The sequence below is a fragment of the Nicotiana attenuata genome, chromosome 2, assembly GCF_001879085.1.
Source record: "Nicotiana attenuata strain UT chromosome 2, NIATTr2, whole genome shotgun sequence".
Classification (NCBI taxonomy): Eukaryota; Viridiplantae; Streptophyta; class Magnoliopsida; order Solanales; family Solanaceae; genus Nicotiana; species Nicotiana attenuata.
The window spans coordinates 43,903,081-43,975,169 of NC_031990.1; the positions used below are offsets into that span (position 1 = coordinate 43,903,081).

Sequence of the window (72,089 nt, forward strand, 5' to 3'; positions counted from 1 at the left end):
CGCTCAGCGGAGCTCAACGGGTAAATACTGCTGCAAGAATGCCTCAGAAAATTCCCTCCATCCTAATTCTGGGGCAAGAGTTCCCCTAGACTGTTCCCACGTCTCATAATAAATCACGGATATATCCCTCAATCTGTAAGAGGAAAGTTCCACGAACTTAGTGTTAGTGGCATGCATAACTCGTAATTCCGCTGCATTTGATCTAGAATATTCTGGGGATCTTCGTTTGGATCTATTCCTGTGAATACCAGGGGATCTTAATTTATTAAATCTCGAACTTTCGTATTGACTTCTCCATCCAAGGTGGCAGGGGCCTAACTTTGGGCGTGAGAGGCCACTAATCGAGTCAACAACAGTATCACACTTCTTATATCTAAATCTTGGTCATAAGCAATCGGGAGGGGGGGGGGGGGACAAGAAGTACACTAGTTTCTCTTTGCTGTTCCGGGGTAGTGGTGCTGTCCCCGAACCTGAGTACCGGCCTCATTAGGAGTTTCATGTTGATTCGTAGGGGCATGTGGCACCAACTGGTACCTTCCCCTGCTTCTTCATTCAATCCCTGAACAATTGCCTGATGTCTCTTGGTAGGCATCACTATAAATACAAACAAGATGGGGATTTGAAGTGAGTAGTTATGACTAAGCTCTATCGCACGATCTAGATCATAAAGAAAGGCATCCTCCCTAAATATCCAGTAGCCTCCCATTTATAAGTATGGTGCACGACATAACCATAAACAAGACTCTATTAGATACAACTTGCAGACTTCCAAGGACACGACCTGCTCTGATACCAAGTTTGTCACACCCCAACATCGGGAGGTGCGACCGGCACACGATGCCCAAAGGCCAGTGCGAACCAACGTCCTTGCTTACACCTATTTAACCATAAGATCTGGGCTACCGAGGTCTCCAAGTAACAATATCGAAAATTTTAAAATGTGCACAACTGACTGAGAAAGAACATTAACATTTATACAACTTCATAACTATTACCAACATGGTCATAACCAACCGTTACATACAACCAAACATTAGTCTGCAAGCCTCTAAGAGTGCTAAAACATAGTATATGACTTGGTCGGGACAAGGCCCCACCGTACCCAAAATAACTTAAACATGAACTTCGGTACCTATTGACTTCTGAACTGCTACTCTGAAGAAGTGAAGTGCAATGACCAACAGCAGGAACAAACACCCTATTGGGAGGGACGTCACCGGTTCTACCTGCACCTGTGGCTATGAACATAGCGCCCAAAAGAAAGGGGCGGCAATACGAAAAATGTATTGAGTATGTAAGACTCAAAAGATATATAAATCCAAGACATAACATAAGAGATATGGATAAATAATTTCGACCTGGATGCCGAAGACAAGCCACCAGGGGTGCAAACTGTGGAAACCATAAAACTTAAAGTATGCCATTCATATCGTACCCGCTCTCAAGGGGCTTGGTAAAGTTATTTCCTCCCCCACATCGTACCCAGCCTCAGGTGGCCTCGGTTGTACCTGGCCTTTAGAGATCTCGGTTGTACCCAGCCACTCAAGGGCTCGATAGTGTTTCATAGAACATCATTCCATACCTGACCTCATAGAGAGCTCGGTTGTACCCAGCCACACAAGGGCTCGGTAATATTTCATATTGCATGCTCATTTTTAATAAACACTAAGGTTTCACTCAAACGTGTCAGAATCATACTTTACTACTTCAAGACACTATCTGGGAACATCTCAGACTTTAAAAGAAAGCTACCGGTAAGAATGTATAAGAACAGGAACCAAGTTATTGAGAAGGTCTTAGAGCAAACCAATCTTCAACACGGAATCCTTTAATAAGGGGGGGGAGTGAGTGAGTGAGTGAGAGAGAGAGAGAGAGAGAGAGAGAGAGAGAGAGAGAGAGAGAGTTATCTGTTATCAAAATTCTAACCAATGTATTTATTGGAATAAATGCAAAAAGAAATAATATTACAACTCATTTAGGAAACATCGTCTTCTACTAATTCATCCTTATTGCTATAAATTTGCATCTTTGTTGCTACAAGTTGCATATAGAATACATTTATCTTCTATTAATTCATCCTTATTGCTATAAGTTTTGCATATTTACCAATTTAACTCTTATTACCCTCCCCCCCCCCAAAAAAAATATATCATGAATTCTTATAGAGTTTAAATGAACAAATATTTAATAACCCAAACTTTAGTTAATTTTAAAATTTTAAACATTAGGGAAATAACTAAATAAAAATTATGTCTAATGTGAAACCAATTTTTTTACCCTTCGAAAATATATTCTTATTGGTTAAAACTATAACTACATTTAATTATTTATATTTTGGAGTACCTAATATTAAGAATTTAAATTAACAAAAAATATAACTCTTAGAAAAATATATATTTAATTTAATTCTTAAAACAACTAATTATGTTTTTCAATAGGTGCTGCTCTAGCTGGAGCAACTGGTGGCTCCACAGGTGCTGCTCTAACTGCATTACGAGCTGCACCTCGGCCTCTACTACAGCTCCAGCTCTCGCGGCCCTAGCTGGTGGTACTGGTGGCCGTCCGCCTGATTCAATTGCACGTGTCATCACCATTTGTAAGAGAATAGAATAATAGAAGTTTAGTTTCTGAAATCAACAAATCCGCACAACAAGAATACAAGAAAGTGAAGTTTCCTAATGGTTTGGTAGCCTCTCGAAGATAAGTACAGACGTCTCCATACCTATCTGCAAGACTCTACTAAACCTGCTCTTGACTCGTGAGACCTAAGTAACCTAGTGCTCTGATACCAACTTTTCACGACCCAAAATCCCAACCTGTCGTGATGGCGCCTAACATATTACTAGGCAAGCTGACAATCACACAAAAACTACGCATTTGAATTAAAAACATGATTTACTAAGTGCAAAAGTGGAAAATCTCATAAATAACCGATAAAAACAACTGCAGCTCAACATAGTCTAAAACTCTAGTACAATTGTCTAAGAAAATAGAATAGTACTGAATAAAAAATGAAAGGAAGGAGAGTTAAGGCTTGTGCGCGTCATAACATCTAGCTCGAAGTCTCTGAACAGGTACTAGCACCACTCTAGCAATCACCACGTCCAGATGTACCTGGATCTGCACACAAAGTGCAGAGTATAGTATGAGTACAACCGACCCAATGTACTCAATAAGTAACAGGACTAACCTTGGGCTTTCTGAAAGCAGTGATAAGCTTAGAAAGATACAGTCTGAATCAAAATAATGACAACACGGATATAATAGGATAATGACAGTAATAACTTAGAGAAACTTCCATATTCGACTCGTTCACAGTACAAAAATTTAGGCATGCTCTCAAGTTTAACAATTTAAGTCCAACACAAACAATATAAGCCAAGTTCAGCTAGCATAAAGAATGTTACAACTCTATGCCTACATGTCAAATATGCATGTCAAATGTAATATATCACGATGATAATCCCAAGTACTCACACTCTTAGAGTACTCAATCTGTCTATCTCAAACTCTCACTCATCACACACAATCACTCAGCACTGTACGGGTGCCTGACATCTATGTCCCTCACCAAAGTACGTGTATATGAATCACTGTGCCTACGTTTGCTGTTGGTATATCAGACTCCGGAGGGGTGGATCCTGCCCAAGCGCTAATATAAAGCCTATGAGTCCTATTGCAGCATGCAACCCAATCCACAATAATAAATAAGCCAATAAGGCCTACAGCGGCGCACAACCCAAGCCACAATAACGCTCACAATCCGGCTCTCATGCCCAACTCAGTCATCAATCTCTCCAGTCTCACGGGCTCACAAGTCTCATACTACTCAGCCCAAACAATGATAACATGATATAACAGTAAATGATAACAGAGACGGAGATATGATATGCATATGAATAAACATGAGTGAGTACATGATTGCAGTTTAAGAAAATAACTCAACAGTAGAAATAACCTCAGTGGGTCTCAACAAAATAAGCACATAGCCTAAACATGATCTCTAACATGAATCACAGCTCAATTACTCTAACACGTAGGAATTACATGGATAAAACATGGCTAGATATCTACACGGTACCACATAATCAACCGAGTCATAATTACCACAGTGCACGCCAACACGTCCGTCACCTCGCATGTGCGTTGACCCAACACCAACCATATAACACCTATTTCAGGGATTCATTCCCTCCGTACCAAGTTTAGAAGTATTACTTACCTCAAAGTGCGCAATTCAATGCTCCAACAAACCCTTGCCTTACGATCGACCTTCGAACAACTCGAACCTAGTCACAAATAACTTAATATAATCAATACAAACTATAGGAATTGATCACATATGATAAAGCTAAGTTCTTTAACCAAATTCAAAAAGTCAACCCCGGGTTCATGGAATGAAGATTTAAGAACTTATGAAAAGTTCTATTCAGTTTGATCCTCGATTCTTTGTTGTGATGTTCCCGTGGGTGTTTTTGAGCTATTCAACAAGTCCATATAGGATATTTGAACTTGTAAATGTGATTAGATGGAGTCCCGAGGGGCTCGGGTGAGTTTCGGTGCGTTTGGGGCATGTTTTGGAAGAATTGAGTCGCTAAAACATGGCTTTTCCCAAAATTGAGTCGCAAAACCCCCAAATTTTCCCTTCAAAATTCCTTTATTAAAGTGTGTAAAGTAATGGGGAAAAAAGGATATATGATCAAATTCAAGTGGAAATTACTCATCCACAAAGTAGTAGTGAAAATATCCTCCAAAATCACCTCTTACCGGCTCCAAAACTCAAAATAATGAAATATGAGTAAACCCTCGAAATGTAATAAGCTGTTGGGGAATTCTACTTTAGTGTACACAATGTCGCATCTACGACGTCGCACCTATGATAAAGAGATATAAATTTGCAATCTCCACTAAGACAATCCCTATCTCATAAGCAGAGCACGTGCTGCATCAGCAGCTCCGCATGTGCGACCAAATCATGCGCATCTGTGCTACTACCTGAGCTAGCCACACCTCGCATCCGCGATCAGTCCAAAGCGAATGGCGTCTCGCAGGTACGATCCACCCTTTGCTTCTACATCCATTCTATCCTAAGCAAACAAGTGCTTCTGCACTCAGCGCCTCGCAGGTGTAATGTCGCACCTGCACGCCTTCATTTGCAAGTGCGATACACTAGAACCAAAACTACCAAGAGCCACCAAAAGCTCCGAAATCACTTTGAAACACACCCGAGCCCCTCGGGACTTCGTCTAATCATACCAACAAGTTCAAATACCTTATCTGAACTTATCCAAAGACACGAAACACCACATATAACATTGAAACCAATAATCGAAGATCAAAATCTCTCTCTCTTAACTTCAAACCTTCAAACATTTGTCGAACACGTCTGAGTCACCCTTAAACATTCCGAATCATAACCAAAATTTGCACACAAGTTCGAATCAACTAAATGAACCTATAGAAGGTCTCAAAACTATAATAAGAGTCTGATAACACCGAAGTCAACTCCTGGTCAAACCTATGAACTCTCCAATTCCTCAAATTGCCAATTTTCAAAAAATAGAGCTAAAACCTCCTAGGAACATCCAAATTCAAATCCAAAAATATGCCTAAATCCAAAATCACAATACGAACCTATTGGAATCATCATAACACCAATCCGAGATCATTTACTCAAAGGTCAAACCTTGGTCAATTCTTTCAATTTAAAGCTTCCAAATCGAGAATCACTCTATCAAATCCATCCTGAACCACTTGAAAAATCAAAACCAACCATGCACGCAAGTCGTACTACACCATATGAAGCCACTCGAAGTCTCAAATCACAGAACGGAATGCTAGAACTCAGAACGACCAGTCGGGTCATTACATTTTCCCCCGCATAAACATACATTCGTCCTCGAACGTGCCAAGAGCTACTCCAAAGTCATCCAATCATTGTATAATGCATCAGACACATGCCCATGGGTGATCCCATGTCACCACAATCTATATAATTCCATTAGCACCATCCCGGCAAGAATTGTTAAGCTGATTAATGATATTATTCCTCCAAACATACCTTATCCACATTATCTCAATGTAGTCCTTGATCACATAATACTCATCACATGTCTTTCTAGCCACTCACTGATCCATCAATCCTGCTACTAGGGACACCATCGGACGTAAGAGTCCAAAGTCACATACTTATACAATTGAATCCGTCGAGCCCAAGTTACAGTCTAAACCTGGCCTCAAGTCCTCTAGACTGGCCTACCCTCAAATCATAAAAACATATGTCGTGCCATTCCCACGACATTAACCGACACCGAGTGCTCAACATTGTATATGAGTTAATGGATGGAAATCGAAGATATAAGCTTCAAGCTGAATCAATGTCGTATGATAAGAAAAGAAGGAAGGTGAAGTTCCCTAGATGCCTAGTAGCCTCTCGAAGATAAGTATGGACATTATCATATCGATCCGCATGACTCTACTAGATAGCTGCTCATGGCTCGTAGAACCTATAAACCTATAGCTCCGATACCAACTTGTCACCGCCCAAAATCTCACCTAGTCGTGATAACACCTATTCCAAAAATGCTAGGTGCGCCAAACAACGAATAATTCAACTCCAATGAAAGATCATCAATAACAATGAATAAAATAGTTAAATTCAATACAACATCCCAAGGATTGATAGTACAAGTCTTGAGCCACTCAAATTTTTTTGAATTACAAACTGGTATGGAAAATAAATACAACATCTATTTGGAATATACATGAATAAAAGTAGTAATCCTAAACTACCAAGAACAAGTGGTAGCTTATATCCGGAACGCATGTACATCTTCAATGCTAGCCTCTGCCATCCATAGTGTAAGATCCTGTAAAAGTTTGCCAAAGAATTAAGGATTTTCTAGTGCCGAGGACAATCTAACATGTTAGAAAGGTGGTGGGAAATGCTCGCAGGCACAGACTTATGGACTGTGCAATGCGTCGTAAAGTGGAAAGAAATATTGGCATGAGAGGATGACTCCACGGTCAGTTATATGAACCGTGAACAGGTTCCGCTGTCCGCAGAATCATCAAAGATTAGGGTAGAACCAAACTAAAGGGTTATTCACGTTGGGTTATGTGGACCACATATCCATCACGGAATCGGTTGGGCCATCTAGGGAAAATTTTGAAGGATATTTCACGGTCCATTATGCAGACCGCAAAACCATTGTGTGGATCATAGATTCGTCCCAGACCTGTCCTGTTCCGACTCAAATCTGGAGGACTATTTTGCGGTCCATTTCGTGGATCGCAGAGGCATTTTGCAGTCCATTCGATCACAGACCCGACTCGAAGGAGAATTTTTGGAAAGTTGTACCCGACTCTATTTTTTAATAAAAGGCCTAAGGGGTAATTTAAAAGGGCAAAATCTAATATTTTAAGAGAGAGGAACACTCTAGAGAGAGAGAGAGTGGAGAGAGAAAAGCTCCAAGCTTTGTAACTCTTTAATTTCTTGCCCATTTCTTGAAGATTTAAGGGAAGAACTCACAAGGCGTTAAATTAACATGGTAATATTTCGTCCCTAAGCTCCCATGAAAAGTTTAATAATGAGTTTATAAGTAGGAGCTTTTTATGTTGGTGCTTATAAAATGGTGATTAAGAGCATAAGCCTTCAATCTTGAAATTGGATGGTTGTGAAAAATAGTAAATGTGGTTCTTGGATTGGGAATGAATGGTTGGGCACGCATGTGCCAATGGAGATTTTTGGTTACCTAAGGATGATGGTGGATGGATTGTTGATATGGAAGTTGGTTGTAGTGAAGAGATCCCATTATAGGAAGTTGTAGACAAGGGGGCACATTAAGTATTTGACAAAATGCCTAAAAGACCTAAATATGAGAATTATACCAAATAATGGTTCAATTGAACTATGTTGATGCCGATTGAGGTTGCTAAGAGTAGTGGAACACCGTAGGGATCCTAAGAAAATCTCGATTAAGATATGTTGGCTAAACTCCTTGCGTAGAAATGGATTACATGAACTCCGTATGAATTCCAAGTATGGTTAGTTCAAATTCCTATTCCAGTTGTTTTAAATTGCCTCTAGTGTATGATTTATCAAATCCTAAGTACTCACGTCTTATTTCAAATTACCATAATTATGCTCTCGTTTGAAGAATATTCCAAATATGTTCGATTTATCAAATGTTTATGAATTCAATTCATGTTTCAATTGAAATTTCCATGCTCTCCTTTTGAAAATATTTTTAGTATTTTTAGCTCTTATGTACTCATGTATTTGTACCTATAATTCGGCAATATTTTAAATACCTTTGATGTCTTATGATAAGCCATGGTAAGAGAATGAAAATAAAATGTGGCCATTTTGCCAAATAAAAATGATGATGTATGACCCAAGGGCAGTGAAAAGAAAAGGTTATTTGAATTGCTTTTAATGATATATTTTTGGGAGTATTGTTATATAACCGAGAAGGTGTGGGTTGAAAGGTGTATACCCGAAATTACACGTGCTGGAGTAAGAACTGATTGAGACAAGTCCCTTTCGCACCACGATGAGATTATGCCCCAATATTGAGATGATGTATTGTATTGCTAGCATAGACACGTCGATCCATACGACATCGTGGTGAGACATCTTAGCCGATCGGGCCGAGATCGGACGTCATGCGTGCACATGGTATATATATATATATATATATATAATGCTAGTAACTAATGATCTCCAAGCCAAAGTTACTAATGCTTATTTGAGGATTTTACTTATGATACACTTTCTTCTCATGTTTTAAATTGGCACTTTAAATACTGTTAGTTTTCTCACTACCTTCATGTTTCTCTCTTCATATATTGGCATTTTATTCCATGTGAGGGTGCATAGATTTACATACTAGTACTATTCCATATGTACTAACGTCCTTTTTGTTAGGGACGGTGCTTCTTTAATGAATGTAGTGATACCTCAGTAGGTGGCACAAGTTCTTGATAGGTGTGTACCCTCTAATTAACTGATTCGATGAGCCCTACTCTACACTTGTCACTATCACTTCCGTATTCTCTCATGTTAGTCTACTGGCTCTATAGACACATGGGTCATGTATGTATGGAGGGAACTATGAATGTTGTTTTGTCAATTGCTTCCACTTATAAGCTATGGACATGTATTATTTTGCTATCTACCAACAAAACTCTTTAATTAATGAAAATTTGTGTTGTACATTTCTATCTCCTCAGTTGACTATCTCATGTTATTCTATCTTAAATCATTCAAGGGTAAGAGTAGAGAGTAGACACCAAGTAGGCTTGCTTGACTGGGTTATCCCGTTTAAGCGCCAGTCCTGCTCCCCTAGGTTGGGACGTGACAAGCTTGGTATCAGAGCCTAAAGTTTTAAAATGTCCTAGGATGTCTCGGAGCCGTGTCTAGTTGAGTCCTTCTTATTAGTGTGAAGTCGACCATATCTATAATTAGTATGTTCACATTTAGGAATGACTCCTTTCTTTGATACTCTAGATCGTGCGATAGCTTGATTTTAAGACTGTCCTTTTAACTCGTGCGTTATTCTGATTTTCACTACACGACGCCTAGAAAGAAGGCGAAGGGTAGCAAAAGGGCAAATGACACCCCAAGAGTGGCAGTTAATACGGTGCCTGATGTTACGGGTGAGCACCCAAGGGGTGAAGGCACTTCCCCAACTACATCACCTCCTACTTCTAGCACTCCTGATTTTGACCGATAATGTACAGATGTCTCCCCCAACCGATACTCTAGCTCCACCCCCAACTTCATCCTCTAGTCCTAGTTCTTCTAATGGAGACCTTCGGGGAGCCATCCAATTGTTGACCTAGATAGTGGCTTCCCAAGATCAGAGATTGAATGCTATATCTACTTCATCCAATCACTAGGGGGATTCAGTTAGTTCGAGCGAGAACGGGTTTCTCCAGTTGGATCCTCCGGTATTCATAAGTACAAAGCCTAAGGAGTACTCGCATGCGTTTATTGATGAGATGCACGAGACCCTTCGTGTGATGCATGTCACTGAGATAGAAGCATTCGAATTGGCCTGTTATCGACTGATGGAAGTGGCATATACTTAGTATGAGTTGTGGGAAGAGTCCCTCAAGGAAGGTGATCCTCCGACAGAGTGGAATGGGTTTGCTAATGCCTTTATTGATCATTTCTTGCCTGCTGAGACTAGGGCAACCCGATCCGACGAGTTCGAGAATCTGAAGCAAGGAAATAAGATTGTATGGGATTAACACCTAAAGTTTATGAATCTTTCAAGGTATGCCCTCTACATGTTGCCCACTATAGAGACTAGGGTGCACCATTTTGTGCAAGGCTGCTACCGCCACCTTGAATTCTGATATGAATTATGGGAAGATGGTGGTGTATCCTTAAGCCACAGAGACTTGAACGTGGAAAATCAGGATAGAGCGAGACAACAACAGAAGGCCCGGTCAGCGGGTAATTTTAGTACCTCATATAGTGGTGGTGGTGGTGGTGGAAGGCAATGTTCAAGAAAGTGTCATACGGATCGTCATAGTCAATTGCTCAGTCTTCAGCTAATGCACCGCCATTAGGTCCTAGTCAGCAGTAATGGGGCCATGTCAGGCCAAACCAGGGGGTAGCAGGGGACCTTATCAGTAGTTTTAGTCAGGTAGAAGCTTCCAGATGCAACAGAGGCCCTAATGTTAGTGGACCACACAATAATAGCATTTGTAGTTCCTCACTTTCTAGGAGTATCACTTGCATCCAAATCTTGGTGTCGCGCCCCCTTTTTCTCGCGAAATCGGGCTTCGACATTTTGGGACAACTCCTTTCCTTTTGGGGTTGGGTAATGGATTTGAAGAGTCGCCACCTAACGGATTAAGGTGCGCTAGGGCACCTAGAGCAGTTAACTCATATAACCAGTTTACATCACCAGAAATCGGGTAAGGGCTCGAAATTACCTTGAGGGGAAGGTGTTAGGCACCCCTCGAGGTCCACAACGGTGGGTCCCGGCCGAACTTAAATTAAGCGAATAGTCTTATGAAAAAAAAAATTTTAGACAAATAGACATTACTTTAAAACAGGAATTAAAGGGGTCCTAGGTTTTTTAGCCTATAGGATCATCTCCATGCAATACTTGGTAACTTTCCCCAAGTGGGGGTGCTACACATAGCATTAGCGCACGGGTCATCATTTCCTTTACTACCCAATTACTATCTTTCAGTTGTTACCTAAGCATTCTAGTAGCTTCTAATGCGCACCTTATGCGTGCACTACCCGTCCCTTACCTATGGTCCCGGAGGTATTTAGGACCTCTACTTAGGGTGGTTCTAGACCGACCTATATTGCTTAAACATGAGAAAAGCTAGGCGACAAACAAAATTCAGATAGGATTTCATGTAAAGAACAAATAGGGGCTCACATTGACCTCCACAAGTAGACAACAAATGCACGCAATTCAATCAGCAAATTTCATTAATTAGGAATCCTATAGGCAGGATATTTAGATGAGCAGAAACAGAACACAGAATAGCAGTTTACTAAGGCGGGCATCTGGACCTATCAGTTTCGCCTACTGATTTTATTAAGCCTTAAACCTGGGCATCTTCATGCAGTAAATGTCAGCGTTTTAAACCCCAGAATCATTAACACCCTACAAATTTGCCTAAGTGATTAGCAAAATCCTATAGGCATGGTATCTACAATCGTAAACCTATAGCATGGTTTCTAAGCAAATCATTGATTTTAACTCGTAAGGCAGGTTTTAACTCTTTAGATCCTAGAGGCATGCTTTCTAATTGCTGTATAGATTTAAACTCCTATAGGCAGAATCTCTAAATGTTGACTTGATTTGAATTTCTATTAGCAGAATTCCTAAGTTTACAAACTGATTTCACCCTATAGGCATGATATCTATTAGATTAAATCCTATAGACATGATTTCTAGGTTTGAAACTGATTCCTTTATTTCCTATAGGCATGGTATCTAACTGATTTTTAGTTCCTATAGGCATGATATCTATTAATCGCATATGGGCAGAATTCTTTAAGCACATTGTCAGGAAAATTATTATTCAAACAGATAGGATCTTATAGACATGGTTACTAATGCATGTAAAAATGTACATGGATCCTATGGACAAGATTTCTAATGCAAAAAAGTCTATGAACAAGATTTTTAGCATGCGAGTGAAGTACAGAACAAAGCAACTAGAAAGTCCTATAGACATGATCTCTAAACAAGTTGTAACACTCACATAATCACCAATAAACCTATAGGCAGGAATTCTACTCGAGTTTCAAGCAAAGATATAGGAAAACCCCCAGCTTTTACTAACAAACCCCAGATCTGTTTATCACAGAAATTATTACAGCCCAGAATGAATAAACTATATAACAGTATCTATTACACTATAGGGAGCCTTGGCAGGCCCAATATAAACCTGAGAGCCAGGCCTTCAACACAACGGCCTTGAAACAGTAGCAGGGATCCACAACACCTTAAGCCAGGCTTCCAGTGTGTCAAAGTTCCCAAAGAGCCTCAAGGACCCCGGGCAATGCTCACACTGAATCCACACATTCAACACAGAATTCATAAGAGGTTGGAAAACCAGCTCTAATGTGTCAGAGTTCAAAGGAGTCTCAGGGACCCTAGGTAATGCTCACACTGGAGGTGGTAGGAACCTAGATAGCTAAGAGTAGAAGTTTGAAAAAAGTATATATAAGAGGTAGGGGACAGTTTTAGAAAACAATTTGATTTTTTAGGAACAAACAGGTTCAAAGTACAAGACTACAAACAGAACAGAGTCCATATTTAGCAGATTGGTATTAGTTCAGACATGGATGATATACTAGTAATTAAAGCAATCACAACAAGAGCAGAGATACTTGAATTACATACAGAACTGACCAAACATATTGGCAATACCTAAACCTGTTCTGAATAGGGAGCATACAACTGAATCCATCAAGGTTTCACATTACTAAAGATTACTTAGTTTATTAATTATCACTAGGTGGGACCATGTAGGTATGTATTAAACAGAAACATGCTAAAGTTTGAAATAACTGACCAAACAAACACATAGCACAGGGTAGCAGGAACTAAAGCATACTAGTATAGAAAGAAGTAAACAGAAATCATGGGCCAGACATGCTAAGGTAAACTAACCACACAAGCACATAGAACAGAGTAGGTTAACTGGAATTAAGGCATACCAGTTAGAAAGAAAGCAAACAGGAAACATATGGCAAACAGAAGCATATCGAGGTTTGAAGTAAACTAGTCATATAATCACTTGGAACACAACAAGATAACAAGAGCTAAGGCATAACATTTGAGAAAGAGATGGTCAGGAATCATATATCAAACAGAAGCATGTTGAGGTCACTGACTACATAAACATATAGAATAGAACAAGATAACAGGAATTAAGGCATATCAGTTAGGGAGAAAGTAAACAGGAAGGTGAAGGCAATTGGAATCCAAGAGTCTAGCCTTGGCTTTCATCCGGCTAGACAATGCAGCAAATCAGAGTGATAGAAAGAACTCAAGTTATGTGAGTGTAAGTGTGTAAGTGTAGGTTTGTAGGTGTGAGCTTGTGTGTCTCAGCGTGTGTTCAAAAATCAAAACAATGAAGGGTTTTTATAGCATATAGTAGAGTAAAACCAAACAAGGTAGGGGAATCAATGGCACACAAATAAGGTATGAAAAATCAATTAGCAATTAGTTAAGGTCGGCATAGATCAATTAACAGGCATAAAATCAAGCTAGCATCAGTTAATGGAGTCAATCAGTAGTCAAATAAGGTAAGGAATAATTCCAGAATCAATTAGAAGCCGACTTTAATAACAAGAACATAAACTCAGGCCAGTAAGGTTAAGTCAAAGGGAAGTAGCATAAATTATCAATCAGACAATGGTCCAAATAAGGTAAGAACAGGTAAATCAAACAAAATAAGAAAGTATTAGTATCGTACAGGAAAGGAAAGATTAAAATCTCAGTAAAGGGTTTCAATACCTTATTTTTGGGTAAACCGTAAAGTCAGCAGAGAAATAAGGACGAAATAATCACACACTGTGCATAATGAACATAGACAAGAGATTTATTCGAAAAGCACAAAGAATCGAACTAGAGAAGATTTGAAACCCTAATTTCAAAATGAGTAAATCAATTAAAAAAATAACTATAGGAATAACATAGATATGCACAGATACACGAAAACTTTAAAGAGAAAATACTCCAAATTAAGGAACCCTAACAGATCTGAAAAGATCCGGGGGCCCTAATTTTAGGGTAAGTAAAATTAAGCGGAAAACCCTTTTAACGTAATCATGAAAAGATTCACAGGTAGTCATGCAGAAACATAGATATGTTTTTTAACGGAAAATAAGTACTGAATCTCATCAGATTTCAAAGGATCTAAACCCTAGCTTTAGGGTAAAACAAAAGAATAAGCAAAATCTCAAAAGTTCAAACCATTAGGAGACGGAGAAAGAACATAGATGGAAAGAGATAAAGATTCGAACCAAATTCGATTCAAAACAGAAGAGATCCACTTGCCATGTTAGGTAAGTGATTATGTAATACCATAATCGGTTAGCCAGTAGAGAAAGGGAGCCGGATAAGGTAAGAAATCACCAGATGATTCCATATCTGGTTGGAATCGAAGGGGATTTGGTAGGGATGTGGGGTGACGACGCTTAGGGTTTGAGAGTGAAAGAAGAGGAGATTGAGAGAATTCAAGGGCGGCATCTGGTGAGAAGTGATTAGGGTTTAGACGGGTTAGGCTAATTAAAAGGGCTGGGGCGGTGTGGACCGTTGATCTCAGATCAACGGTCTTGATTTAAGGGGTTTCCGAGTCAGGTAGTTAATTGGGTAAGGGTAATGGGGTTAGGTTATTGGGCTGAGGGTAATGGATAGAGTATTGGGCTGGCTAGTATTGGGCTAGGTCCGAAATTAGTTAATTAAAAAGGGGCTAAATTTTAAATACCCAATTAATTTGATAAAATAATTTATAAAAATAGCTAATAAATGATAAAAAATGATATTTATGCATGAAAATGACTTAAAATAATTACTTAGTATTATAAAAATACAAAAGTTCATTTTCCGGGTGAATAATGCAATTATGCATTTAGGGGCTATTATTGCAAAGTTATTGCAATTATAGCCTAAGGATATAAATATATTTATGCATAAAATGACCAAAGCTTAGTATAAATATAAGTGATAAAAATCAAGTAATAAATCATATTTGTGATGCGATTAGTAATTATTTAGATAATAAAATATTGAAATAAATTAATTAAAATCCTTTTAAAATCATATTTGTGATGCGATTAGTAATTATTTAGATAATAAAATGTTGAAATAAATTAATTAAAATCCTTTTAAAATTACAGAAAATTATGGAAAAATACTGGTGGATGCTCATGCACTATTCTATAAACATATCATTAACAATTTCATTTTCATTTTCATTAGCAACTTCATTCGCAATATTAAAGGTATTAGAAGTTTTATACATCATTGCCAAACATCAATATTTCAATTTTTAAATCCCCATGCCCGACACTACCCACAACCTATCTACGGAGCCTCTAAATACAATTGAAGAATAATATGGAAATGCCGGCAATAAGGCTCCGGCTATACCTTACACAAATACCAATATAAACTCCGGAGGAAAGGCGGCATGAGCCACGTAGGTCCCCGAGAGGAAAGGGGCTCACCAATACAGCTGATGGAAAGTGGAGGAGGTGCTACTGTCGGTGGACTGGAGTACCTGCTATAGAACCACCTACAATCATAACACGAATGTAGCGCCCCCGGCAAAAGGGACGTCAGTACATTTGAATTGTACTGGTATGTATAAACAAACTTCACCCCAAGTAAAATCAAATAACACACACAAGTAACAGACATCAATAGAATCAACGATCAAATGCACGTGAAAGAAACAATCAAAGCCAAACAAGTTTTACAATCTCTNGTTTTGCCTGGGTTTTGTGTTTGAAATTGTTGAGTTAGAAGTCTACTGCCTTTGCTCGTATTCCTGTTTTTTTCTGAATTTGCTGGGTTTGCTGCTGCAAGTCGAACCAGTTGCTGTGTTGCTGCCTAGCTGACCTTCACTTCTTCTCATTTTTCATTTTAACTTCCAGGTATTCCTCCGGTCTCATGTGATCTGCGAAGAGTCAATGTATGACTAAATTGGAAGATAAATGATGAAATGCTGCTTGATTTACCCTCTGAAGTTCTCTTGTTCTATTTTAGTTTAGCTGCATAGTATAGTTGTGTTTATGTGAACAATACAATGATTTGTAAATAACTGGAGTGGTAGACCCTTCTTAGAACTATACGAATGACTTGCTAATGATATCAGTTTAGCCTAGATAATGTTAGCCTTGAATATCATGTTAGTCAGCACTTAAGCTTAGAATACGTTATTGGTTAGAAATTGAATCCGGAAATAGCATGAATATGTCTATTGATGCAGAATCGGTATCTCCTGTATTTTAGAATAGCTGGTTGTTTTAATTTGTTCACCATGTGCTTGTTGAAAAAGTGAGACTCAAAATTAGTTCATTTACAATTCAAAACAGTAGTATATTTCAGATCTATATTGTGTTACATGTAGTTTGAAAGTTCATGAGTTAATAGCTTAGAAATGAATATGTAAAAGTTGAGAATTTCAGTAGTTACTTCCGGCTTCCCAGTCCAGGACTAAGTTTGTGTTAAGGTGCATTAATCTGGAATTAAAAGGCTGTTAAAATTCCAAATGAGTATGTTAGATCATCAATATACAAACGAGTTGAATGTGTGTGTGAGATTCGGATTTAAGGTCGGCATGCCTTGATTTGAATAAATTTGAAGTCGTTCATCTGTTCCCAATTTGTTAAGTCCCGGTTGTGATTTCAAATTAGTATTCTGAGAACCAAATACGATCTGTACTGGATCTAGGCACATTCATGAGCCAAAACATGATAGCCTTTTGTTTAAATAGGATTTGGGCTTAAAAGTTGTTTGTACAAGGCCCAATATGAGGCAGCTTCTCATGGAGCTGACTGTGTCTTCCTTCTTCCTGGGCTAATTTTGAAGCCCAAAAACGCTAAAGGCTTGAATTCATATTAAGGTTATGGGATCAACTTTGTAACATAGGTTTTGGGCCTTCCAGGTTAAGTAGCACATTTGAATTAAGAGGCTTTCCTCCTGTTTAAGTGTGGACTTGAAATTGAGTCCCAAATTCCTTGAAGGTTTTGAATAATAGCAATTAATAATGCTAATTAATTAGGGCCCCTTTTAGAGACAATGCTCAATAGAAAATCATAGTTCCCTTAGGTTGGCCTTAAAATAAAACTGAGGTGCGCCACGCCAAACAAAATTCATAAACTGAGTGACCCCTTTTAATTACTTCATTAAAATATTTAGAAATCGGGACGTGCCATTTAGCGAATTTTCATGGCCTCCCGCAAAGTTAATAACGCGTTAGTCACTTTAGGCGCGTCCTTTAATAATTTTACTTTCCTAAACTCGGGTGCGCATTTATGTGACCCAAATTCAAGTCCCAACGAAGTCGAAATGTGTCAAAAACCGCGGGTGCATTTATGTGACGTGGTTCGAGACGCGTTTTCACGACGTTGCAATTCTCTTTAAAAATAATAATAAAAGCGGTTTAAATTCAAAAAGCACATAAGTTAGAACATGTATTAAAATCAGATTTTTAGCCAATTATAATAATTTAAGCGACCGTGCTAGAACCACGGGATCCGGGGGTGCCTAACACCTTCCCTCGGGTCAACAGAATTCCTTATTCAGAATTTCTGGTTCGCAGACTCCAAATGGGAAGTCGAAATTTTCCTCGATCTGGGATTCAAGTTAAACCGGTGACTTGGGACACCAAAAGCCAATCCTATCCCAAGTGGCGACTATAAAAGTAAATAAATAATCCCATTTCGAATAATGTCACTTTAAATGGAAAAACTCCGTTATACATTTATCCTTCAGGGTAGGTGTGTAAAAAAGGAGGTGTGACAAACACAAAGCTGAGAACCCGTCTCACATCGTAGAAATAGAACACACGAATCTAACCCGCAAAGTCATATCTCCACATAACTTCGCTGCAATGCGCGATCCTACCCAAATACTGCTCCCCATGAAACACCTCAAGTCACTCTACTCGAAATTGACGACCACGCGTAATTGATGTCTAGAACTAAAGCAAATCATCATGACCACAGTGAAGCAAATACATAACACTACTCAACCAAAAAGGATATAACCAATACGCCATCCGCCGAGCAATATCCAATACTCTTTCCCGCTCGACTTCCAGTAAGAAACCCCCAATGGAACCGCAACATTTGTGCCTAAGCCCCACAGATCATAACGCCTCGCAACACAGAAAAGTAATTCATAGATCTCCCCAGATTACTGATAAGCTCAATAACGGTCGAATCAACCTATCCCTCAACAATACGATTTGGGGCCAACCAAGCCGACTCAATCTAGAACACACATCCACATTGGTCTACCAACGAACTCTTTATCAATGATCCTGAAGCTGTTCCTTCCACCACTATAACTCCTGTCGTTGCCATACGACACGGTGCCCAGCACCAAATCAATACCGAAACAACAACATCACTCGGCGACATGCCCGACCACAAGAAACACATCCGAAAAGTCCTTCAACACCGTCGGAACTGAATCAATATGAGGAGCCTCTGCACTGACATCCATCACGAGAGCCCAAATTAGGAAAAACAATCCTTCCCAGCCATCCGTTGGGCCTTCGGAATATAAAACCACTCTACTGAGGACATAATTCGTCGAACCTCGCCACTCGGTCCGTGGCATTCCCGGCACAGCCAACAGCGCCGCCTTAGCACAATAGTCCAGAATAACACGACATGGAGACAACCAGTCTGAACCCAATATCACATCCAAAATCTAACATACCAAGCACAAAAGAACCGCTCGGGTCTCCAGACCCCGATAGTCACTACACAGTGCCAATACACACGACCCACAACCACAACATAACCTGAATATGAGAACTCCCAGTCTCCAACTCCATATAGCACACGAATCACATATCCGATTCCAATTCCACCGTCCGAGCACATACCACATCTCTAATATTCAGTCACTCCACGAGAGATACTCTAACATTCTTCTGTGCCTCCAAGCAAACTCGAATATCAGCCATCGATCTAACAAGAAAGTGTCGCAATATTACCGAAGTACCATCAATTTAATCACATTGCCTTTTTCTGGAATATATACCCTCGTCAAATTACTTCCAACTAGCAGTACCATTTCCTTAATCATCTGAAGATCATCTCTCCAATTATCTAAAACCGCCCGTGCTGCCTGAGAATTTATGGCTTTCCGTTCAAAACTGAACCGCAACCTTACACACGCAAATCTCAACCTCCACATATACCGCATATACCAATCCATCCTAAAATAACATGAGAATTTCATCTCCCTTCCGAGCCACAAGCAACTATGTACTCAACCAACTAATAACTTTTCCATGGATCACACTCTAGAAGAAAATCACAATACACCTCAAGCTCCTCACGCCAGCAGAAAATATCCATCTCTAACCGCGGTATAAATCAACAAGAACTCTCCAACTCCCCTTGCACAAACAAGCCTGTCAGGACTGAATCCTCCTAGCTCAACCAACCTACGCAGGCCACTAAAACCCGAGAGCATTACCGCGAAATACCTAAAGAAATCCATTACCTCGTAACCACCCAAAGAACTAATCATATCCTTACCATTCGATCTGGCCTACTACCAAGCTATCCCATCTATCCGAGCTCCCTTCTGATTTACCTTCAATTGATACTCCTTCTTGCCATAACATCATATTTCCTCAACTCAACTCACCACACGAGACCCAAGCATGATACCACACAGCCTAAGGCTCATAACCCGCTGAATACTCTCTCAAGTATCCCTAAAAGCACCACCTTCAAAATACTTTACTCTGAAGAGACTTCCTACGAATCTAATTCCGTTACCTTTACCTTCCTAATACTGATACATAGAATCCCACAATTTATAGAAAATACCACAAGCCTTGACATCTTCCAATGAAAACCCAGTTTTTAGCCACAAGTACAACTTGCAAATTTCCACTTGTTACATGTAAAACCCAGAACGCATTAGACCCTTTCTCAAGTTTACCTATGAAGCATGATATAACCTTACCCTAGTCGAAAATTCTTCCTTTACTCGAGCCATTCTCGGGCTCAATCTTCGCAAACCATAACTGATTCACCAGCACTCCTCAAACTGGAACCAACATAGCACATAACCGTGCAATCAGCTAATCAATAGCAAACTCCCCCACTTGGCTCGAAGCCATAGATCAAAACACACACGATAACCAATAAGGCATATACTTAATTGCTGCCATAATACCACAGTGAGATTAACTCAATCCTTCATAAGCTCGTGGAGCATACACCATCTGGTACTTCATATCTGTAATTCTCGCATTTACTCTCGTAACAGTTAAACCCATTCTCTTAAGCAGCTCAAATTCATATTGCAACACACATATTTCACTTGTAATTGAGATCTTCTAACCGACAACACAAGGACCACACAACCTCAGAACACTTCACAGGAGATAACCCACCTGCTTTGCCTCAAACTAACATTTATGTATGCCTTCCACCGTCATGAACATTACGCAGTCACTTAATCTTCCTGAGTCTGAACTCATACTGTAACATGAAATTTACTTCACTTCCAACTAGGAAACATGAAAAGATTCTTTACACACGCATAACTCGGGGCTATACATCCAATCACAATGGAAATCAAACACCTAATAGATCACCTATCCTCCAGCAGACCTTTCTTGATACATCTTGCAGTACTAGCATACTCACCACATAATCATCCAGTCGCCGCTTCCACTAATAGGGAAACTACCGAGCATATAAGTTCAAAAACACTTGCTCACACAATCAGCACCTCGGTGCTCAAGCTATAGGCAAAAATCCGGCCTCGAGTCCTCCAGATTGGCCCAACATCAGCACATAGAGATCACATCTCGCCCCTCAATCAGGGAATCACAAGCCATCGATGCACATCTGATACTGAGCGCTTATGTGCACATACGAACGCGTGGAAGGAGTTCAAAGAGTTATATTTCAAGCTGAATCAAGGACGTACGATAAGAATTTCAAGAATATGGAGTTTTCCTAAAGGTTCTGCAGCCTCTCGAGGATAAATACAGACGTCTCCGTACCGATCCGCGAGACTCTACTAAACCTGCTCATGACTCGTGAGACCTATGTAACCCAGGCTCTGATACCAACTTGTCACGACCCAAACCCCGATCCGGTCGTGATGGCGCCTCTCGTGAAGACAAGGCCAGCCAACCAACCCATTTCGCCTTTTCAGAATAGTAAAAAAAAATTAATAAACAGTTTTAGCATAATTACATAATCACAGTCTAAACAAGGATTTCTTTATTAAGTGCGGAATACAACCAAACACAGCCCAAACCGGGGTGTCACAAGTCACGAGCATCTATTAGAGTATAACTACAACTAAAAAGCCTGAAACAATCAAAATAAGACTGATAAACCAAAAGGAAGAAATGCGGTGCTGCGAACGCTGGCAGCCACCTCGCTAAATCAGACAACACTGCCTCCGATCAGCCAAAACCCGCTACCGGGTGTATAAATACCTGCATCTGCACACAAGGTGCAGGGAGTAAAGTGAGTACTCCAACTCAGTGAGTAATAAAGGTAAATAACAACTGAGCAGTAAGAAATCACGTAAAGCAAACCATCATGCTGTATAGAAGCAGTGTAAAACCCTTTGAGAAAAACAGTGAAATTGTGAAATCTTTAGAAAATATCTTAGCTCAGTTTAAACGTCTTTTGAAGATGACTTTTTCAACAGTTACGCAATGATTGCAAAACATTTAATGCCGATAAGTACAGAAAATCCGCCCCTTGGGCACAAATACCACAGTATAACAGGTAAAATGACAAGTAAATATGAAAGATGAACACATAAAGGTTCGCCCCTCGGGCAATATCTCAGAACAGTACCAGCCCTTCGGGCTCACTCTCAGAACACTCTCAGCCCCTCGGGCTCTCTCTCTCAGATCACTCTCAGAATAGTATCATATAGCAACCGCTGCAGCGTGCAGCCCGATCCATATATCGCTGCGGCGTGCAACCCGATCCATATATTTCGTCGACGGCGCTCACTGGGAGTGTGTAGACTCCGGGAGGGGCTTTACGGCCCAAGCGCAATATCAAGCCACCTCGTGGCATCATCTCTTGGCACTCGGCCTCACATCACTCGGCACTCGGCCTCACATCACTCAAGCCACCTCGTGGCATATAGATGTATCTCAGGCCCTCGGCCTCATATCACTCAGCATATCCTCACATATGGCCCTCGGCCTCACTCAGTCCAAAAATCATCACAAGCCCTTCGGGCATTAGTAAAACAGTAGTTCTCAGCCAAAACATCATTTAGAAATATCATTTGAGTTTCAAATCTGAGTAAAAGTGGCTGAGTTTGTAAAACAGTAGATATCAACAGGACTGAGTTCAAGTAGTAAAACAAAACAGTGAGGAAGCAGTGATGAAAATCCCTGAAGGGTTCAAATAATTGGCACGAAGCCCAAATATGGCAATCAGCCCAAATCATGACAAATAAGTTTCAGTCAAATACACGGTAAAATCATCAATCGAGACGGACCAAGTCACAATCCCCAACGGTGCTCTACCCCACGCTCGCTATCCGGCGTGCAAGTCACCTCAACATAGCACTACGATGTGCAAATCCGGGGTTTCAAACCCTCAGAATATCATTTACAATCATTACTCACCTCGAACCGGCGAAATCTCTAGCTCGCGACGCCGTTGCCCCTCAAATCGGCCTCCACGCGCGTCGAATCTACCCAAAATCAGAACGAATACATCACAACATGCTAAGGGAACAAGGCCCAAGCGAAAACAATCAATATCGGGCACAAATCCCGAAATTATCAAAACCCGAGCCCTGGGCCCACTTCTCGAAACTCAAAAAATTTCGCATCATTAGATTCCTTATCTCCCTACGAGTTCATACATATCAAAAGTTCTCAAATTCGACGCCAAATGGTCCTTCAAATCCCAAATCAAAAATCAAATTTCTCAAGCCCTAGTTCTTCAAATTTTAGGCTTAGTTTCCATGAATTTCTAGGTGGATTACACAATATAATCGAGTATTGAGTTCAAAAATCTTACCTCCAGGTGTTTCCCCTTGAATATCTCTTTAATCTCCTCCAAAATATCTCAAAAATGAGCAGCTATGGGTAAAAATAGACCCACATTCGCGAACAAGACGATTTTAAAAACATTCTGCCCAGGCCAAATTTCCTTCTATGCGATCGCGGGAAAACCTTCGCGATCGCGAAGCACAAAAAACTCAGCTCCCAAATTTAACCCTATGCGAACGCAACAAAAACCATGCGAACGCAATACACTGCCATATTACTCTATGCGATCGCAGAAAACCCTCCGCGTTCGCGATGAACAAATTCCAACCAAGACCTCAGGTCCACTTTACTCTATGCGAACGCGACCTTCCCTACGCGTTCACAATCAACAAATTCCTTACTACTATGCGATCGCAACCCATCCTATGCGAACGCATTGAACAAAATGGACTGGCCCCAAAAGTTTCTACGCGATCGCAATAGCACCTATGCGATCGCAATGAACAAAATACCTGCAATTGAAGCCTGCAATTTCTGCTATCTTTTAAGGCACAAAATGGTCCGGTTGACCATCTGAAACTCACCCGAGGCCCTCGGGACCTCAACCAAAGGCACCAACACATCCTAAAACCTTATTCAAACTTGCTCCAATCATCAAAACACCTCAAACAACATCAAATTACCCAAAACACACCGGATTCAAGCCTAAGTTTCTAAAAATCTTCCGAAATACGCTTTCGATCAAAAACCTAACCAAACCACATCCGAATGACCTGAAATTTTGCAAACACATCCCAAATGACGTAACGAAACTACAGCAACTCTCGGAATTCCATTCCGACCCTCGGATCAAAATCTCACCTACCATCCGGAAATCGCCAAAATATCAACTTCGCCAATTCAAGCCTAATTCTACTCCGGACCTCCAAAGCCAATTCTGATCGCGCTCCTAAGTCACAAATCACCTCCCGAAGCTAATCGAACCATCGGAACTCACATCCGAGCCCTCTAACACATAAGTCAACATCGGGTTGACTTTTCCAACTTAAACCTTCTTAAAAGAGACTAAGTGTCTCATTTCTTACCAAGTCAACTCCAAACGCAAACTAATCAACTTGATCACATAAAACACGGATAACGAAGCATAAAGAAGCAGAAATGAGGGAAACAAAGCGGTAACTCATGAGACGACTGACCGGGTCGTCACACCTACAGTTCAGGACCCTGTGCGGACCGCACAAAGCCGACTGCGGCCGCACAGCCTTCACCGCACCCCGCACAAAGGCAACCGCGGCCGCGCTGGCCTCTCCGTGGCCGCACGCGATTTCTCGCGGACCGCACTAGAGGGTTCAGAGACCTGCAACTCCTGAACCTGCAACATCTGATTTTTTTCTAAGCTTAAGGCATCCCGGAACCCACTCGAAACTCACCCGAGCCCTCGGAACTCAAACCCAAGTACACACACAACCTCATAAACATCCTTCGGACTTATTCGCGCGATCAAATCGCCAAAATAATATCATAAACATCGAATTAAACCTCAAAATCCATGAATTCTTTCAAGCTTCATAAAACATCAAATTTTCCAATTTAAGTCCGAATACGTTCTCAACCAAATTTCACAGGAAGGACTTAAAACACATATAAGACCTGTACCGGGCGCCGGAACCAAAATACGGGCCCGATACCATCGCTTTCTAATCAAATTTTATTTCCAATTTCCTTAAACAATTTCAGAAAACAATTTTACAAAAAAATTCATTTCTCGGGCTTGGGACCTCGGAATTGGATTCCGGGCATGCGCCCAAGTCCCATATTTTTCTACGGACCCTTCGGGACCATCAATTCACGGGTCCGGGTCCGTTTACCCAAAAGGTTGACCAAGGTCAAATTTATTCATTTTAACATCAAAATTTAGTATTTTTCATAGACTTTCACATTTAAGCTTTCCGGCTACGCGCCCGGACTGCGCACGCAAATCGAGGCGACTCTAAACGAGGTTTTCAAGGCCTCGGAAGCACAGAATTTATTTAAATAGGTGATGACCCTTTGGGTCGTCACATTAATGCTTAGTGGTGAGACATTAATACTTTGAAATTTGAATTCCTAAAACGTATTTCAATGTCAAAATTAGTTCTTATATTTGGTCCTAAATATTAGGATTTTGAATTATAAAAGGAAAATTTTAGTTGATTTTAATATCTTAAATATTGGAATTTCNTAATTTTAAATATTATAATTTTATCCAATTATGGAGTTGTTTCTTTGCAAGGAAACTTTATATTTTAGAATGAATCGAATCCAAACAGAATAAGGTTATTTAGTCCTGACCCAAAATTATATTTATACCCATTATTAATTGCTAGATAAAGGAAATATTAACTTTAAAGGAAAAAAAGGTCGATCAACTTTTCGAGAATATTTTAGTTTCTTAACATTTAACTTTCTAACATTCGTACTTCTATAATAACTAGTTACTATGTACGTGCGTTGCACGTAAATCTTTAGTAAGAACTTTTATGTGAAAGAACAACTAACTAAATTTAGTAATAATTTATTTACAAGATGATATGATCATTGTAAAGTAACTAAATACAGCAATCATTTAAATGCAAAAGATTAATGTTATTACATTAATAGAATACTTGAGTTCAAAAATACCGTCTTAACCTACAAAGATGATCAATTTAATTAAGTTAAACGATATCTTATTAATAGTGTACAAATATTCAGTGTGGTAGTATCATATCTAATACTTTTTGTATAGAGGACGTTTTTGGTGTATGTTTCCTTCTAACTTTGACTTCTCCATCTCAAACCATATAGTTGTCATATTTGAATCACCTCCAAAAAGTATTACTTTTTCATTATTGCACTTTGACATATTTGTGAGGGTTGTATCTATTATTTATAAAGTTACGTCGAATTTAAATTTTATCGGATATAACCCGAGAAAATTATTACTACTTTATCATATTCAAAGCAATAAAATATTAATCATACACATATTTTTATAAATTAAGTCCATGATTAATTGTTTTTAACCAATCACCACGCATAATACATAAATAATATTATTCTAAAGTATTTTGCTTTTTTATTTGAATATAAATTAATGTAAATCTTGAATTGAAAACAATTAATGGAACATGAGCATCTAATGAAAATAAACCAATTAACGAAAATTTGTTAAACTTCAATACATAGGAGACTTGGACGAACTTGTTCTAGAAAACCTAATCTAACATCAATCGATTTTCTTTGAAAAATTTGTAAATGAATCAATTAGTCGTACTGAAGTAAGAATAAATAATTTAAAGGGCCAACCTCATCTGTATTATTAGAACCACTTTATTATCATGTAAAAGAAAAATATTCATACAAACTTGCCCCTATGTTTTATCCTATAAAATAAAATTTTATATTGTAAAAAATTATTGATTAATTATTCTCTTATTATTTAATATTTTAAAAAATAACTCAATTTATTTAAATTATGTAGTAGCTCCTAATATTTAGGTAAAAGATACTAACTTAATTTTGTTTTAGCTTTATATGAACTAAATAAAAATTTAGACTTTAAAGGATAGTAAGAATTTTCAACTTTGTAAAATGTTATAGATGTTTTTAGAATGTAGTACTAATTTTTTCTTTTAGTACGTGCCTTTATTTTAGTACGTTCCTTGTTATAAAAGAAGTATAATTAAGAACAACAATTCTTTGAAAGAAAATTATGGACGCACTTTTTTAATTCAAGTAGGATTAACGTTGTAGGGTCGGGAATACGTATAGTTCAATCAAAAAAGGATTCCATTATTAGGTAATTTACCATTAGATCCTTAAATTATACAAATATTTAAGGGCATAAAAGTCGATCAATATTTCGGGGATATTTTAGTCGTTCAACATTTAGCATAAATTATTCGTACTTTTATAATAATATAGATAGATAGATAGATAGATAGATAGATATAGATATAGATAGATAGATAGATATAGATATAGATAGCTTACTTTTTCCAGCATTCACAACTCATTCTTAAAGTTGCTAATTTTATTTCGACTATTTTTAATTCTTGAAAAAATTAAAAAGTTTTAAGTTTGTAACTGACGGAACTTATTGTATTATTCCAAGAAAGAGTTCCATTGCAAATCACTATAGGTAATTTGCTAAAAACTAATTCATGCAAAATATACTATGTTACTCTTTGTTCTTTTCCCTTTTTAATTTTCGTAAATATATCTGCACAATATTTTCTTTACACTCTTTTCATCCCAGTTTATGTGGCACCGTTCAAATTTTAGGAGTCAAACGAGTTTTTATTTTTTTATATTTTATTTTATAATTTGACCATAACTTTTTCTCATGCTTTTTAAATATTTTGAATTGTTAAATATTATGACTAATAGTACTTTTTGTGTAGTTTTTAAATATAAAGTTTATTTCAAAATATGTAAACTCAAAATCTGAGCATTGCGATATAAATTGGAACGGAAGGAGTCATATTTTAGTAGTACATACTAGGAGTAGTATTTTAAAAAGTGTTTGACTTTTTTTTTATTTCAGAAATTAGCACGGAATGACTCCAAAGGGGATGGTCTTGGCGGAATGTTCTCTTTTTGATGATCTTAGTAAAATGTCCCCCTTTTTTACTTGAGCACCGTAGTTCTTTATATTTTAAAGCTTGAAATTCTTATTTGATGGTGGAAAATGAAAGTTAACAGTCAATTATTGTTAAAATCGTTTGAATGTTGATAATTTGTGCTTAAACTTTTAGTTCAAACACAATTTTTGGTGATTTACTGTAAAAGTCTCAAAACTCCATTGTTGGACCTTAGATTTGATATTATTCGACTAAATTGGCGATTGATGATTGTTTGTGTTGGTATTTGGTAGCTTTGTTTCAAATTTGAGATCATTTGAAGTAGATTTAGGGTTGTTTGATCGAAATTGAAGATGCAAATTCGAAAAATACTTTGTTAATATAACCCAGAAAGGTATGCCAATTCGGTAAACTTCGATGAACAACTTTGTATACAGTCAAAATCGGGATCGCCCCTTATGTGATTAATCGAGACTGGAATATGATAGGTTAAGGTTCGACCTCGAATTATACCGAACCAAGGTACGAGGTTACATTGTTAAGTTCGACCCCAGGACCGAACAAAATCGAGATCAGGCGAGATCGAGAAAAATTTGCCAAGTCAAATAATAAAGGATGAGATATCCGCGATCGGTTGTATATCACGGAAGAAATCTCGGCACGTATCAAGGATGGGCCGATTAATTAGCTAATCATGAGATTTCTTACCTCATATAGAACTGTATGAAGAGTAGGACTCCCCTACTATATAAAGGGGGTCTGATCATTTGTAAAACCATCATATTTACGCAACATAAAGCAATATATTGTCATTTTCTAGCTTTTATTATCTTGTTTACTCTGTTCATACGTCAGTTGAAACATCTTCGGTTCAAGGGTGATCGAACTCGAGGGCCCAGGCTATTCGATTCGTGTGTTTGCATTTATTCTTTTATTGTCTATTTCAATATTAATCTATTCTCTTAATTTGTATCAAGTTATATCACGTATCCTTAAAACCACATATAAATTCAATTGTTATCCGATTTTAGGGTAAACAAACTTAATATATAGATAGACAAAATACAACATCAACATACCGACCCGGTAGAAAAATCCCCGAAGAACAGAAGCATGACAATCCGGTAGATTTCGATAAACAATTTAATCCGGAGTAAAAATAGCTGAAGAACTTGTGCGAGTACGAGATCATTGTTAACTACCGTCAATTTTAGGAATATTCCGCTAAGACTACACCCCGAAAAGTCCCATTTGTGTCAATTACCCTATCTATTTTATTCAACGCACCATTAAGGATTTAGGACCCGTTTGGCAATAGATTTTGCCAAAATAAATTTGGATTTTATTTTGCAAACACATGTTTGGCCATAGATTTTAGTTACATTTGGGCAAAATCCAAAAACCGAAATCCCAAATCCCAAAACCAGCTCAATAGCTAGTGTTGGGCCAAAATATCACTATTACATTTTTTAAAAATAGCCTCAAACTTTTGTATTTTATAAAAGAGCCCACTATTTATTATTTTCTAACAATGTTGTTTGTCTTGTCAATCATCTTATGTGTATCATGTATTTTATTATAAAAATAATAATTTTGTACTAAATTTATTTATATGGTTTGCGATAATATAATGAATGTTATTATTGATAATGGTACAGTTGGTATTTGTGATAGTTTTTAAAACTTATGGGTATAAATCATATTTCATATTTTTTTAAAATAAATTTGGAAAATATATTTTGAAAACTATATCCAAACATATTTTCATCTACAAATCAAACTTAACCCAAATTGCTTTTTTCAAAGTAAATTTGGGAATATATGGCTAAACGGTACCTTACTTAAATACGACTTGGAGTAATATCTCTGGAAAATTCAGTTCCTTTTAAAGAAAACCGGTGATCTCATTGGATCTTCCCGGTCCAGTTTTCAATCGCTGCCGGTAACCCATTCCCCTATTTCTCCCGCCGCCGGCTACCGCCTTTTCCCGCACTGGTCCGCCTTCTTCCGACAGTTCTAATTTCCCGACTATTGCCAATCGAGAAGAGAACTTTTCCAGAAAGTTCCAGGGTTTGATAAAACCAGCTGCAATTCAAAAGACCAGTAAGTAATTATACAAACCCTAATACATAGAAATTTCTAATTTCTGTATTGTAATTTATTCAAATTTATGTGCATTTAGTTGTAAGGATGATGAGGAAGTCGGGATATGGGTTACAACTAAGAGTTCCACCATCACAGCAGAAGAAGAAACCGGGGGGCTCCACAAGGCCTCCGCTTCCTACAGCAGCACTTGGTTTCGGAGATGATGATGATGACGTGGAAAAAGAAATTTCTCGCCATGCCTCCAAGAATAAGGCTCTCAAAGATGTAAGATTTTTTGCTCTATCTCACTATTTTCACATTTGTTTTACCTTATTTTTTGAAATCCTTTTTTAACTGATTTAGTTTAGAGCTTAAGTTTTGTGCACTCAGGTCACTTACAAGGTAATTACCGGTAAATCTTTTTGATTACCTGACACCCTGATAAAAATGGTAAATTAACCTGTATCAGAGATTAACTTTACTTATAGTGTAAAATATCTTTACGTGTAGCGTATATAACTTAAATCCTTTTGTTTAACCCCCAAAAAAGAAGAAAGAAAGAAAAAAGATGCATGACTCCAGAAGGGGAAGTGATTAGCGTTGTAATTTCCATTGATTGTATTTGTTTTCTGGTTTTTTTTGGCAGATTGAAGAACAGCATAAGAAGGCATTAGAAGAGGACCCTTCAGTATTTGATTATGATGGCGTATATGATGATATGAAAATGAAGGCTGTCCAACCTCGAGCTCAGGATCGCGAGGAGAGGAGGGTATTGTTTTGAGTTCCACTTTTTGCTCTTTGTTTTTTTTTTTCCAGATGTCCAATATAATTTGATGAAATAAAACAAATGGACGACTCAGAAGTTTGGAGCAGATACTCTTTGCTTAAGCATTTGGAGAGTAAAACTCATGATTGTTTTTGCAATTAATTGTGAAACCATGTGAAAGTAGTTACTTTTGTAGAATTTGTTTTCCACGGGAAAGCTTTCTTCCTTGTTATATTGCCAAGTGAAATGCTTGTGTAATGGTGGAGCAATGAAGCCATGTTGTTAAATAGGATTCAATTCACAAAGCAGATCGTGTATCAAACACTAAGTAGGCTAACAGACATTTTAGCTGGGTGTTGCTCATGTCGTTCCGCAAGACTTTCTCCTGTTTTATATACTGTCTTCTAGAAAAATATCATATTCCTTTATCGAATAGGTACCTCTTAACCTACATGGGAAATTCCCAATTAGAGTGGTTTCCTTGTCAGCTTGCATTGCGAATCTTTTCAAAGAAGCAAGTAAGTTTCAAATTTATATATATGACTTATCTTTGAACTATATGCCATACCAGACTCAAATTTTGGTTGAGAATATCTGACAAATAAAGAGATCATTAACTGATTATCTGTTCATCACTTTTCCTATCTGATGAATTTACCACGAATATCCAAGTCCCTTATGGGAAATTGATTCTGTATCTAGTTAGTAATGTTTTGAGAGGCCATCATTTATTTTGTTCAGCTGGAATCACTTGGTTGAATTAGTTTGTGCAGTATTTTCATTGTGGTAGACTATAACTGAAACTGGATTTGAGATCTTGCTTTTTCATGTTCCATCTCAAAAGATTTTACTTTTTCACGTTAACACGACTTGAAGCCTTCCAAAAATATATCCTGGTTTACCTCTAGAACCTTAAACTCATGACATGTTATAGTGGCTTAGGCAGTAAGATACTAGGATTAGGAGTGTTTTGCGAGTTAAATAAAATATGAAAAGATTCTGTTAAGTGTTACTTTTTGAGGTTACCTCCTTTGTTTTGTTATTCTTTACCGAAGGACTTGGTAAGCTACTTCTTTAACTGCTTTTTTATACCTAGGTAAAAAATTTCTCACATTTGAGGAACTAAAATTTTGCAAGAAAAATCTCTTGATAGATAAATTGTGCGAGAAAAAAATTGGAGGGAGTTCTTCTTTTCCCAGGGGTTATACTAATCTATTCAATCTTTTCTGCTTTTGTCTGGTTGCATTGTCTTGTCGCTGAAGGTCCTTTCTAATATAGACTGTAATTTCTTTCTCTCAAACTTTTTCCTCTAAAACTAGAGTTATATTTTATTGTTATTGGTGTTACTTTCTTTCTTTATTTACTTTTTCCTTTATAATAATATCTTAACATGTGTAACTTTTTGAGCACGGGAGGCTACAGTAATATCTGCCGTTTTTACTCGACAGAAATGAAAATTGTTCCCGCAATTTTGTACCTTTTGCTGAAATTTTATTCTTTTTTCCAGCCAAAATATATCCAGATGCTAATGGAGAAGGCAAAAGTAAGAGAAAGGGAGCATGAGATCATTTATGAGAGGAAAATTGCAAAAGAGAGGAGTAAAGATGATCATCTCTTTGCAGACAAGGACAAGTTTGTAACTGCTGCTTACAAGAGGAAACTTCAAGAGCAGGCTAAGTGGTTGGAGGAAGAGCGTCTTCGTGAACTGCGAGAAGAGAGAGATGATGTAAGTGAAATTTTCTCATTTACTTGTGATTGCTAGTGGGTAACATCTGCAGGATCTTTTTTGTTCTTTGCTTGCATATCTTAGTTCCATTTTAGTGCTTCGTGTTGAGAAATTTCAAAGTCTTTAGGTATTAATTTGAAAACTATAGATGGCCTTTCATTGATGCGTAATGTCTCCAAAATTTAATTTTACTTCTAACAATGCCCTTTTCGTGTGATATCCACATGATGATAGAGCATGTTTAAGCATGATCTTAAGTTAACGTTTGCAGAAAAGACTGATGGTTGTCATCTTCTGGTAAATCTTTCTGTAAAGCTCATTTTAAAAGTTTTTGCCTCATGTAATCTGATAACGTTTCTTTGGATAGAATATGAAAACTTTACAAAGGAAAAAGAACTGAATGGTAGAGATTACCTTCTCAATTTTATTAAGGCCCTGATGTTCATAGCGTGTTAGCTTTTTAGAGGAGTACGTTTATGGCTAGTTCTTAAATAAACAGATTTTATATTAGCACTTCAAAAAGTATGGGTACAAAAGTTTAACGAAGCATTTTTTAAAGTTAAATTAGCAGAATCTTCAAGATATAATTTCACTTACATTTGATAGTGGGGCTATTTGTCTTATTAAACTAGTACCTGAATTGTATGTCAAAAAAGCAGTTTCAGAAGTTCCAATTTTGACAAACTAAGCATTAGTAAAATTTAACAAATACTGAAAATTTTGCTTTACATACTAAAGCATTTATTTCTCAAATTCCTCACAGTTTCAACTGAGTGTAATAGCTCCAACTAAAAGTACTGAAGCCACCCGGCTACTAATGATGTCAAAAGGAAAATCTGAAACTATAACAACGGCTATTAATGCTTATTTTAAAGCTTTGATCTTGCTTAGACATGATGGTTTAACACAGAACAGTTCACTAGAAATAATCACCACTAAAATGAAATGGTACATCATTTTTTTCCCGAAATGGTACATCAGTTAACATTGTTATTCAGTAAGTAACAAATAAATAGAAGCTATGGCTGTCTGTTGCATGCATTAATTCTTCTATTTGATCTGAAAGTCACACCTATCAGGACATAGATCATTTATGTTCTAATACTGTTAAATATATTGACAGGTTACAAAGAAAGCTGACATCAGTGACTTTTACTTCAATCTTCAAAAAAATGTTGCCTTTGGAGGAGAGGGCAAGTCCAAGAAGGCTGAGAATCATCATGAACAGGAAGCAGTTCGGCCAGAGGAAAAGCCTTCGTCATCAGCAAATGCACATTCAGACATGTCTGGAGAGATAAAGAGGCAAGATCATGAAGCTTCCGCTTCTCCTCCTCGTAAAGAAAGGACTGATCGGGCGGATATCAAGCCTCATTCAGATGGTTTGTCTGAAGAGGGGGCTGTAAAACCCGCTTCAGACAATGGACTAACTGCTGTCACTGAATCTGCTGCGAGTGATCAACCAAAAGTTGACCATCATAAAAGAAATCAGGATGCTGTCTCTGCAGCTAAGGAACGCTATTTGGCAAGGAAGAGGGCCAAGCAACAATAGGTTTGTGTTCCTAAGCTGCTGTTTTCGTTTTGTTTTGAAACTGATCCTTTATCTTTCTATGATTAGGATTTATACCTGTTATATATATACATTGTTGTAAGACCTTTGAATGTCCATTTCTTATTTAAATTTTAGGCTCTAGAGAAGGTCCTGATGATATTCTGGTGCAAAAGTCAAATATTTGAATAGCGGGCTAAATCCAAAGCTGCGTGGCTACCTTGTTTCCCTTTTTAATACTAGCTTTTATGAGTCTGCAGATTAGTGAAAAAGGGAATGAACGACCTTTCGATCATGTAACAATAAGTGCTTGAACTGTACAGCGGCCAAATGATGGTATATCCACATCAGGCGCATTTCCTCTCTGGATGAAGTTTTGCTAGAAGAGTCAAAGGGCTGGATTGTCCCTATGATGTGAGAACTACATTCTTACAGTGTACGGCTTTTAGTTGAATATAGTAATCTCAAATTGCACTACGTAGAATCAAAGTAGAGATAATAGGAACCTTATCCTTGTAAATAGCAGTAAATTAGTTGTGTCCAATTCTGGTGGTACTTGATGGCGAGAGATCCCTATGTTCCAAAAGACACCCATGTGCCACCCTCCAACAAGGGTCTTGTGCTCTTGGTCTGTCACGGGCATGTGGATCTATCTCATAGTTGTCTTATTATCGAATGGCAGCTTGTCTGTTACTGCCAAAGAAAACAGGGAGTGACGGCTCTATGTTTATCCTATTATCACATTTTCAGTCTGGAAATTTTGTTTGGTTCACAAAATTCAGTTTTAAGTCGTGACTATATAGGGTAATACATAGACAGCCCCATAACCTAGCAACAATTTTAACTTAGAAACTCCATACTCAGACTTGTACCTATGTTAGGTTAAAATGTGCCTATTGCAAACGCACTATTGACTTGGCGCATTGCGCGTTTCACACTTCCCTTAAGAGCGTATGTAGCTCACATGATTTTAAAGTTTTTTCTTCTCTCTTCCTCGTCTCCTACTATGTTGGCCTGAACCGGGAGTCTATCAGAAGCAGCTCTCTACCGGCACAAGATACGGGTAAGGTCTCCGTATACATTACCCTTTACATACCCCACTTGTGGGATTCCACTGATTTTTTGTTGTTTTTTTCCTCGTCTCCTAATCACCACCATATCCACTTCCACCAATGTCCTGTGGCCACCTCCACCAGTGCAACCAATGAACACCATATCCACCTCCACCGTCCCATGACCACCATATCCACCATAGACACTGCCTTCACAAGCTCCACCTTCGTATCCACCATTAGGAACACCTGCACCTCCCCGCTCTCCACTACAGCCATAACAAAACCACCCTGCCCTTTCTCTTCTTCTTTCTCCTTTTTCTTTTTGAAGGGTTCAATAGGTACATTATATAACGAGTTCAGGTGGCTAATAGGTACAAGCTTCAGGTGAGGTGTCGGAAAGTTATTGCCAGGTGGCTAATAGGTAAAGTTTTTTCTTCTCTCTTCCTCGTCTCCTACTATGTTGGCCTGAGCTGGGGGTCTATCTAGCAGCCTCTCTACCAACACAAGATACGGGTAAGGTCTGCCTACACATTACACTTTACTGTACATTTTAATTTTCACCAATTTAGTGCTTTTTCGTAAGGCCGGGCTATGGCCTATGCTTCATCCCTCATAGGTATCTATCTTTGATCAATGGACATTTGTAATTTATGAGCAGCACATAGGTTTCCCCAATCAGCCAGACAACCTATTCGTAGCCGAGGACCGCCATATCTTGGAATCTCATTCCCTACCCCCCCCCCCCCCTTTTTTTTTTTTTAATCCTTTTTATTGTGTTCTGTGTTTCTTTTGAATTCCAATTTTTCCCTTTAGTGCTTAGGAATGGTAGAAAGACTTTACACCATTATCAAAAAAAGAAAAAAATGAAGAGCTTAGGATGATAGTTCGTGGATCTTTCAATTTGTACAAACGAAGCTTTTGAACTTCATTGATGGCAGCTTAATGGAAAATACAATACTTTATGTGATTGTATTAATGTACCTTAAACAAAGAAAAAATAACATTGGTACGTCAACTACGTCATTTTAATAAACATTGAAGGAGATGACATTCTTATAATGGTAGTGCTGAAATTGTTCCCGAGCTGCCCCAAAGAAAGAATATAAGAATACTGCTATCCCATGTGAGGACTAACATGCGAATTAATTAGTACACCAACTTTCTTATTCCATTTCAGAGCTCAGAGTTCAAACTATAATATTGATATGGTGACATTCACTACGTATCCTGTAAAAAGAGAAAAGACATTCATTATGTGTGGGACCTTATTTGAGTCGTTTTCGCTTCTCATATTATTGAAAGGGTGAATGATACAGTTACCTACAAAAATAAAATTATTTACCTTTATTTATCCATTTGTTTTTCTACCCATCAAACTAATTACATTTCCTACCCATAGTAGTTTTTATGGGATTTTTCTCTTTTTTCTCAAATTCTTTTTTATTTCTATGCTTCTTTTTTTTTTTTTCTTTTTTTCTCCTTTTTTTTTTCGTTTTCTTCTTCTTTTTTTCGTTTTTTCTCTTTTCCTATTCATTTATTTTTGCCCAAATCGTATTATTGTTATTTTTACCATAACTTATTTCGCACTCAATTTTGACTCCTTTATTTTTTATTTTCTTTATTTCTTGTTCCTTTTCTAATTCTATTTAACTCCTTTTTTCTTTTATTTTCTTTATTTCTTGTTTCTTTTCTAATTTCATTTAACTTCTTTTTTTAATATTTTTTTTTCTCTTCATAATCTAATTTTATTTTCTGTTTTCACTATTTTTTATTATTCTTTTTTTTATACAATTAGAAAAAATAACTGATATAGTAAATATTTGTTCACCTTTTTTAAATATAACTAGTATAATATACCTTTTGTCTTTTTTCTCATTTTTTAATTCAATTATTAAACTGAAATAATATCAGTTGTCACTTGATCTAATTCACTGAATATCACGCTGACTACTGCTAAGCACCATAAATTACATAATCAGCTTCTAAGAATCAATATGTGATTGCCATGCAAACCTTGATCTCCTTCCCAAAAAATATGAGTACACACTCTACCATTAGCAGTAATACAACTAGTTATGGAACAAGAAAACACAATCTACAACCACCAAATCTCCATATATACTAGTTAGAATAGAAATGATAATAAAATACTAAAAATGCAATTAAAGTATATGTAATAAAAAAGACTTCTAGTACCATATGATACCAATATGGTATACATGTATACCAACAGAGTATATGATTGCTCTAGAATATTGTTACAACAATCTGCGACTATATCAATGTACCAAAACATTAAAGGATGCAATAAAAGTATGAGAAAATTACATGCTCGCATTGCAAGCTAAAATTCGCAAAGCAACTTACTCTATATTAACAGGGTATGTAGTTGTATCGGGTCGCTCCAACAATTGCCTGTAACTATAAAATTATTACATAATACACATAATCTATATCCATCGGTACAAAAAAATTCCAACACTGCAAATTATGTTCATATAAATAACTCCAGAACAGAATTCACTTAAAAATACAGCTAAAACAACCAAAAAAANGGCATATTACTATACACATGGTATACAGTTTTACTGGGTTAATTTTCGGCAACTATATGACTATACTACTATTACATAACACACACGCATAAAGAGAAAAATAACAATATAGTGTACCACATATTAATATAATTAAAGATTTTCAAGATATTGTACTATATTACCATTATTAAAAGAAAATCAAATAGTGTACCAATTAAATGCAGCTAATAAAATCAAAAAAGGATTCAACTAACATATGATACCAAAATAGTATATAGCTATACTAATAGGGTATATAGTTGTACGGGGTCGTTCCAACAACTGCATATAACTATAAAAATCATTACATAATACACAAAATCTATGTCCATAGGTACAAGAAAATCCAACACAACAAAATATGATCATATAAATCATTTCAGAATAGTATTCACTTGAAAATGTAGCTAAACAACCAAAAAATATTTCAACTACTATATGATACCAATATGACATATAATTATACCAATAGGGTATACAGTTCTACTAATTTATTCCACGCAACTATATATGACTATACTACTATTACATAATACACATGCATAAAGAGAAAAATAAAAAAAAATAGCGTACCACATATTAATATTAATATATTTCAAGATATTGTACTATAATACTATTATATAAAAGAAATTCATAAAGAAAAAATCAAAATGACTACATAATACATATGCATAAATTAAAATTAGAAAAATTCAAAATATTGTACTATTCTACTATTACTAAAGAAAAATCAAACAGTGTACCAATTAAATGTAGCTAATACAATAAAAAAAGGTTCCAACTAACATATGATACTAGTATAATATATAAATATACCAACAGGGTATACAATTGTATGCAAAGAGTTTAATTTTTTTTTTTAATTCAATTATTAAACTGAAATAATATCAGTTGTCACATAATCTAATTAACTCAATTTTGTACGTCATCGATTATACTAAATTTTAGACATGTTATAATAATATACTATATACCATTTTGAAATGGAGTAACTTAATAAAAAATATTCAATGGACAAGTACATCCTATTATGAAATGAGAAAGATAGAAGAAAAACGTTTATTTATATTTGAGAAGACAATAAAAGAAAAAATAGGTTGGGGCAATTAATGGGATTTCACGTGATCCGGGATTAGAAAGGAAAGGATTTTGAAAATAGGTAGTTGGGTAAATACTTTAGATTGCATAGGTACACATTGTAAGAGAAATTAGAATGAGTAGTAACGGGTAATTAAAATTGCCTGAGTAGGCATTTAGAGTAGATTTCCCTTATTGAAACTCTAACCTGAATGAGTTACCCATCGCTTAAACACTAATATGTCCTTATGCCTTGAGAAAACTAGGAAATGTTTTGTTAAGTTTCGATATTTATTTGGAAGTACCTACTTGATAGTAGGCGATCCGATCACAAGATAGACGAGAAAATGACTTGCACTCAAGAGTGTGGTCCAGCGGTAAGAAGTGAGATGAAAATTATCTATACTATATTAAAAGCACGAAGGTCCTTAGCAAAATTCGTTGAGATTTAGTTATTAAATATTTCCTTCTTTAAACTCGATACCTTAAATTTAGGACTTTAAAATTGATTAAAATTTTACCTTGAGTAAATATTTAAAAAGCCAATTAATATTTACCTTAAATAAATGTTACTACAAATTTTGTAGACCTGAAGTAGTTGATTTTTAGGATTTAGGATGGCTTCACGTAGATTTTTCTGTCTTGGAAAAAATCATCGTTGAATTATTGTTATATTATTATTATTCAATATTTAGGGCATTAAATTTACTAAAATTTTGACTCTTAATTTTTTTTATAATTTCAACTGTATAAAAAATCATAATATTTAGGAATGTAATCTTAGTAAGATTATTTATATAAGTCGAGTAAGTTAATTTTTACAAGAATCATAATTTTAGAAACTGTTATCTCACCCAAAATACCAATAATCTATGTGACTTTAGAAGTGTTCCATCAAGATACCAAGAGATACAAACTTAAAGCAAATACTACAGAAATCATACTCATGAGCTAACAACTATTTTCAGATCGCTAAAATTTTGTAGACTTAAGGTTGGTGATGTAAAGGTGTTCGCTATTTCATACTATTCCTTTTAAAAAAAATGTTAATAAAACACTTTCTAAAAGTGTTGTCATAGAGTTTCGTATCTTCTCGTAGTGTCGATAAATCTATCAAGCGGATAGATATTGCATGTAATCCTAGATAAATATCAAATTAGGGATGTGGTTAACTAACAACATTCATCATTTTTCTTCAGAAATTTGGATTTTTAAAATTTTACAATATTTTTGTGTAACACCCCGTAAATTCGGCTTAGGTGTGAATGTGATAAATGAGTGGTAAGGTTATATTTTGAACATGTGAAGTCCCAACGGGATGATTGTGGGTAAAATAGTTGTTTCAAAAATCAAAATGGAAAGAGAGGTGCATAAGATTTGACAAAAATCGACTAAGTTGCAGAAGATCTGTCTTCCATCAAGTTTTAGTGAATATGTGTAAGGAATTGGAGAAAACACAAAGCATTAAAGTTGTAGGCCTTTGAAATAGCTTTCCAACGATATATTATGGAGCCCGAACGGATATCTGTGCAAAAAGTTATGTGCGTTTTTCGGAACAGTACGCGTATGCACGAACACTCGCGCGAACAAGCCTCCAGGTGCGCGAACTCGCGCGTGGGAGGCAGTGTTACTGCCGTTGAGCGCGAACTCTCACGCGAACAAGCCTCCAGGTGCGCGAACTCGCGCGTGGGGGGTCGTTTTAAAGCTATATTTCGTCCCCCACAGCCCCAAAACATAAAAACTTGCTCTAGAAAGGGGAACTCTCAAAAACCTAACTCCTTAAGGGTCCTTCCACCACCCAAGGTAAGTTCTAATGGTGATTCTAAGTTAATTTCACTTTTCCAACATCTTATTAACATGGGTAAATCCTCCATATCATTAGATATTCGATTGGGACATCATTGTTGAGAGAAGGAAGCCTAGAACTCGAAAATCAAGGGTTTGAACTTCGAAAAGGTAATGTCTTCACCCTCTAATTGATTCTAGCATTGGTTTAATGATTATAAATCCTAGTTCATGAGACATGAGTTGTTGGGGTTGATAGAAAAGCATGAACGATTATAGGGTTGGGGTGTTAAGTGTTGATTATTGGTTAAGAGTGTTGTTTGCCTTATGGGTGATGAAGAATAATGTTGGTGTAATCATTTGAGACCTTAGTATTTATCTAGGAACAAGAGAATGGGTTGTTGGGTGTAGAGACACCATTAATAAGGACTATGAAGCTTTATTTTTACCAAGTGTTTGACAAAATGCTTAAGTGACCAAAACATGAGCATTATAGCTAATGTAGAATCCCTGTGACTTGTATTGCTATAGATTGAAGTTGAAAGGATTGACAAACGTTGTATTACGCTCAAGAGCAGGAAGTTAAGGCATGTAAGGCTAACTCTTTACGTTTGGTAATGTCTATGATTCTCCCTACGTCCCATTCATTATGATCATTACCAGTCTCCTCGAAAAGAACTATGCCTTAGTTCCCTGATCAGTAGTAGGACTTCTATTCTCTAGATGGCATAGTCTCATAATCATTCGATATTCTATGAGTTTCAGTTATGACAAATCAACTTGTTATGAATACTCATCTCAGTCTAATCCTATTCACTATTCCAGTATCATGTAACCCAGTATGGCTCATTATTTCAGTATCATGTATTGTAATATGATTCTCAGTTCNTTTCAACACGTACTTTTCACTTGCACATGATACCTCCCAATATACACATAAGGATCACACCACTTCAGAACACTTCCCACGGAGATAACCCACCTGCTTCGCTTCAATATAACATTCCTGTATACCTTCCACCGCCATACACATTACACAGCCACTTAGTCTTCCTGTGTCTGAACTCGTACCGCAACATAAAATTTACTTCACTCTCGACTGGAAACATGAAAAGATTCTTCACGTGCCCATAACTCGGGGCCACACCTCCACTCACAATGGAAATCAAACACTTAATGGTTCATCTATCATCCAGCAGATCTTCCTCGTCACTTCTAAGTCACATAGATACATCTCGCAGTACTAATACACTCTTTACATAGCTACCCAGTCGTCACTTCCACTAATAGGGACACTGCCGAACATATAAGTTCAAAACACTTACTCGCACAATCAGCACCTCAGTGCTCGAGCCGTAGGCAAAGATCCGGCCTCAAGTCCTCCAGACTGTCCTAACATCAAACTCACGGAGATCATAACTCACCCCTTGATCGGGGAATCACAAGCCATCAAGGCACATCTGATACTGAGCGCTCATGCGCGCATACAAATGCGTGGAAGGAATTTCAAGAGTTACTTTTCAAGCTGAATCAAGGACGCACGATAAGAATTCCAAGAATGTGAAGTTTTCCTAAAGGTTCTGCAGCCTCTCGAGGATAAATACATACTTCTCCGTATCGATCCACGAGACTCTACTAAACCTGCTCATGACTCGTGAGACCTAGTAACCTAGGCTCTGATACCAACTTGTCACGACCCAAACCCGCACTGGTCGTGATGGCACCTCCCGTGAAGGCAAGGCCAGCCAACTAACCCAAACTCGTCTTTCAAAAATAATTTAAACATGAATAACAGCTAAAATATGACTTAATAATATTAATTAGCGGAATTTCAGCCCCACGCAGCCCTAATCGGGGTGTCACAAGTCATGAGCATCTATCAGAATGTAAATCCACTACAAGGTCTAAAATATACAAAACCGAAATAATGATCAAAAGAGAGAACACGGTGCTGCGAACGCTAGCAGTCACCTCTTTAACTCATATAACGCTGCCTTTGATCGGCCAAAACCCGCTACCGGGTGAATAGATACATGCATCTGCACACGAGGTGCAGGGAGTAAAGTGAGTACTCCAACTCAATGAGTAATAAAGGTAAATAACAACTGAGCAGTAAAAAATCACGTAAGCAAACCATCATGCTGTATAGAAGCAGGGTACAATCCTTTGAGAAAATAGTGAAACGGTGAAATCTTTGGAAATATCTTGGCTCAATTCAAATCTCTTTTGAAAATGATCTTTTCAACAGTTACGAAATGATTTCAAAACAGTTAGTGCCGATAAGCACAGAAAATCCGCCCCTCGGGCACAAATACCACAATATAACAGGTAAAAAGGCAAGTAAATATGCAAGATGAGCACATAAAAGTTCGCCCCTCGGACAATATCTCAAAAAAGTACCAGCCCCTCGGGCTCACTCTCAGAAACACTCTCAGCCCCTCGGGCTTTCTCTCTCAGACCACTCTCTGAACAGTATCATATAGTAACCGCTGCAGCGTGTAGCCCGATCCACATATCGTTGCGGCGTGCAGCCCGATCCATATGGGTACCCGCGCTCACTATGGGGGTGCAGACTCCGAAGGGGCCCCTTACGGCCCAAGTGCAATATCAAGCCACCTCGTGGCATATAACATAAGTCCTGAAAGCCTTTTCACATCACACTCGAGGCCTGAAAGCCTCCTCACATAACACTCGAGGCCTGAAAGCCTCCTCACATCACACTCGAGGCCTGAAAGCCTCCTCACATAACACTCGAGGCCTGAAAAGCCTCCTCACATCGCACTCGAGGCCTGAAAGCCTCCTCACATAACACTCGAGGCCTGAAAGCCTCCTCACATCACACTCGAGGCCTGAAAGCCTCCTCACATAACACTCGAGGCCTGAAAGCCTCCTCACATCACTCACATATATCCTCACATATGGCCCTCGGCCTCACTCAGTCCAGAAAACATCATAAGCCCCTCGAGCATCAATAAAATAGTATTGCTCAGCCCAAACAACAGTGGAAATATCATTTAAGTCTCAAAGTTCAGTTAAAGCGGCTGAGTTTGTAAAACAGTATAATCAACAGGACTGAGTTCAAGTAGTATATCAAAATAGTGAGAAAACAGTGATAAAAATCCTTGAAGGGTTCAGATAATTGGCGCGAAGCCCAAATATGGCAATCAGCCCAGATCATGATAACAATAAATAAGTTTCAGTCAAATACGCGGTAAAATCAACAATCGGGACGGACCAAGTCACAATCCCCAACGGTGCTCTACCCCACGCTCTCTATCCGGCGTGCAAGTCACCTCAATATAGCACTACGATGTGCAAATCCGGGGTTTCAAACCCTCAGGATATCATTTACAATCATTACTCACCTCGAACCGGTGAAATCTCTAGCTTGCGATGACTTTGCCCCTCAAATAGGCCTCCACGCGCGTCGAATCTATCCAAAATCAGAGCGAATACATCACAATAGGCTAAGGGGACATAACCCAATCGAAAAGAATCGAAAAATATTGAAATTCACGAAATCTGCAAAACCCGAGCCCCGGGCCCCCTTCTCGAAAAATCAGAAAATTAACATCATCGGATTCCTTATCTCGCCACGAGTCCATAAATATCAAGAACTCCCAAATCCGAGTCCAAATGACCCATCAAAATCCAATTTGAAATACCAAATTCCAAGCCCTAGCTTTTCCCCCTTTTTATGAATTTCCACAAATTTCTATGTTAATTCTACCATTAAATCATGTAATAAGGTCAAGGAACTCACCTCCAATCACACCTAGTCGAAATCCCCTTCCATTTCTGTCCAAAAGCTCTCAAGGTCGATCAAAAATGGTGGAAATAACCCTTAGCTCGCGGAACAAAATGAGCTTTTAAAACCCTTCTCTGAACAGTCATTTTCGCATCTGCGGTTGCTTTACCGCATTTGCGACTACCGCTTCTGCGGATTCTTCCTCCGCTTCTGCGGATCCTTATTAGGCCAAGGACCGCTTTTTCGGTCAAATATAGCTCCTGCGGACACCGCTTATGCGGTCAATCACCCGCTTCTGCGGAACCTCCCTCACACACACGGACCGCTTCTGCGCTCAATAGCCGCACCTGCGTAGGCCGCACCTGCGGAAACCATCTGCTTCTGCGGAATTTCTCCAAAAGGCCAAAACTCGCATCTGCGCCCCTAGTCTTCGCATCTGCGGCCCCTTTTCTGCAGATGCGGAAATACCAGATATCAGCAAATCTTCAGAGATCACCAAGTCCAAAATCATCCCGATGGCCATCCGAATTCACCCCGAGGCTTCCGGGACCTCAACCAGAAGTATCAACACATCTTAAAACATTATTAAAACTTGCTTCAATCATCAAAACACCTCAACTAACACCAAAATCGTCAAATTACATCGAATTCAAGCCTAAGTTCTTTTAAAACTTCCAAAACACGCATTTGATCAAAAACTCGACCAAAACACCTCCGAATGACCTGAAATTTTGCACACACATCCCAAATCACCTAACGGAGCTACAGCAACTCTCGGAATTCCATTCCGACCCTCGGATCAAAATCTCACCTATCAACCGGAATTCGCCAAAATATTAACTTCCCCAATTCAAGCCTAATTCTACACTGGACCTCCAAAATCACTTCCGATCGCACTCCTAAGTCATAAATTACCCAACGAAGCTAACCGAATCATAAAAACTCCGATCCGAGCTCATATACAAATAAGTCAACTCTTGGTCAAACCTTTCAAATACCCAGCTTTCAACTGAACTGTCCTTTCAAATTCATTCCAAATTTTCCTGAAACCAAAACCAACGACCTACATTTGTCATAACACATAACACGGGGCAAGTCATGCCCGAGAACTGGCGATCAAAGTGCAAAAGCTCAAAATGACCGGTCGGGTCGTTACATGAATGTCCATATTTAGAGAAATTCTAGGGTTTATTATTTGGTGGCTAAGTCAACCTCTCCCTATAAATAGAGGGCTCTATTCCATTGTAATTCATCCCAATATCAATAAGAATTCCATTCTCTTTACTTTTCTCTGCAATACTCTTCTTCTTCTTTTATTGTTGCATAACAGTTTTCCTTTTTTAATCAAACCCTCTTTATTAGGGATATTAATTGAAGAAGAAGTATCTCCTATTAATTCGTTTTTTCTTTTTATAACCTACAACAATCACTCTTTATTTGGGATATTAATTGAAGAAGAAGTTTCTCATTTATTATTCTCTTCCCTTTTCCCTTTTTTGTCATACGGAAATTTATTTATTTATTTTAAATAATCTTTTGATTTACAATTTTATCCAATTTCGAATGCACTTATGAAGGGTAAAAAAAAGCCGAACGACATTTCACTAAGAGCCTTCGTGCTTTTAATATAACTAGTCTCTATGTATGTGCCTCGCACGTAATGCTTTAGGACTAAAATAAAGATGAGAAATAAAAAAAAAAGGTAACGAAAGATATTAGATATTAAAAGTGTATAACAATTGAAGCTCAAAATAATTAAAAATATTTAAAAACTTGTCATAATAATTGAAAAGGATTCACCTGCTTTACATTGATAAAATCTGTTATTTTAGAATCTCTAAAAATAAAAATAGATAATTTAGACACTTCTAATTTTAAAAATAGGAGTACAAGAATGTCTTAGGAAAATTTGATAAATATTGACATACCTAAGATTTATAATTAAAAAAAAACCTTGAGGGAATATTGCTATTTCGCTAATAGAATTGACATGGAAATCAATAATCTTTCTCTACATTTTGATTTATTAATAAAAAATGTCATGAAAACACATTGCTATAGCCTTAGTATGAAAAAATATAAAACTCTGGTGAAATATTTTAATGAAGCAATAACACCTAACAATTCAATATATCATGAAAAAGATCATATAATACTGAAATAATTATTAACTAATGGAGTTTGTCTAGTGGTATAAGGAATCCTTTTGAAAATGCTTGAGATTATCCTTGTACGAATTCAATGCCTAAATAGAAAGCTCCAGTAGTCTATTGACCATCTATGTCAAATAAACTTAATTCTGGTAAAAATAATTTTTTCACATTTTCTTTGTTCAAATTCTTCTGAAAAACATCTTTGGTGAGTAAAAAAAAAAACCTTGTTGCTGATCTTGAAAAGAGTTATAATGCGTAGGTCTCTTTAGTTTTTATCTCAAACCTTTAATTGAGCTTCAAATGGAATTCAGTCAATATTATCCCGTGATACAACCACTGTAATACCAATTCAAATGGTGGAAACTCGTTTATTTAAAGTGATAATATAGTTTTTTGAAAAATAAATTGAAACTTTGTCAATATTTAGATTACAAAAATAACTTTAGCTTTTCGTTCATGTTGAATTTTAGTATCTTAAAATTGATTAGTGGACGAAGAGTTGTTTGAAGTTGTGCCTAAAGAATAAGTGTTTGAAGAACTTATTCCCCAAAATAATAATGTACGTAAATTTGTATAATAAGGAAGGACTCTTTGATCTGGAACCAAAATCCATAAGCGTTATTTGTTTAGAACTCTATGTTAATTTGATCGTGCTATGTCTTTTTATTTAGTAAAATAACCAATATATTAATGGTTCAATTAGATTAAAAGAGCGCATAAAGGTCGGTCAATATTTTAGGGATATTTTTGTCGTTCAACATTTAGTATCCAACATTCGTGTTTTTATAATAATATAGACTAGTTTCTATGAACGTGCGTTGCACGATAACAATTGCATGTTGATATTTGATTACTAACAGCTTGTTTGGATGGCTGTTACCTATCGTATCGTATCCTATTGTTACTTTAAATACAATGTTTGTTTTGATTGTTACTTAAATTTTATTGTATCGTATTGTTAAATATGTCGTTACGTAACGATGAAATGTGCCACTTTATGTAACGACCGATTTGGTGTGGTCGCGTCGTTTCCTTGTGTTTTTCTCTCAATCTCACCCTTCATTATTATTAAATAATTTTATTTTATCATTTACCCTACCTTTTTATATACCGTATCATAATTTTTCTTTATAATATTGCAAGTTTATTCATCATATCACAGGTTCGTGATACCATGAAACGACGCCAAAACGACACAATTCATCCAAACATTGTATTCATCAAACGATACATTACAATACAATACGATACGATACGATACATTATGAAACGATACGTAACAACCATCCAAACAAGCTGTAAAATTTTTGATATTCATACTTTTCAAATGTTATTATACTTACATAATACTTAAATTTTAAATGATTCTACATTATCGTACGAACTTGCGAATGATATACGTATTTATAGAAAAATGAGATATAGTCGTATCTACCTAATATTCTTTATATATATGATATTTTTGGTGTTTGATCTCTTATAATACTTTATTATAATTAAAACTCTTGCTGTCGATATTGATCTCTCTCTTGAAAATATAATATACAATAGTTATTGTATTAAAATAAGTTCCATCAAATATAGTCCGACATTTAAACTTATTTTGTTATGTATTTAATTTACTATCATTGTAATACACAAGCGTACGTGCAATTATTTCCAGATATATTTAAGAGGATATCCTTCATCGTCTATGATGAAAGTTGAATTTTGGGGATAAACACATGCTTGAAAATACATATGTCCATTACGGTTTTTACAGAATAAGAAGATCAAAAGAAAGACTAACCCTAATAATGAGCAATAATGCCAAAAAATTAAATTTAATGTAGTTACATTCCTGTGGTGTTTTGGTCTCAATTTTTATAATTAAGTTCTATTGAAGTGAAATATTGTCTTATTAATTTCTTTTTTTATATTTTTAAAATGCGCTAGTGCATAGATGACTAAGTCAAAGACAGTTTTTCCTACCTATTATGGTTAGATTATAAATTGAGGTAATAAATTTAGTTTGGAGAGAAAATTTGTCTTACTTTTATTTTGGTTTAAATGGATTAATTTTTTAGAGTTTAAAGAGCAATGTTGAGTAGAAATTAAATTATTTGATTAGATTGAGCATGAAGGAGTCCTTGACTAATAAAATTTGTGACAAGAAATAAAGTTCTAAAACTTTTACAATTCTAAACGTACAAACTGATTGTGATAAATAACAAAATCAGGAACAATTAATGCTTGTAAATATGACAAATCCTTTTGCATGTGCGTAGAAACTTTTTTGTGCCAACGTTTCTCATATAAGTTATATTATAATTCTAAATGTTATAATTATTTTATCCAATTATGGAGTTGTTTCTTTGCAAGGAAACTTTATATTTTAGAAAGAATCGAATCCAAACAGAATAAGGTTACTTAGTCCTGACCCAAAATTATATTTATACCCATTATTAATTGCTAGATAAAGGAAATATTAACTTTAAAGGGCAAAAAGGTCGATCAACTTTTCGAAGATATTTTAGTCTCTTAACATTTAACTTTCTTACATTTGTGCTTTTATAATATATATATATATATATATATATATATATATATATATATATATATATATATANAAATATAATATAATAGTATAAGATAAATATGCTATAACAGATTTCATACTTTTGTTATAATTGACTCCTATATTATATAGTACATCTCTCATCTATTTTTGAATGGCTGCATTTGAACTGGGGTAGATTTGGCTTGGCTTAATTTTAGGGATGTTGAGATATTTTAGGAAAATTTGGTTGTTTTTGAATTGTAGTCGATTTACTTAAGCTTAAATTTAGGGAATGTTAAAAATTCTGTTAAATTCTGCTACAATTTTGGAATCTTCATTTAGTATAGGTTGAATAATGTCCGTAGAGAGAAATTCTTTTAATTTACAATTAAATATATATTAANTATATATATATAAAATCCATAGAGGAGGCTCCTATTTATAAGAAAGTTGCTTGGTGACCAAGTAACTTATTTTGGTGGTCAAGTAATAAATCTTGCTGACCAGGTAACTAGACTAGTTCATGACTAACTAACTTGCTCCTAAGTAATTTCATAATACACGGACATTTACTCTTAATATTATTTATAACACCAAATATTTGTGTTCTGCGAAGCAAGTATTATAAAGCAGTCCATATAATAACAACAGCTAAAATCACTATGGTTCTAAATACCAACACTTACTTCTCCTTCAAGTATAATTTCTTTTACTTAGTAACATACAATATTTAGCTCTATATCTCCGAAAAATGTGGCATGATAATTGTAGTTTTGAAATTTCACTATCCTTAATCAAATGTTTCGAATTCTTTGTAGGGTGCATTTTATTCCCTTAATGGAATTACCTCGCACAAATCTAATTCCAAATAACAGATGGTTAAACAAAAAAAAAAAGTACATCTTTGATGATTCTTGCCTGGAAGTCAAGGGTGGTGGAGATTTAAGATAAAAGAAATGTATACTATACGATTAACCAAACACCAACATGTAGACCCAATGTTACTTCCGAACATTGTCAAGAGGACAAATTAACAGTATAAGTATTATATTTGGCTGTCCATACATTTTTTTTTTTGGGGGGTAAATAAAAAAGGACTGGAGAATTGCTGAAATTGTAATAAGACTGGAGAAAAAAGATAAGGAGGTCCGTTCGCATACTGGCAAAAAAGAACAAAAATTTTGTGACAAGCTTTACAGAACCTTCTAACTGTTAAAATGTTGCGTGTAACGACGTTTTTCATGACTCATAGAGACATATATATAGTTTAACCATAGTCAAAGAATTATGAACCAAAAAGAAAATTTTGAGGTAAGGAACAAAAATTGATTGAAGAAAACAGTCAATAGGGAAAATGCAGAAAGATGAAGAAAACACTCACTCTGAAAGATGTTATGAAGCAGATGCAAGAAAAGCAAACACGAACCCACTGTTGCTTAATCAAGTACTAGTTGATCAGTGCAATGTGCAATAGATACTAGTTGACAATCTGATCAACAAAGTAGCGGAGATGAATCATACTGTTTAATATAAACATCAGAGGAACTACATATATTGCTATTATTTCCTAACTAAAAGGATGTCAAAAAGTTTTTCATGCCATCTCCGTTGTTAGCAAAAAAAGGGGCAGCCAAAATGTCATTCATGCAATACTACTAGTAGCAAAGGCAGCCTGCTGAGGATTCTTAGTGGTAAAGACCTTCATATTTATGCCAGCCCTACATTATCAAGAAAAGGAATGTCAGTAAATATATATATCTTTTCTTATCAAGTTAAAATTATATTGATTTGAGAGATAAATCCAGCATACAAGGTATATACAACAGGTAGAGCATGCTTCCCCACAAATAGCATCCATTCATCAGCACTAGTTAAATATCAAAATTACTCCAAAGATAGACAGAGACAAAAATGTTCCACTAAACTATACTACCAAAGATTTTTTTACTCTTTCAAATGCTCTCCTATTTCTGTTTTTACGTACTGTCCACATTAACACCAATGGAGGTCCTTCGCATGCTCTCATTGTCCTTCTGAATTTCCATACCAGTAGCTGTTGAAATATAAGCTAGGCTTTTGATGAGATATCACAAGTCACAAAGAGAATGGAAGATGGAGATAAAAATAAGAACACTCTTGATACTATTTAACTACTTCACTATTACATAACAACATCAACTAAGGGGTTTTATAGGTGCCAAAGTGGACCTCTGGACTCACATCTACTAAATACTTTTCTTGGTCACCTTGAAACATAAAAATGAACCTATGTCATACTAAAAGATAATGTACCTGGAAATTGTAAGCATCCCATTGGTAATGCTAATACATAAACCTAAAACTTAATTTCTAGAAAATCAAAATCATATTTCCAACAGAAGCACCTCTGTTACAGTCCATGCCGCTACTTATTTCTACTCCAAACATGCTCCTCAAGCCATGCACCAAATAACTAGGAATGTTATGTCTAGAATAAGATCTGAAAGTTATGACAAGTGAATTCATTTATTGAAGATTGCAAGACACAAGTCAACCAAGGAGCTTATAAGCTATGGGAAAACGAAGCTGGAAACTCAAGCTGAGAAAGCCCAAAGAGAACAACTTGAATTAGAAAATAATTAAATGAAAAGGAGATTGTTTCATATGAATAGAGGACTTCTTATGCTGACTGTCAACTGAAGCTATATCTTGGAGCATTGAAAAGTTAAGATATGGATGTCTCATACTCCACCAGTAGCTAAGCCTTTCATTGAACATAAGCTTTAGTTCATCAACATTAATATCTATCAGACTATCATCCATACTTGAATATACAAGTATAAAGTTCATAAATGAGGATTTTTTTTTAAAACACTTAACCTAAAACAAGAAAAAGAACATTTGAAAACGCAACAGCTCTGCAATTGACTAGAAAGGTAACAGAATTGTTGCAATTCCCTGACAGGACATGATTCTATTAGTTTTCTTTTGAAGCCTTGGTGCTGTTAATTAGTGCAATCCGGCAATCCAAATGCATTATTTCAGAGAAACTATGTTTTCCTGCTCTTTCTTACACGTACATAATGGTTAGAATGCTTATGGAACCAGATGCCTCAGAGTCCTATAGCATCAGTAAATAGAAAATTTTATATCAGCATATAGATATAAAACTTCAAGGATCTAGCAATCATATTACTACGTCTATTGACCTAGTTGTCTCTTCATAACGAAATCATTGATTATTGACCTCAACACAACTGATGCTCCAACAAGAAAATACTACAAAAGCTGAAATGTTTCTCTGATCATTTAAAATGTTTCTACTGACAAAAGGGAAGATTTTATATTGTTAGAAAATAAATGGGGTGAACAGGGAAGTTGGGATCTTCTGGAAACACTCTCGACACACACGATGCACCTTTGAAGCCAAGCCTACTTCTTTTTCAAACAATGCCCACTATGCAAGACATGAAAGGGAGAAAATAGCTTCTAGTGGGACTTGATTTTTAAAATTGAATTGGAAAACAACCCACTTCCATATAACAAAGAAAAGGAAGCACATTTATTCTAGATAAAGAAAGAAGACATAGAATTATCTTTACACAGTCACTTGTATAAAGGTAACACCAAAAATATGGGGACACAAAGAGAGTAGCTTTTTCCAGATATTCATGATGCTTCAAACGAATAGCTGCAAATACCGTCTCCTCTTACTACTCATTCTGTCACAGGAATCAAAACTGTGAGAAATTTTCAATAACAAGAAGATGAGCACACACAGTTGTGTGACAAAAATGACCTAATTGTGGATTTCTTGTTTTCCGTTACTCTTTTCTTAGTATTTACACTTTCCATAATGGATCCAAATTCAAGCTGAAAAGCTAAAGAGGCCAAGAGAGGAAATATAGTTCTCTTAATCTGTTCTTCTTTTGCTTGATAGTAAGTCCGTCTGCAACATCAAAAGAACTCTTCGAAACCGATGCAATTGAAAGAAGCTAAATGGAAACCAAGGCAGGGCAAAAGTGACACTTCATGACATACTTGAATTATAATATAAGCTAATCTTATGTAAAAGAAAAGTTATCTGGGGAAATAAGAGAATTGCATGCAGTGACAGAAATTCATGTTATAACTGATTTCACACCATGAAGTTATGCAAGAGCACAATTTATCAGATGGAAGACAGGAAAAAAAAAACCTTGTTAATTGGGCATAAATGCTTTCCGAAACCACAGCAGCAACTCACAAGCATCTCTACTAATTGCGTAGAATAAAGTAAGCAAATCATAGAGTAAGTTCACACAGTAAATTAACCCATCATAGTTTCACAGTTGGTTAAACATATGCACATGATAAGAACAAAACAAAGGAGAACATCTCAAAGAGGGAGTTGACAAACACCACAAAGCAAGCCATAAAGTAACTTAAAATATAGACAAAAGTTGATCACCGTACTTTAGGAGGTATTCGCGTGCTAATTTGCCTTCAGCAGCTTCCTTCTTAACTGGTAGCATCCCTCCAATCAGAACTAGGCTCTCTGAATAGTCAAAAATCACATACGAGCCCTTCTTAGCATTCTCAATGCTGAATTTTGCCTTTACTGAACTAGTCACTGGATCAAACAACAGCACCCCGTTTTCATCCTCCACTACAATGTCACCATTCCTCAAACAGCCCAATGTTCTGTCAAAACCAAATGTTATTCCAACATTGCATTTCTTGCTCCAACCATCTTCATCATCCATTACCCAAACATTAACATTATATTTGTCTGTTTTCTCCCATATTAACATACCAAGAGAATCCTCTAAATTCACAGGATACCCCTTAGTCCCCACTCTTATTCCCGGCATAGGTAACTTGTCAAATACTTTCTTACTCACATCAAAATACACCAACACCTCACGAGATCCATGCGCATCCTCTACTACGGCTCTCCAATAAGGTACCCCTTTAATGATCACATTGCAAATAAGCCCAAGAACACGAAACCCCACCTCATTTTTCAGCTTCTTCCAGCTGAAACTCTTAGTCGAACACATTTCCACTTCATCCGGAGCTCTAGTTTCAGCTGGTCTGAAACACAAGAGACTCAAGATCAAGAAATCATTCTCTTGAGAATCATAAGCCAACCCTACGGAAACACAAGAGTGAATTCCCATAAGGGGTTTGGTCTTTGAAAGCTTTATCGTCCTATACTGCCTCATAGCTGGGTTCCAAAGAGTAATCATCTCACCCCAAGGTGGCTGAGAAAGGCATACAATGCCATTGCAACAACCCACAACCAACATATCCTGAAAGTATGAAGGAAAAGGGCTATCCAGTTCCACAACTGGTGATGATTCGGGGTGCGGGTCAAATAGCGAGAGGACATGATCAAAGGACTTGATATGGCGAGTATGTATAAAAATGGGTGAAGTACAGGTGGCACTCTGCAAAGAAGAGGAATGGCGGAAATGGGTAGCTATGAAGTTGGGTTTGGAAATGAGCTTTTTCCATGGCTTGCAAACGCAACTGAATCGTAAAAGGGTCTTCACAGGGAGACGAGAAAGGATATTGGAGATGATTTCTCTAGGGAAAATGCAGCTGGATGTTGGGTCTGAAAGTGTATTTTTTGTTTTCTTGGAGCTCCCTTTCCCTTTTCCTTTCTTTTTCCCATTTCCTTTGCCTTTAGAGGGCGGCATTTCAGCTGGGTAGTAGCTGGAGGTTGAAGATGAAGAAAAGCCTTTGTGATCGACACAAAGAACCGGTAAAGAAGAGGGGGAAAGGGTTCTGCTTATAACAAGGCGAAAAAGAATTTGTGGATATTATAATTTTTAATTTTTTTCTCCAATGGAATACCAAATCTTGTACGTGTATCTTCACACCAAATTTAATTTATTATTATTTTATTCATCTTTTTATTTTTTTGGACTTTTAATTTATCATATATTGTATATATAATTAATTTTTATATTAAGATCTTTATAATTTTAATTTTATATCCTATTTTTCTGATATATTAATTTTTGTATATATTATATTTATATAAAATTATAAGTTAATTTTATTATTATTATAATTGTATAAAANATAATGTCCGTAGAGAGAAATTCTTTTAATTTACAATTAAATATATATTAATTATATAAAATAAAGATAATGATGTTGTATAATATGTAAATCAATAGCTAGTTGCAAATGATGAAATATACTATCTAAAAAGTTGTAGTTATGTATTAGTGGGGTGTATTAGTTAGTTGGTTTTACAGCTATCATTCATTAGGCTTAGACGTATATATACGACTCTTGTAAGTACAGAAGAAGAACAATGAAGAACTAAAATTCTGCTCTCTGTTTTGCTTCTTCTTAATCTCTTCATCTTTTTCACTCGATTGCAATTACGGACAGCTCAATTCACCAATTCATGGAGATTTAACATGGTATCAGAGCCCTAATTGAGTGAATCTAGGGATTTTTTCTGATAACAGTTGAAGGTCAAGAGATTACTCAGGTATTTTCTGGTGAATTCTGAGTTTTGCTTCAGTTTCGGGCCCTAATTCTCATGGCGGTGGATGATGCTACTACACAAAATGTGATTGTGATTGATCACAATCACCCTCTGTATTTGCATGCTTCTGATTCTCCGAGCTCACTTTCGATCGGGATGCCTCTGATCGGAATGGAGAATTACACCCTATAGCGACAAGCCATGGAGGTTTCTTTGCTCACCAGAAATAAACTAGGCTTTGCTGATGGAACAATTACTAGAGACACTTATGGACAGAATTTCGTTAATCATTGGGATCGCGGCAATGCCACGGTAAAATCATGGATAATGAATAATGTTAGTCGAGATTTGCTTAGTGGAGTGTTATTTCGTTCTAGTGCTCATGCTATTTGGGAGGATCTGAGAGAGCGTTTTGATAAGGTGACAGCTTCTCGCATGTTCTATCTACATAAAGCAATTTTCACATTAACACAAGGAACTTCTTCTATTTCTGTGTATTACTCTAAGTTGAAGGACCTATGGGATGAATACGACTCACTGATGCCGCCTCCTTCATGTGAATGTGCAAAATCTAAGGAGTATGCTAATCATCTGCAATACCAGCGCTTGTTACAGTTTCTTATGGGCCTTAATGATGGATATAGTCAAGCATGCAGCTAGATTTTGATGAAATCTCATGTTCCTAATGTTAATCAAGCATATGCGATGTTGCGTCAAGATGAGAGTCAAAGACAAGTAGCAGGAGGGCATTGTGTGTTGACTGAAAACATGGAACCTACTGCTCTATTCACTACTAAACAGTATGCTCAGAAGCAAGGGAAGAAGAATTATAATCTGGAGTGTGAATATTTTCACGTAAGAGGACATTCCAAAGAGAATTGCTTCAAGTTAATGAAGTGTGATTTTTGCAACATAAAAGGACATTTGAAAGAAAATTGTTATAAAATCATAGGATATCCTTCTGATTTTAAGTCAAAAAAGAGAGGTGAATTGCCGAGTGGAAATCTAGCACAATAAGATGGATATGTTGCTCCTACTCATCGTCCAGTTTCACCTATGACAGGACCAGTTTTTACACCAGAACAATACTCTCAAATCCTCAACTTGTTGAATAAAACTTCAATTGGTGAACCTAGTGCAAATATGGCAGGTATATCTCTTTCTGATTCCAGTTCTAATCCTACTTGGGTAGTAGACACAGGAGCTACTAATCATATGACAGGTAATGAACGGTTGTTGGTTGATGCTACTAAAGTAGGAAATTCAGGACAAGTTCAAATGCCTACTGGAGAATCTGCTCAAATTACTCATGTAGGAAATTGCCATTTATCAGGAGGTGATTTCATCAAAGATGTTCTATGTGTACCAACTTTTAAATTCAACCTTTTATCAGTTTCAAAACTGACTAAAGCTTTACAGTGCTTTGTTAGCTTATATCCTGATTTCTTTATCTTCCAGGACCTCTTCGCTGGGAGGGTGAAGGGGATTGGTAGAAGGGAAGAAGAGCTTTATATCTTGAGACCAAAAGGAGATGCTACAATCAAGGAGCAGATGAGGTCTTTGGCAGTAAAAAGGATCACAGATTCAGAACTGTGGCACAAGAGGATGGGTCATGTACCTATGGCAGTCTTACAAAGAATTTCTACTTTGAACGATAAATGTAGCATTACATTGGATCATTGTAGCATATGTCCATTGGCTAGACAAGTTAGATTACTATTTCCCCATAGTAGTACTAGTAAGGCTGTTGCACCTTTTGAATTGGTTCATATGGATGTTTGGGGACCTTACAAAGTTTCCACTTACAATGGCATGAACTACTTTCTCACTCTTGTGGATGATTTCTCCAGATGGACATGGGTTTTTATGATGCGTGTGAAGTCTGATGTGTCTACTTTGCTTAAATCTTTTATAGCCATGATTTTAAATCAGTTTGAGAAGAAAATCAAGGAATTTAGATCTGACAATGGGCCAGAGTTTTTTAATAATGTATGTGGTGAGTTGTTCAAATACCATGGGATAGTTCATCAGAGTTCCTGCCCTTATTCACCTCAACAGAATGGGGTTGTTGAGAGGAGACCTGCATATCCTTGAGACAGCTAGAGCTATCAAATTTCAGGATCATTTGCCATCCAAGTTCTGGGGATGTTGTATAGAAGCTGCTGTGTATATCATTAATAGGGTACCTTCCACTGTTTTGGGGAACAAGTCTCCATTTGAGGTGTTATATAACAGATGTCCTTCATTGTCTCACTTGCGAGTAATAGGATGTCTTTGTTATGCAACAACATTACCTAAACAAGACAAATTCAGTCCTGGAGCTACTCCTTCTGTGCTACTTGGCTATGGAACTTTTCAGAAAGGTTATAAGCTATATAACATTGAGCATAAGACAATTTTTATTAGCAGAGATGTTCTGTTTCATGAGAACATCTTTCCTTTCTATTCTCAGACCACAGACCAAGACTTCTCTTTTCCAGTTCTATCAATCAATTCTGCTCCACCAAAAGATTCTGTTCTCATTCCATCAAACCAGCCACAAGCAATAACCTCATAAGAAATAGCAGTTCTTGATAATGCAATCTGCTTCCCTCACTCCAGATTCCTCCTCTTCTACTCCTATATCTCTTCCTGATTCAGGACCATTACTAGTTTCTAATCTAGAACCACCACACAGAAAATCAGGAAGGGTGTCTAAGCCACCTATTTGGTTGAAGGACTTTGTTGTTCCTAGCAAAACTGCCGCTGCTTGTCTCTACCCACTGTCTAATGTTGTTAACTATGATACTTTGACACCAAGGTATCAAAGTTTTCTCACTAAGTTTTCTGCCCCAGACCTATGCACAGGCTGCTAAGGATCCCAGATGGATTGAGGCTATGCAAGCTGAACTACAAGCTTTGGAAGCTAACAATACCTGGGAGGTAGTGCCTTTGCCTACTGGTAAGAAGGCTCTCCGCATGTTTGCAGGCTGTTTAAATCTTTGTATGGCCTTAAACAAGCTTCTCGGCAGTGGAATCTAAAGTTAACTTCTGCTTTACTGTCCTATGGATTTGTCCAAAGTCATTTGGATTATTCTCTGTTCACGAAACAGTCTCAGGGAAAGTTTATTATAGTGTTGGTTTATGTCGATGATCTTTTGATCACAGGTGATGACTCCACTATGATCCTTGAAACTAAGGCATGCTTGCAGTCTAGTCAATCAAAGACCTTGGTGAGATAAGGTATTTCCTTAGGATTGAATTTGCTTGAAGCAAGGATGGTATTGTTATGCATCAACGAAAGTATGCCCTTGAACTGATATCAGATATGGGCTTAGCTGGAGCTAAGTCAGTGGGTGCTCCTTTGGAGTTTAATTTGAAGCTGACATCCTCAGAGTTTGATGCACATGTTGGGGTGACTGATGATGTTCTTCTTGATGATCCTAGTATATATCAGAGACTTTTAGGCAGGCTGTTATATTTGACTAACACACGTCCTGACATTAGCTTTGCAGTTCAGTGCTTAAGCCAATTCATGCACTCACCTAAGGTCTCTCATATGGAAGCTGCTGTACGATTGGTTCGTTATATCAAACAGTCTCCTGGAGCTGGGATCCTCCTATCCTCTGCTTCTTCTTCTTGTTTAGTTACTTATTGTGATGCTGATTGGGCTTCATGTCCAAATACTCGCAGGTCTGTTACAGGCTACTTTGTCAAATTTGGCGATTCTCTTGTTTCTTGGAAATCCAAGAAACAAACAACTTTCTCTAGAAGTTCTGCCGAGGCAGAGTATAGAAGTCTTGCCTCGACAGTTGCTGAGCTCGTGTGGTTGCTTGGATTGTTTAAGGAATTGCATATGAGTATTCAGCTGCCGATCTCTCTATATTATGACAGTAAATCAGCCATTCAAATTGCTGCTAATCCAGTTTTTCATGAACGCACCAAGCACATCGACATCGATTGTCATTTCATACGCGAGAAAGTTCAGCAAGGGTTGGTCTGTCTTCATCATTTGAGTTCCTCTGAGCAACAAGCTGATGTTCTTACCAAAGGACTCACTCAACTTCACCATCATTATCTCCTATCCAAGCTAGGCATGAAGAACCTCTTCATATCGCCTAGCTTGAGGGGGGGGGGGGGTGTAGAAGAACTAAACAGTACAGCTATTACGTGACTCTAGTTAGTTGACCATGGTCAATTAGTTAGTTAGTTGTTTGCCTAACTTATGTGTTACTGGGGTGTATTAGTTAGTTGGTTTTATAGCTGTCATTCATTAGGTTTAGACGTATATATACGACTCTTGAAAGTACAGAAGAAGAACAATGAAGAACTAAAATTCTGCTCTCCTCTGTTTTGCTTCTTCTTAATCTCTTCATCTTTTTCACTCGATTGCAATTACGGACAGCTCAATTCACCAATTCATGGAGATTTAACAATAAGTGTGAAGCTTCAAGTTGAAAGTTGAAAGACCAAATTATCCATCAAAAACTAAATGACTATTTTGTCTTTCAAGCAAGTATTATTTCTTTGTACAAAAATATAAATATACATTTAATAAAATAACCAAAAAAGGACAAGTATAGAAAGTAAAACTAGAAGAAATAAAAACGTCTCAAAATATTTATTGCTCCAACTTTTCCTACTCCCCCCACGATTACTGCAGTGCAAAAGAAGAGACTACAATGTCATTTCTCATTAGAAGCTGATATACTTCACTTAGTAATTTTGATGCTCTCTTGTCTTGTAATTAGGTAATATGTGGTACTTTCTTGAGTAAGAAGAAAATAATATTACGTTCTTGAAACAATTATTTCTCTTCGTTTTGCAGGTCATGGACTATTTTGATATGGATGTGGTAGAATATTTGTATAAAAACAAGCCAGATCTTGATTCTTTGATAAGCTCCCTTTGAAAAGATTTGTCCAAAGCTTGTAATAAGGCACCATCTCCAACTCCTGCGGTAATATCAAGCTCTATATATATAATTAAATTAATGCTGTGGATTAACCTGTATATTCATCTAATACATGAATTTTTGTGCTTTTCTTCTCCTTCTCTCTACCTTATGGCCCCACCTTTATCTGGTTTTATAAAAAAAAAATATAGCAAAAGTCCGTGTTCTTTAATTAGCTTTATCAAAAAAGTATATTCCTAGCTTGTTCTTTGGATATAAACTATAGGTTGCATCCCAAAATATTTTCATCTTATGTTGCAAGTAGTTTGTGCTGCTCTTTAAAATAGTCGAACAAATTTAGAGGCTATGGTTGCTTTCGCCGTATTAAAAGATTTACAATCTATTATCTAATATGAAGTAATACTTAACTTTTATATGAGTAGAACAATATGACTACATAAAAAGAATTTATTTTGATGTTATAGAAAGTATTATTAAGTAATTTATTTATAATCTGTCTATGGAAGAAGAGTTACTTTTGTGACTCTTTGAAGTTTATTCTAAATTTTATGATTTTGCAACTATTTTATTGAGATTTTCACTAAGAGAGGCTTCTAAAGTTTCTCATATTGATATCTTTTGCCGTCTTCATCCCTGATAGGAGTAAATTCAACTTTATATATTTTATATATCAAGTTTGGTGGGAAAGAGTCTTGCCTCGTGTATCAATACGAAATATATTTTGTTTTGACCTGTATTAATTAGTAAATTTCCTACACAAAAATAAAAAATGAATGTTAACTAATGTAAATTATAGTATTTTTATGTAGTTTATAAATATATAAATTTTATTTCAAAGAACTTAAAAATTCTATGTTCGAATTTATAGTCAAATTTAAAAAGATTGACTTTCGAAATCCGAATTATGCCATATAAAATGTGATAGTTGTCTGGGGTCAAAATCCGACTAAAGATATTCGACATGAAGTGGTGTTACTGAAAGTAATTTGGCCGATGTCGGCTAATAACCAATGGAACTCACCGTCGAACAGTCGATCATGACCGAGGTCAAGTGTTAGAAGGAGCAGTAACGACTATTTTGAGGGAATATTTCATTAAATATTCTCTTTGTTTGTACTTTTAGGGCTAACTGGGGGTATGTCCCTTATAAATAGAACGAAAGATCAGGTAATAGGCATGTAATATTCTCTGATAAGAACACTATATGAAAAGCAAATTTTCTCTCTAGATAAAATACAAATATTACCTTTCTAAAGAGATTCGATCTTCTATTATTCTACACCTTTTCCACCAGATCCGAGAAGGGTCCTAACGTTCTGACCTTTATCTATCATTCATCATTGTGAGAAGGAGGAATCATCCACCTCATTCATTATTGGGTTAAACATTTCCTTTATTTACTTTATTGCCATTTATTGTCATAAATTGCTTTGTATTTACTCCTCACTAATGGTCTTAAAACATTAAATGCTTCTTGCATTTGATCTTCTGTTAGCGTTGCTCTACGTTATTCTCATTAATCGTTATAGATCTGAGGGTATTATTGTTAACTAAGATTTACCCCTCATCATACTCATTTAATCAGTTTAATCAAAGATCTATATTTTTTGTCAAACAATTTGGCGTCGTCTGTGGGGATTTCCTAGTTAAAATTTTAGTTTCTTCTAGATCTATAACTAGCCAAAAAAAATGAAAAGACCCCCTACTCTCTTGTACACACATATCTAACATGGCAGGTAACGGAGAGGTAAGGATGAAAGCAGTGGTCGATCTCATCACCAACCTCTTAAATACCATTAATGAGGTTTCTGAAATGGAGGGTAAAGATGCAATGCCAAATGCCTCTCCCAGGCGAAGTGGCTCACCCCTCCCTCACGGTAGCATCACAACGTCCCGCGGTAAAGGGGCTTCCACATCCACAACGGAAGAGGCGCCACCGGTAGTGAAGAAATTACTTGAGGCTTGGCTAACAAACACGTTGACTGGCATCCTCCACATACCCTCCCAAAAAGCAATCAGAGAAAATGCGAGGACCAGCATTGCACCAATAATGGCCGAGCAGTACGACCCTCTCCCTCCAATAACAGGTACTACTCAAAATGTTAATAACGCAGGTGACAATACCCTCACGACCATTCTGAGGAAGATGGAATAAATGGAAAACGAAAACATAATACTTCGAGACCAAATGAAAGAGTATCAAAAAAGGGTATACAAAATACCAGGTGCCCCAAAACTCGTACCAAAAAGAGATGCTGGTCGGTTCGTGGAACAACCCTACAGTGATGAAGCCGCACCGCATACCATACCCAAAACCTTTAAAATACCTCCCTACCTAAAAATATATGACGGTATGACCGACCATGAAGATCACGTGATTCACTACGTCACCGCAGTAAAGGGAAACAATCTCGCCAAAGAACAAGTATCTTCTATCCTGCTGAAAAGGTTCGGCGAAACCCTCACCGGAGGCGCATTAACTTGGTATTCACAGCTACCCGTGCTCTCCATTGAAACGTTCGACAAAATGACCGATAAGTTCGTAACGGCCCCACGCCGGAGCGAAAAAGGCGGAAGCAAGAGTGAACGACATATTCGCCATCAAACAGACACCTGGAGAGGGACTGAGAGGCTTCCTCGCTCAGTTCAACCGAGTAAGGATGACATTGCCAAATGTATCAGAAGGCATGATTGTAGCAGCTTTCCAAAATGGGCTGAACAGAAACGGTTTGAGGGCGACAAGAAAGCTACTGAGTCGGGTCATAAAATACCCCCAACCACTTAGGATGAAATACACAATGCCTACTGCGCCGAAGTCCGTGCTGACGAAGACGACTTGAATGGGCTGACCCAACGGTTGACCTCGGTACAAGCCGAGTCCAGGAAAGACCGAAGAAATAATGCCAGAATAGATCTAGCAGCCCCTCGACTCAACCGAGAAAGGCATCAACCGTATATCAGGGATGCCATCATGCCCCCCTCCCGTCACGAAGAAGGTCCATCTAGGCCAAGGACAGGGACTTACCGGAGCGGAAGAGGTATGCCCCATTTACTGTCTGCTCACAATTTTTATGTTTCACCTTCAAAAATAGTCTACGCATTGGAGAAGCTCGGCCAAAAGTGAAGTGGCCACAAAAGATGAGATCCAATCCAAGCACCAAGAAGTCAAACGCCGTCTGCGAAATCCACCAGGAGCGAGGTCATAAAATTGAGGACTGCATCGCTCTAAGACAAGAGGTCGTGAACATGCTTCACCAAGGGCACTTGAAAGAGCTGCTGAGCGGCTGAGGAAAGGCCAACTTTGCCCGAGGAATTGAACAACACCAGGGGCTACCAAAACCACCTTCACCAACTCGCACCATCCAAATGATCATCGAAGGCGGCGAAGGCGCATTGATCAATAGCGTAAAGTTCATCACGACCCACAAACTCAAACGGTCAATCACTCATGAACGATACGATGAACTCGAAGAAAGTATCATCTTCGATAAGTCAGATACCCACGGTTTGGTTTTCCTCACTATGATGCACTTGTTATGACATTACGAATATTAGATACAGATGTAAAGCGCATTATGGTGGACGATGGGAGCGGCGCATGCATTATCCACCCTCGAGTACTTGTACATATGAAACTCGAGGATAAGATAGTACCACATTGCATCACGCTAACCGGTTTTAACAATGCAATTGAACGAACATCTGGAGAAAGCACACTCCCCGTTCTGGCCGGCGGCGTCACTCTAGAAACCACATTCCACATCATGGACCAAGATACGTAGTATAATGCCATAATAGGTCGACCCTGGATACACGCCATGAAGGCCATCCCCTCCAGCTTGTACCAAGTTATCAAATTTCCCACACCATGGGGAGTGTTCAGCATCCTAGGAGAACCACGCACTTCCCGAGAAATGCTATGGCATCGCCCAGGATTGTACATACACCCAACAAATAAAGGGAAAAGAAAAAGAAGCATAGCAATTAACAGGGTCGAGGTCGAGCATTGATGAAAAGGAGGACGTCATCAAAGACCCCAAAATAATAGAGGCCATGGGATCAACCATGGAAGAACTCGACCCCGTCCAACTTGATGATAACGACCACAGCAAGAGAGCCTACATCGGCCACAAGCTTTAGGAACCAGGAATATTCCGTCATTTCTTAACTAATAACACATACTTGTTTGCCTTTTCCCATGCAGACATGTCAGGTATCTCGAAGGAGATAGCAACACATAAATTGAACGTCGACCCATTTCACCCTCCGGTAAGGCAAGTTAGGCGGAAGTTCAATTTCGCAATAAACGATGTAGTCCGCGGGGAGATTGATAAATTGCTAGAAAATGGCTCTATCAGGAAATCAAAATACCCCCAATGGTTCGCCAACGTGGTCATAGTGAAAAAGAAGAACGGAAAATGGCAGATGTGCATATACTTCACAGATTTGAACAAAGCATGCCCAAAAGACTCATTCCTGCTACCCCATATCGACCAGCTCATTGACGTGACAGCCGGGCACGAATTGAGCTTCTTAGATGCATACTCGGGCTATAACCAGATCCTCGTGGAGGAGGAAGATCAGGAGAAGACCAACTTCATCACCCACCAAGGAACATATTGCTACAGGGTGATGCCATTCGAGCTGAAAAACGTGGGTGTGACATATCAAAGGTTGGTGACAAGAATGTTCAAAGACTAACTCGGCAAAACCATAGAGGTCTACATAGATGATATGTTGGCTAAATCTAGATGTAAAGAAGATCACATCGACCACCTGAAGGAGGCCTTCGACATACTCAGGCGATACTGGATGAAATGAAACCCCGAGAAGTGTGCGTTCAGCGTAACCTCAGGAAATTTTTGGGTTTCCTGGTATCACAAAGAGGCATTGAAGTCAACCCCGACCAAATCAAGGCCATAGAGGGAATACCAGAACACTTAACCAGCAAGAAACAGGTTCGGAAGCTGACCGGCTGCATCGCCGCCCTGTCGAGGTTCATCTCACGATCGTCTGACAGGTGTCATAAATTTTTCGGCGTAATCAAGAAGGAAAATGGTCTCCTATGGACATCCAAGTGCGTTCAACCCTTGAAGGAGTTAAAGCCTTATCTATTGATAACTAGGGATTATAGTTCATTTTACACTCCTTTTTACTTGAGTTTTGATTAAAAATGTAATACAAAATAGTCCCGAAGGCTTACATGTTGTACTTGTTTGCAGGGTTTGGTCAAAAAGGTGACAATTAGGCAAAACCAGCTCAAAGAGGAGTGAAACATGCACAAGTACCAAGAACAAGTCAAAGCACAGTTGCAACAGACCCACCGCGGTCGCAATCCATTTAGTGCGGTCCACGTGAGGAGATTCAGAGAAGTGCAACTTTGGAAGCTCAAGCATTACGGCCGCAAACCATTTTGTGTGGACCGCGGTAGCCTCACCGCGGCCGCAATCGAGTTTATGCGGTCCGCGGGGTAGATATTCAGAGAGCTGGGATTTCAACTGTTGGAAGCCAATGCGGTCCGTGGTCCTTTTTGTGCGTACCACAGTTGAAGCCACCGTGGCCGCGGTGCATTTTATGCGGCCCGCGGTGGCCAGATTCATAGAATGATTAATCAAGCCAAGAAGCCTCATCACGGTCCGCGGTGCATTTTATGCGGACCGCACTACCTCGTCAGGGGTATTTTTGTCCAGAAAATTCGGCCTAGTATAAATACTTTCTTTTCACATTTTTAGGGCATCTTTTGTAATCTGCGAAAGACCAGAGCACGTGAACGGCTTTGTAGTTCCATTTTGAGTAATTTGTAGCTAGTTTAACACTGATTCTTCTGTATCTTAGTTTGTAATTAAATCATATGGGTCATTCTTCATCTATTTCTTTGATTTCTTCCATTATTATGAGTAGCTAGACCTATTAGCTAGAGTTGTGGCTCAACCCTAATGTGGGTATTTGATGGGTCTTTTGTTTTAAGGCTTGGGTGTTTATGGGTGGTTGATATTTGGACTGATTTGTGTTTTCCATGTTGAATTAGTGGTTGCAAACACTAATTTGTGCCTATTTGACTTGGGCTCTTCTTGAGAAAGAGAGTTTGAGTCTAGAAAAATCAGTCCAACAAGGAATTGGGTGTAATCAAGAGATTGATAGCCCCAATTAAAGGGTTAAATCTAGAGATAGTAATATCCGACTTGAGCGTATATTGCTTGCACAATTTTGACACCCAATTGGTCTTGAGAAAGTCAATTAGGGCAAAGTCACTCAAGCTACCGAGATGTATAGAGTGAGTAGTATCGTGCATTGGCTATATCGCAGTCCCCAACATAACAACTTTGCCTTAGGATTAAAAACCCGTCAAGTATTCACCTAGGAGAAAGTTACTTCCCTAGTGCCTCTTTAATCATTTAGAAAATCTTACAAGAATTCTTACTTAGTTTAATTTAGCATATCATTAGCATAAATATTAGAAGTAAAAACCAACCAAAAGATGATTGGAAGAGTAATTAAGAACAATACTCATCTCTAGTTTAGATAGGAATCCAATTCCCACTTCTAGCTCCCTGTGGATTCGATCCCGACCATCTCGGGTAAAAGTTGCTTCGGTCGCTCTTGCCACTTTGTAGTGGTGTAAGGTTGGCACCGATCATCTATCGTCACCACCATTGCTCGCCAAAGCATAACCTGGAGAACGTCTCCTCGTCTACCTCAACGTATCCAAAGTAGCAGTAAGCACATCCTAGTCCGAGAAGACAAAGGTATGCAGTCTCCCATCTATTACATTAGCAAAACCTTAATCGACGCCGAGACGTGGCACCCTCACCTCGAAAAGCTAGCACTTTCCTTGGTCGTAGCTTCAAGAAAGCTTAGACCCTACTTCCAGTGCCACCCCATCTCGGTAATCACAACTTTCCCCTTGAGAAGTATTTTACATAAACCCGACATATCGGGAAGGTTAGCTAAGTGGGCTATAGAATTGAGCGAGCATGATATCACGTATCAACCACGGACGGCGATAAAATCACAAGTCCTCGCTGACTTTGTCGCTGACTTCAGCGCAAAAATAATGCCTAAAGTCAAAAAAGAAGCCGCCCACGCTTCTATACAAACACAAGATCAATGTATTTTATACACCGACAGCGCTTCCAATACGTCAGGATCCGGACTGGGACTCATGCTCGAGGTCCCGACAGGCGAAGTAATTCGCTAGTCCATAAGGTGCCCGGACATGACTAACAAAGAGGTCGAGTATGAGGCTGTGATTGCATGATTAAAGCTAGCACTCAAGTACGGAGCAAGGCAGGTCATCCTACGTTGTGATTCGCAGCTCATTGTCAACCAATTCATAGGGACTTTCCAGATCAAAGAGCAAAGGCTGCAAAAATACCAAGTCGAAATCTGCAAATTACTGCCCGAGTTTGATGAATGCCAGATTGACCAAATCCCTCGGGCACAAAACACTGAAGCCTACGACCTCGCCAAGTTAGCGGCACCCACCAAAAGTATAACGGCGAAGGAAATGTGGTCACCCTCCTGTTTACAACAAATTATTTGTGATACAAAAATAAATTGCAACCACAATATAAATATAAAGAAGCATAATTTTATTGATAAAATGATGCGGGTACAATTCTGTTTGTTCCCTTGATTCTTCTCTCTAGATCGTTCTCCATGATTATATATTTCTCGAATGTAGGATGATGCGAACTTCCGTAGGATGTATCCGTTGATCACTTTGGTGGATTTGAGAAAGACAATACTTGATGTCTTTGATATCTTTGTGAATATTTCATGAATTTTTATGGAATTTCGAGATGCTTTCAAAGGAATTATGTGGCCCCCTTTTATAGGTGTAGCTAGGGTTTTGGGTAGTGTACCCTCCAAGCTAGGGTTTCAGGTAGAGTAGCCTCCAAGATAGGGTTTCAGATAGAGTAGCCTCCATGAAACCTCGATGAACTCTACTTGTAGTATCTTAAATTTAAGATCAAACCCAATTTTCATATGGATTCGATCCAATAAAATTTTGATGTCTACAAATATCCCCTACTTCAAGGCTTGTCGGAACGTAGATTTACAAGATCACCATAGACGAGGCTTGAAGTACCAACAAAGAAGACACCACGTTTTTTTTACCATGAGAGAAGAGATGAAGGCCAGATTTGGTTCCACAGGGCGTGCCAATTTGTTTACAATAAATTATTTGTGATACAAAAATAAATTGCAACCACAATATAAATATGAAGAAATATAATTTTATTGATAAAATGATGCAGGTACAATTCTGTTTGTTCCCTTGATTCTTCTCTCTAGATCGTTCTCCGTGATTAGATATTTCTCGAACGTAGGATGATGCGAACTTCCGTAGGATGTATCCGTTGATCACTTCGGTGGATTTGAGAAAGACAATATTTGATGTCTTTTATCTCTTTGTGAATATCCCAAAAGTTTATGGGATTTTGAGACGCTTTCAAAGGAATTATGTGTCCCCCTTCTATAGGTGTAGCTAGGTTTTCAGGAAGAGTATCCTCCAAGATAGGGTTTCAAATAGAGTAGCCTCCAAGAAACCTCGATGAACTCTACTTGTAGTATCTTAAATTTAAGATCAAACCCAAATTTCATATGGATTTGATCCAATAAAATTTTGATGTCTACACCTCCTTCACTCATTGATAGATTAAATCGAGGTAAGGACTATAAATCTAACTTGGGACTGACGCAACCGTATCGTTACATACTTGCAGGACGGCGTACTCCCAGATGATAAAAAGGAGGCCAAGAAACTTCGGAAGCAAGTGGTCGGGTACAATATCATTCACAATGATCTATACAAGAGGACGTACGACATCCCCTTAGCGAAATGCTTGGGCCCTAATCAAACGCGGTGCATCCTAGAGGAAGTCCATGAAGGCCACTGTGGGGCTCATTCCAGCAACCGAGTTCTAGTCAGGTGCCTCATACGAGCAGGTTACTATTGGTCTACTATGAAAAAAGAGGCTGCAGACTTCGTGAAAAGATGTGAGCAGCGCTAAAAGTTTGCCCCAATGATCCATCAAGCAGGCGAGCATCTCCATTCAGTTACTTCCCCGTGACCTTTCATCAAGTGGGGGATGGACATTGTCGGCTTCCTTCCCACAGGACGAGGTAACATGCATTTTCTTTTAGTTTTGACTGACTACTTTTCTAAATGGGTAGAAATAGGGGAATTTGCTCAAATACGCGAGCAGGAAGTGATCGCCTTCATATGGAAAAACATTGTGTGCCGCTTCGGCCTCCCCAAAGAGATCAACTGCGACAACGGACCTCAATTTACTGGAAAAAAGGTCACCAAATTTTTCGAGAAGTGGCATATCAAAAAAAATACTCTCCACCCCATACCACCCCGCGGGCAACTAGCAAGCAGAGTCCTCCAACAAATCAATACTGAACATAATGAATAAAAAACTTGAGGACGCCAAGGGACTTTGGCCAGTACTACTGCCGGCATGCTATGGGCACACCACACAACGCTAAAGACGAGCACAGAAGAGACGCCTTACTCATTAGTCTATGAGACTGATGCGGTAATACCAGTCGAAGTCGGAGAGCCCAGTTTGAGATATTCCCATGAGAGCGGGTCGAGGAACGACGAAAGCAGAAGGCAGGACCTCGATGAAGCCGAAGAACAGAGAGATATGGCCTATATAAGGATGATCGCTCAAAAACAACAAGCAGAATGCTACTATAACAAGAAGGCTCAGACCAATCAAAGTCGGGGACTACATGCTCAAGGCGAAAACACAAGCAAGCAAAGACCTGTAGGAGGGAAAAATGGGAACAAATTGGGATGGCCCATACAAAATCACACAGCAGCAAATAAAGGGTCGTTTCAACTAGAAACAATGTAAGGAAAACTGCTACCAAACAACTGGAATGTCGCCCACCTCAAGTACTTCAGCTTTTAAGAACAAGCATCCTCCAAGTCGTACTCTTTTCCGTCGCTTGAGTTTTATCCCAATTGGGTTTCTCATGTAGGTTTTTAACGAGGCGATAATGGGGACACTCTAAGTCAAAGTATGGACGGAAAAGACACGGGACGGTCAGTTCACCGTCCAACCTCTCGACACATCTCCAAGTCGCCCAATGAAGGGACTAGATAGATAGGGACTGGAATGCCAGCCCGAAAAACATGTAAATTTTTTCAAGTATGAGAAAAGCACAAATGTAGGTTCGCGCATGTTTCCAGAACAACATTGCATTAGTATCTACTCGGGCCACGGCCACAATCAAATAACCGACATTCGACCTCGTTCGAATCAACTTACATTTGACCTCGTTCGAAATAATTAAAGTGGCATTCGACCTCGCTCGAATTAACTTACATTCAACCTTGCCCGAATTAACTTACATTCGACCTCGTTCGGATTAACTAAAGTGACATTTGACTTCGCTCGAATTAACTTACATTCGACCTCGCTCGAATCAACTAAAGTGACATTCGACTTCACTCGAATTAACTTATATTTGACTTCGCTCGTATTAACTTACATTCGACCTTGCTCGAATTAACTTACATTCGACCTTGTTCGAATTAACACCTACCAGCCTCGGCCATGGCCAAAACCAAAATTATTATGATTAAGGGGACCAAACGATAGAAGCATACAAGACCAAACAGAGAAGATTCAGAAATGAACAAGCAAAAATAGCTTTTTATACTTCAAAAATATTCTTTACATGGGCTGAATAAACGCCCACAAAAATACGACAAAAATTACAAATCAAAGGAAAAACTACTCGCCACCCGATCCAGCAGCACCATCTCCACCGTTTCCATGAGGATATTTGTCGTCATACCAAGCATCCTGCTCAATCCCATCCAAGTCCTCATCGCCATCGCCGGTCCCCGGTGTAGCAGAGTCATAGCCTCAGGCGATCCGAGCTACACGCGCCTTAGCACGAGCATCCTTAAACTTAGCCTCAGGGACTCTCCCTGCCATCATCAAATATCTGAATATGTCCAGCTGGGCCTCGGCATGGATCCACTTCTCGTATAAATCCTGTGCGACTTCAAGAAAGGTAGAAGCATGAGAGGAGGACGGTTGAGCCAATAACCGAGACTTCTTGGCCTCGAGAACAGCAACTTGTTCTTTAAGATTAGAAACCTCTTTTTCTAGCTCCTCTATCCGCTCATCAAGCTGAGCTTCCCTGAGCTTAGCTGTCTCCGAATCGTTTGCTCGCTCGGATGTAAGAACCCGGATCGCATCCTTCAAATCCTCAACTTTGTCGAAGCCGCCAGCCTAGCCAACTCGGCCTTCTCCAAGTCAGCCGCCCTCTTAGTAACCTCTGCTGTCTTTTGGGAAACTTCGCCACTCAAAGCCTCAGCCCTGACCAAACATTGCTCGAGTTCGGCCCGCAAAGACACCACTTGAGACTGAAGATCCGCACATTGGGCCTCAACTCCCTTGCTCACTTCGAGCTCCTATTCTTTGTCCCTCAACGCCCGTTCGAGGATGCTGCATTTGCCGATGACCCTCATCAGCTCGTCATCTTTTTGTTTCAACTCGTTCCTAATGGCTTGGAAGTTGTCGTTCTCTCCAAACTGCCTACAGATCTCGTGGTACTTGGCATGGTATTCGAGGTACTTCCTTTGCATCTTATTAAAAATGGTCCTTCGCCTCTCCTCTCGGCAAGAACTCTCAATCTCCAAAATAATAGTCTGAAAAGAAAGGATGAAAATAACAAAGTCAGTTAAAGTCAAAAGTAGAATGCAAGGCACGTAAATCAGAAAGGTCGGAAAACTTACTCTAAGGGCGAGGCCAGCTATGCCCGAAGACAAGGCGACATCGTCCAAC

The 72,089-nt window shown here is 37.8% G+C and overlaps 2 protein-coding genes across 4 annotated transcripts; one reads left to right on the forward strand and one right to left on the reverse strand.

Moving 5' to 3' along the window:
- LOC109208372 (nuclear speckle splicing regulatory protein 1-like) lies at positions 29,708 to 34,707 on the forward strand. Of its 2 annotated transcripts, none has more exons than XM_019371488.1 (6): positions 29,708 to 29,951; positions 30,031 to 30,218; positions 30,580 to 30,702; positions 32,207 to 32,425; positions 33,549 to 33,974; positions 34,232 to 34,707. In XM_019371488.1, exons 2-5 carry the CDS (start codon positions 30,039 to 30,041, stop codon positions 33,972 to 33,974), a joined length of 948 nt encoding a protein of 315 aa, XP_019227033.1. In that variant the 5' UTR covers positions 29,708 to 29,951; positions 30,031 to 30,038; the 3' UTR covers positions 34,232 to 34,707. The 2 variants fall into 2 exon arrangements, with proteins under 2 accessions (XP_019227033.1, XP_019227026.1); XM_019371481.1 differs by lacking the exon at positions 34,232 to 34,707 and adding an exon at positions 34,110 to 34,208.
- Positions 50,273 to 54,643, reverse strand: LOC109208383 (F-box/kelch-repeat protein At3g23880-like). 2 transcript variants are annotated; one of them, XM_019371505.1, is made up of 2 exons: positions 53,342 to 54,643; positions 50,273 to 50,625 (listed from the first exon to the last, which is right to left on the reverse strand). In XM_019371505.1, the coding sequence occupies exons 1-2, from the start codon at positions 54,568 to 54,570 to the stop codon at positions 50,550 to 50,552; spliced, it is 1,305 nt and encodes a 434-aa protein (XP_019227050.1). In that variant the 5' UTR covers positions 54,571 to 54,643; the 3' UTR covers positions 50,273 to 50,549. The 2 variants fall into 2 exon arrangements, with proteins under 2 accessions (XP_019227050.1, XP_019227043.1); XM_019371498.1 differs by lacking the exon at positions 50,273 to 50,625 and adding an exon at positions 52,498 to 52,835.

Excerpts from the sequence above, each read along its gene's own strand:
- LOC109208372 (XM_019371488.1), top strand. The coding sequence starts at position 30,039 with ATGATGAGGAAGTCGGGATATGGGTTACAACTAAGAGTTCCACCATCA. Across the intron at positions 30,219-30,579 it reads AGAATAAGGCTCTCAAAGAT|ATTGAAGAACAGCATAAGAA; the intron begins GTAAGATTTTTT and ends TTTTTTTGGCAG. Across the intron at positions 30,703-32,206 it reads AGGATCGCGAGGAGAGGAGG|CCAAAATATATCCAGATGCT; the intron begins GTATTGTTTTGA and ends TCTTTTTTCCAG.
- LOC109208383 (XM_019371498.1), bottom strand. The coding sequence starts at position 54,570 with ATGCCGCCCTCTAAAGGCAAAGGAAATGGGAAAAAGAAAGGAAAAGGG. Across the intron at positions 52,836-53,341 it reads GCACGCGAATACCTCCTAAA|ACGGACTTACTATCAAGCAA; the intron begins GTACGGTGATCA and ends TTGATGTTGCAG.